Below are 72089 nucleotides of genomic sequence, written 5' to 3'. Positions count from 1 at the left end.
TTGTTAAATAACCCTTGGCAATGCAAGGGTTTATCATGTGGTGGATAGCCAGTGCTACATAAAAAAAAAACTAATAAAATGGGGGCATGCCAACTGAAAGTTTAAAACTAGCAACTGTGTAGCCAATAAAACATTGGGTGGGGGTGACATAGTCTGTCCTGTGCCACCATCCATGGGCATCGGATGGGAGGCACTAAAATAAAATAGTGAGCGATGGGTAGATCACTGTTCACACTACTGTCCCCACCTGCGGCCAATGGGTGGGTGCTATTTAATACAACAAGTGGGGGAACATTCTTATGTACCACCACACATGGTGGGGCTATTGTAATATAATTGTACCATGTAGCCACCACCCATTAGTGGTGGGTAGGAGTCCTAATATCAATATAAATGGGGGAGGACCTAAGGTGTCCCCATGGTATAGAGCCTTTCTAGTGACCAGGTAGCAATGGCTTCTTAGTTGCTACTTTTAATAAACATGCTGGGCAAATCTGCAGATGCTCCCTCCAAAATAGAAACCAGGGGACGGCATTAAGAGTTGTTTGAGCCCACCACATTTGCAGACAGACATGTTATAACAGCTTACCAAACCACCAGGCAGCCCCACTAGAGTGGCAGGGAGCCCACTGGAAAGCCAGGGAAAGAAAAATATCCCCCCTCCGTGCCCCAAGTAATATGCTATCAATGCATACCGAAATAAAAAAAAAATATTTTTAAACATTACTTTTCAGGGACACCCAAAATACTTGGATTCTTATGGGTTTTTTTTCCCCGCAAAACAGCTTTGTAGTGAAAGGGTTAAACACTTCATATAGAAACACACTTCAAATAGAAACCAGGGGAAGGCATTAAGAGTGGTTTGAGCCCACCACATTTGCAGACAGACATGTTTTAACAGCTTACCAAACCACCAGGCAGCCCCACTAGAGTGGCAGGGAGCCCATTGGAAAGCCAGGGAAAGAAAAATATCCCCCCTCCGTGCCCCAAGTAATATGCTATCAATGCATAACGAAATTAAAAAAAAATATTTTTAAACATTATTTTTCAGAGACACCCAAAATACTTGGATTCTTATGGGTTTTTTTCCCCAGCAAAACAGCTTTGTAGTGAAAGGGTTAAAACACTTCAAACAAGTTTATAAACAGGGTTATTTGCTTACATGTGATTTTCCAGTATATAATCCTCAGAATTTTAAATGTAAAACCGAAATAGCCAAGCTGACTTTAAAATGTTTGCATTGGCTTTTTTGACATAAAAGGTACAGTTTCACAGTGAATCCCTGACAGTTAGTGGTTTAGTGAATAACTCAGAAATTGCATGATTAAAATAGACACACCATAAAAATGGTCAAATACCAAAGTGAAAATTTTTAAATATCAAATGATAACCTTTCTGTGTATTTATAATGGAAGAATGCATTTCTCGTATGTTTCTGCTGGCAGAGTGGAAAAGCTTGTATTTCCTTTTATACCACAGAGGGGCAGTAACAACAAAACATTGACAGCCAGACCCTGCAGACAGAATGTGATTCCATTCCAGAGCTCCAGAGAAAATCATACTTAGAATTTTTCCTTTCTTCTTTAAAAAATGTACATTTGAACACTTTCTGCATATATCTTGGGACCTTTCGCATACCAGCTGATTGTGGTTACTCACTGGTTACAAAAACACTTATTTTTTTCAATTATTTAAGCGAAAGGATGGTTCCATACAATTTAATATCAGACAGATAGTAATTTTGAAACTTGTCTCAGGGCTGAAACTGTTCCTTATTCTGTTTAATTGTAAGATATATTAGTGTTCTCTCAATCACAGATACATATTACTTTGTCTAGAATTGTAAATGTGTGTTTTAAAACGAAATAAATGTGCTTGTTACAATTTGTCGACACAAATACACAAAATCAACACTGAAAACAATCATGCTAACTGAATTTTAATGTTGAAAACACAAAGTTGGAATAATTCTGCAATAAAACATGAATATTTTGGAGGTAAAGAGCTCTAGAGGGGGACAAGGGCTGAAAGGGGGCAGAGGGGCTGAAAGGGGATACACGGGCTAAGAGTGGGAAGAGTGGATATAGGGGGGCACAGGGGCTATTGTAGGGGGGCAGGGGCTCTAGAGGGGGGTTACAAGGAGCTATAAGGGGCTGCTTAAACAAAAACCTTGGGCCAGGGAGAGGTGAGACCAGAGCAGGAGCATGCAGCCTGCAGCCGGGGAAGTTGGCCGGCCACTCCCCAGCGGGTCTGGGAGAAGAACAGTCGCACCCCCTCCTCCTGACATCATCAAGAGAGGCCGGCCAACGTCCCTGTGTGCTGGCTGCAGGGAGATACAGGTAATATAAAAAATCAGAGTAACCAACTGCCGCTCATGGGTGGGGGCAAGGGAGGAGGCAGTAGGTCCCCTCCCATATGTATGTGAGGGTCCATACCCGCCACTCATGTGTGGGGATCGAGGGGGGACATTAGGCTCCCCATTTAGTGGTCCCCACTCGCGGTGCACGAATGGGGGGGCCTCAGTGGATTATTTTTAAAGGTGCCCTACTAACGAGCACTTTATTAGAATGTTGGGGGGTCTTTTTTTGCTGGCTGCAGGGAGAGACAGGTAATATGAAAAATCAGAGTCCCCAGCCAGAGGCAGGGGATTCGGATTTTTGTGACCCTCTGCTCTGGTGCCCTAAGGTGGCTGCCTGAGCCGGAGGCAGTAGGTCCCCCCCATTGTATGTGAGGGCCCCCACACTCGCTCATGGGTGGGGGCAAGAAGTCCCCCCCCCCAATTTTTTACTTGGACACCCACCCACCGCTCATGGGCGGGGGCCAGGGGGGAAGCAGTAGGTCCCCCCTCATTTGTATGTCAGGGTCCATACCGCCGCTCATGTGTGGGGGTTGAGGGGGACACTACGTCCCCCATTTAGTGGCCCCCACTCACTGTGCATGAGTGGAGGGCCTCCGTGGATTATTTTTAAAGGTGCCCCACTAATGGGCACTTTATTAGAATGTTGGGGGGTCTTTTTTTACAACAGTGTGCAGCCACTGGCTGCTCACTGTTTAGTATACATGCCCCTACTTGTGGTATAGCGAGTAGGGGCAGAAGGGAGATTTTAATCTCCCTTAATCCCTAATACTAAGTAATCTTTACTTTGTATTTGTAAATTTAGCTGAAAGACCAATTCAGGTCTTTCTGCCTTTTAGTAGATAGCTCCCTAATACCGTGGCAATTAGAGAGCTATCTACTCGTGGCACGAATAGGATTGGAGTCGAATATTACAGATGAAATTCGCAATGGCCAAATTTAATTTTTATTTAGTACGAATTTATTTGTACGAAACGAAAATGTCACTTGTGCACGTCTAGTTACCTACATTATTATAGCTATGTTTGAAGTAGACTGTGCCATGTTTTGTATAGTAATAATTGACTTCAACATGGCTGACTAGATGAAGATGTAAAAAAGGGAGGAGCCAGGAAGTGAATTAATTGACACAATACCTAAATGTTTAAAGTGTCATGCAGACATAACATACAATTTAGAAGTATACAGATATATTTTACAATCACATATTTTTTGATTCACAGTTTTTAAGATTACAGGGAGTGCATACTGAGCTCAAATTAGCCTATTATACAATGCTAATTGATATACAGATTTGAAAACACACAGATTGACAATAGTTGAGAGATATAGCATGTTACTGTAAATATGAACAGAAAACCTTGCAGCAATCTGGTGTTTATTTTGCCATCCTTTGTTTTTTAGCATTGTTCGATGTAAGATCATTCAGAGTTTTTTTTTTAGACACGTTAAGATAAACATTTTTTTTAAAGAAACACTGTTTCAGATAAATGTCGAAAATATTAAAATACATTAAAATGTTACTCCCTGTATTTGTTGCAGGTAACACTTGAAAACCTGCGTCTTCTATTGATCTCTTATTCCCTCTGTCTGCAAGGGTGGAATGTGCATGTTCCATGTATCTTTAATTGGTTTGTTCCTGTTATTTTTGGATCAGATTAAGCTTTCAGATTTGAAGTATGTATGCTATTAGTGTAGTCTAACATGCTAACTAATATGTGCAATGTGCATGCATGATGATTTATACAATGTCTTCCAGAGACTCTTCCTGGTTTCATAAGTGTATATATGTAAGCTTCTGGCCAAATGCCTTGCTTTTGCACCCCTCTCACAGAGAGCCCCAGGATGATGGATATCCCAAGTAAGTGGGTTAAAGGGAAACTGCTAGGAATACAAAGTTGTACTCAGTGTACTCATGCAAAGCGTGATAACGGCCAGCGTCCGTTAGGCGACCAAAAGTCTCCTAACCACCAGGTGGTGCCTCTAGTGGCTGTCCGATATTTTATTTATCAATTACTGCAATAATTACAATTGCAGGGTTAAACTGACAGGGGCACTGCACCCAGACCACTTCAATGAGCTGAATTGTTCTAGGTGCCTATAGTGTCCCTTTAATCTCAAAAGAACAGGCTTTATGTTGCTAAACATGGGGTCCATTGGCGTAATGACAGGCTAAAACAATGTATGATCGCATACTGTAACTAAGCCCCCATTATTTTTGCCTGTCGGGTGTTGTTGTTTTTTTAACTATTACATTTTGTGAGCTTTGAAGTTAGTGTTTAGCAACTGAGTGACTGAAGTTATATTTATATTCAGACTTTATTGTCCAATTAGCTCCTTCTAAGTCTAACAAACTGTGAATTTCCAGTAGGTCTCTTAGTAATGGGTCAATCATATTTTGACACATCATCCATATCTGTTGAATTTCAGTCCATTCAGTCGCTAATTCAATCAAGTCCAGCTTCATGTCTACATAGTTACTGCTTTACAATTCTACTACAATACACTATAGTATTATAACTTGGGTGTCATCAGTATGAGGACAATGAAAGGTGTGCTGTATCGCAAAAGCAAGATTTGACCTTATAATAGAAGGCTGTTGCTGTGTGGATGATATCCATAAACTGGTTAATCCAAACACCATGATCACTTTGGTAATTTGTAGTGGTCATGGTGCTTGGAGTAATAATTTTAGAGTCTGTATGTACACCTATGACACGCTGTGCATAATGAGATAAATCACTCTGCTGCCCACCTCCATCAGCGTTATAGGGGTGTCATTAGCCAGTCCAGAACACTCTAAAGTCAAATCTGTGCAACTTTCTTTGCACAGACTGGCAGTCATTGTCTGAGCCCTGTGAGATGACTCTCTCAGTCAATGAATGTCAACCCCCATAGCTTCCATCTTCGTCAGCTCCACAGTATGCCAAATCCCCGTCAACAGCAATCCATGTAAGGGTTCAAACAGTAACTAAATGGTTTTGCCCCATTGCCAGGGAACCAGACTTCACTATTCCTGGCATCATAACCACTACAGCAGGCTGTACATATGTTTGTCACTGATATTTCAACCGTAGAACTCTCATGTGGTTGACATTTTTTTGCTGGCCTCAAAGCACCTATGTATTTAGGACTCCTTCTATAATTAGAACTATATTTTCCCAAGATCCACATGCTCAGACACAATCACAGACATACACATTCAAACCAAGTCGAAAACAACAAGAAAAGGCAAAATTTCATGAAAATGTCTAAGTTTTCATTTAAAATATATACATTTGTAAGCACTCCAGGGCTATCTGTTTCTAATCCTCTGTCACACAATCATTCAGATTTGCTGGGAAGCAATTTTGCAGACAGGTAAATGTGGCCCGCTTGCTGCTTGTAGCAATTCTTGATCACAATGTACTGTTAAGTGAATAAAGTCTTTTCAATCGATTTATTTTTCCTCATACTGCACTGCAGAAAGGTGATGTGGATGTTTTTTTTTTTTTTTTATAGTCCATTTATCTAGTGTACTCCTGTAAACGTTTCCCAGTAGCTTCCAGATAGTTTAACTTTAGCTTGAAACAGTATGGTATAATTGTTTGATTTTTTTTTCCTTCTCCAGTGTCCCCTGACTCCATGCTACTTCTTCATTGGGCACCTGAGAATGTATTTCCATTCACCTCAACACCTAACAAGCACTTTCCCAGTCATTTAGAGACAACTGAAAGCAATTCAGAATGGATTGCTCTCATCTGATTAGATTCTTAAGAAATAAAATCTATTGCCACATGGAATCAGCATAACTAAGGCTATTATACATTGTAACCCAATTGTAAAACAATATTGACGGTCAAAGACATTTTTCACGCCCCATAGATGGACCCGATTCATGTTATTTCCCTGTCATTCACTTAAAAATGCAGTTTTACATCACTATATGTATAGAGAAAGCAATAACCAGACTGCCCTGTTCCATGGGTATATGGCTATTTTAATATAAGATCGGTCTAGGTGATTTGCAAACTGAAATTTAGGACTCCAAAGGATAGACTAAGTGTTCAGTGGTGCAGAAAAATATGGTTTATTATACATTGTGTATTGTGGGGAAATAAAGAGATCAAGAGATACAGGGCAAATTATAAACCACATGATTGAAGGTCAAGTGGTTTATGATTTCTCCAGAACTCGAGACGGCATTATTTTCCCCAACACTGTTGTGCATCGTTTATAGGATATTGTTTTTTAGTTTAAAATTTTTTTTCGTTTTTTTTTAAGATTTTTTCTTCAGCACCAGGAGTACCATACATTGCCAGGTTCCTACCATTTGAGATGATGTGATGCATCGCATATATACATAGAGATCCACATGCTCAGACACAATCACAGATATACACATTCAAACTTGGTCGAAAACAACAAGAAAAGGCAAAATTTCATGACAATATCTGTTTTCATTTAAAATATATACATTTGTAAAAATAGTAAATTTGAGGTATTTTGACCGTTTCTGCATAGAAACGAGAGTGCCAGTTTTTACCTCCTTCTCCGTCTTTTTTATTTTAGACAACTGCAGTTGTAAATTGCATATTTAGTAGGAGAAGGAAGTGTAATCTCCTGCTATAAAGTGAAAGGTATAAACATGTTATTACAATAATAAGTGTATAATAACATTTGTTCATTATGCAGCATACTCGAAGTTTTCTTTTAATGATGATACCTGTTGATCAAATTGCTTAATGACTTTATTTCAGGCAGAACAGTCCCATGTCAGCCAGACAGGATTATGTGTTTAATATGCTGTAGAACTAGTAGCTTAAGGTATCTCCGTGTTCTTGATGAATGGTAATTAGTTGAATAAACTAGAGAAAATGTTCATTGGGATAAAAAAACTTAATTTCCTATCTATTGACATGAAAAATACAAAAACACATTTACACTCCTTCATAAACACACACTCACATATACACAAAACACATATAAAGACACACATCAACAAACATAGACAAATACTAACACACATACACATATAAACATAAACTAGACTTGTGCATTCGGATTCAGACAAACTCTGATTCATCTAAATTTTGGGCAATTGGCTGGTTGTTAGTGCCAAAGGGACCTTTCACATATTTAATAAATATATAAGATTTAAGATATAAATCATCCAAAATGTAGATAAATTCCAGTTCGTCTAAATTTGATTCGACAATTTAGTGTGTATAAAGTGATTCAGCCAAACTGAATTTTCCACCGTGCACAAGTCTAACAAACACACTCCTACTTATAGACCCATACTAACTTCTCAGAAGCCTCTCCTGTCAACTTTTGACCCCTTCATGCAACTTATGTTCCCCTTGTTATCCCCATTCCTCCAAGCATCCCTTGGTTGGCCAGTATGCATCTTTTCCTATTATTCATTCTCGTTTGTCCTGTAAATTCCCTGACTAACTATTTGAACTGCCCTCCATCCTTGCAACACTTATCCAGCAGGAGCTCCATAAACTGCCTACTCCTGTTGCATCACACACACAGGGAAAATCTGAGCATCACTCACATCTCTCCCAGCTGTGGCCTGCTGGTTCAATGCACAACCCAACCATCAACCATCAACCCACCCTCCTTTCCTCTCTCCGTCCCTCCCTTCCTTCCTCCCTCCATCCGTCCCTCCCTCCCATCCACCCTACCACTAACCCACTTTAAGTTAAGCACTCCCTACCTCCCTATACACTTAACGTTCTTTTTTATTTATTTTTTATTTTTTATTATTCAATCTTCTCCCCCTTTCTACTTACCCCCCTCCCCTTTACTAACTCAGATCACATGCATGCATTCTGACCTGGCGAAACTGCCCAATCAAATTATACTCTATCATGAGCATTTTATTGTACCTCGCAACAGTAAGATAAGTTATAGCTTAGTTTTATGAATGCCAGTTTTAGAAAAAAGGGTCCAGGAACTCCAATATCTTCAGGCACCTTTATTGGAACATGTGGAACACTGCAACATTTCGACTCCCAATGGAGTCTTTGTTCATAAAAATAGCTTAGATTTACAACATTATTTAGGGTTAATGATGGACCTAAATAATAATGTCCAATAGAGCATTATGAGTTAGAAAAACAAACAAACAATCAAACAAACAAAAAAACATCAAAACAAAGAGCATAAAAAAAGATTGGAGTAAGGAAGCTTTGGTGTGCTTCAATAGTATATGGCACCATACCATGTTCTATTTTGCTTTGGAAATGTCCTAATTTTTATTCATTGCACCTATAAAGAATTATATTTTTTTAATATTTAAATACACACAACTTATTACTGTAAATATAAACTACTAAATGTCAAATGAAAGAACATTTTTATATTTTTAGTTCAACAACCAGTTACAATTTCGAAATAAGTGTTTGGAGTAACCGTTTAGGGAAGCTTTGATGTTCTTCATTAGGATATGGCACTCCGTGTTCTCCTGCTTGGGAAATGTCCTAACATTTTTATTCATTGCATCTCTAAGGAATTCTATTTCTTAATATTCAAATATAAACTACTTAAATATAAACTATTACATGTCAATTGAAACAAAATTTTTATTTTTTTAGTTCAACAACCAGTAGCAGTTTCCCAATACGTGTTTAAATCTTAACAGCAAGAGAATGTACACATACATATAATTGTTTTATGCATGTTCAGCTCTTGGATACTATTCATCACATAGTAAAATGTTAGGAGTTCTTTGAAAACTAGTGCAACTTTTACAAAGAATACAGAAAAGACAAACTCAGACTTCCCGCTGTGCCAAGGCTTGCACAATCCCTCCCACTCTCCCTTCTTGAAAGATCTCTGTCAGATGTAAATGGAAAGCAGGCTTTCAGAATTATCTTTCAAACTGGCAGGAGCAGAGGGGTCCATCTGGATACAGTAGAAAAAAAACCTTGCAACAGCTCAGTGATAGAGATGCCAGTGGACCAAATCTGACATACTATAGCACAGAAAGTCCCCCATTATTCTGTCTGATGATCTTTGCTTACCGTGTAGCAAAGATGATTTTTACTTTACTTTGTAGAATAAACTCATTTATTCTGTCTTTCAAATTTTAACGCATTCTCTCCCAACTCGTTTATACACAGGATAGTTTTTACTTAGCATTGCATCATGGCACAGTAGGATATATTGCAAGGTAAAGGATGCTCTAAAAGTTTTCAGCAATCTCGATATTTTCTCAAATAAAGCAAATAAATTAAAAATAAAAATTGTGTGCATTTACATAAGTTTAGTTGTAGACATTCCTGAGCAGCAATCTACTCAACAAATTTCTGGATTATATATTACCTACTAATTTAAAATAAATTTGACATTTTACAACTTAGTGGGGAAGAGGTTAAATGGTTCCAATATTCTTCTCTTCTTGACAGAAATATGTGTGTTTAGTAGTTTATCTGTAGACAAATTGTAAATAAATGCTAAGACTTTATCATGGTGCAAAAGTTTAGTTTAGCCAAATCATCATTATGACCAGAATTAAAATTGTGTTCTGGATAGCCAACACTCCTTTATGTAACAGATCAGTTTGGCCAACAACATCCATGCAAAAATATTAAGGTAAATATCTGAACAAACCAAAATTGTTGTGAAAATGAGCCAATAAGTGTACTGCAACATATGTACATAAAATAAACATTATGTTTCAAATTTGGACTACTATTATGGGAGCATTTTCCTCAATTTTTTTGTGTGTTCCTCATTCTCGGGTCCTCTACCAGAGCCCTGGGATTCTGAGGGTTCTGCTCAGTAACTTTCTAGAACTGCACTCTTCTGGACAGGGCCGCCATCAGGGGGTGACAACCATGACGGTTGTCACGGGCCCGGCGGCCCTGGGGGGCCCGGACTGCTCTGGCAGTCCTGGGCCCCACTTTCCCTCCCTGCACACATAGATAGCGAATATCGCTATCTATGTGTGCAGCCGCGGGCCCCCCCGGCTTCCCGTTTACCACAGAGGGGGCCCAGGCAGCACACAACCTCTTCTCTTCGCTCTCCTCTAATAACTCTCGCGAGACCCGGTTGCCATGGCAACGCTCCGCGGGTCTCGCAAGAGTTATTAGAGGAGTGCGAAGAGAAGAGGCTGTGTGCTGCCTGGGCCCCCTCTGCGGTATCAGGGAACCCGGGGGGCCCCACCATGCCACCGGGCCACCAGGGATGGAATCTCCCCCCTCCCTAGACACAGGTAAGCAGGGAGGGGGGAGAAACAATTTAATTAAATGTAATTTTTTTTTATTATGTTAAAATGCCCCCCCCCTCAGATTGCACATTTACACACACACACACTGACACAACACACACACTACATACACTGACACAACACACACACTACATACACTGACACAACACACACACTACATACACTGACACAACACACACGCACTACATACACTGACACAACACACACACTACATACACTGACACAACACACACTATATACACTGACACAACACACACACACACACACACTACATACACTGACACAACACACACACACACTACATACACTGACACAACACACACACACACACACACACACTACATACACTGACACAACACACACACACTATATACACTAACACAACACACACACACACACTACATACACTAACACAACACACACACTACATACACTGACACAACACACACATTACATACACTGACACAACACACACACTGCATACACTAACACAACACACACTCTGCATACACCAACACAACACACACACACGGCATACACTAACACAATACACACTCTGCATACACTGACACAACACACACATTACATACACTGACACAACACACACACTGCATACACTAACACAACACACACTCTGCATACACCAACACAACACACACTGCATACACTAACACCACACACACACTGCATACACTAACACAACACACACTCTGCATACACTGACAACACACACTATGCATACACTGACAACACACACTCTGCATACACTGACAACACACACTCTGCATACACTGACACAACACACACTGCATACACTGACACAACACACACTCTGCATACACTGACACAACACACACACACACACACACACACTGCATACACTAACACAACACACACACACACTGCATACACTAATACAACACACACACACTGCATACACTAACACACACACTGCATACACTAATACACTAATACAATACACACACTGCATTCACTAATACAACATGCACTCTGCATACACTACACACTAACCCACTCACTGCATCCACTATACTGACACACACTCTGCATCCGCTACACACTAACACACTCTCTGCATTCACTACACATTAACACTCTGCATTCACTACACTAACACACACTCTGCATCCGCTACACACTAACACACTCTCTGCATTCACTACACATTAACACACTCTCTGCGTTCACTACACTAACACACTTTCTGCATTCACTACACTAACACACTTTCTGCATTCACTACACTAACACACTTTCTGCATTCACTACACTAACACACTCTCTGCATTCACTACACATTAACACACTCTCTGCATTCACTACAAATTTACACACACACTACATTCATTACACTGACACACTCTGCATTCACTACACCCTAACACACACTCTGCATTTATTACACACTAACACACACTCTGCATTCACTAAACTATGCACACACTCTGCATTCACTATACTAACATACACTCTGCATCAACTGTACACACAGCATCCACTACACAAACATCTTGTATTCACAGTACACACACTACATCCACCACAAATTAAAACACTCTGCATTCACTATACACAGACACTGCGTCTAATACACACACTACATCCACTACAGACACTGCATCCACTAAACACATTTCATCTAGTACATACAAACACTACATCCACTACACAAACACACACTACATCACTGTACACACACTACATCCACTACTCAAACACTCTCTGCATTCACTACACATTAACACTCTGCATTCACTACACACTAACACACCCTCTGCATTCACTACACATTAACACACTGCATCCGCTACAAACTAACACACACTCTGCATCCGCTACACACTAACACACTCTCTGCATTCACTACACATTAACACACACTCTGCATTCACTACACATTTTCACACACTCTGCATTCACTGCACTAACACACACACACTACATTCATTACATTGACACACTCTGCATTCACTACACACTAACACACACTCTGCATTCATTACACACTAACACACACTCTGGATTCACTATACTGACACACACTCTGCATTAACTGTACACACAGCATCCACTACACAAACATCCTGTATTCACAGTACACACACTACATCCACCACAAATTAAAACACTCTGCATTCACTATACACAGACTCTGAGTCTAATACACACACTGCATCCACTACAGACACTGCATCCACTAAACACATTTCATCTAGTACATACAAACAGTACATCCACTACACAAACACACACTACATCACTGTACACACACTACATGCACTACTCAAACACACTTTGCGTTCACTATACACACTGCATCCGCTACACAAACACACACTCTGCATTCACTGCACAAACAGTATCTAATACACACAAACACTACATCCATTACACACATTCTAATTCACTTCCACTATACACACCACATTCAGTCCCGCATCATTGTCAGCGGACTAGGTAGGGCGTGGGCGGGCCCGGGAGGGAGGGGGGGGGGGGGCGAGACCTTGTGCTTTGTCAGGGGCCCCACAATTTCTGATGGCAGCCCTGCTTCTGGACAGAGATTTCCCACCTGGAATCACAACTGGGACCACTACTGCCTTTGCTTTTCAGATTTTTTATGGCTTCTTTTTCAGTCCTTGGTACTTATCTGCTTCTCGTGTTCCTTCTTCTTGATTTTATGATCACTGGTTATTGCCACATCCACCACCACTGCAGTCTTCTGTTCATTGTCTACCACCACAATTTCATATTGGTTGGTCACTACAAGCTTAACTGTCTGAATCTGAAAGTCCCCTGGGAACTTAGCCCTGTAATTCTCCACTACCCTTTGTAGTACAGTCCATTTCCTGTGCAGATATTTTGGTACACAATCCCAGCAACTTGGATGTGCCTCTCAGTGTATGCTATCCTTGCTAACATCTTCCACCTGGCTACTATCTTCTGGACTGTCTCAGATGCCTCTTTGCACATTGTGCACCTTGGGACTTGTCTGATGTGCTAGACCCCTGCTTCTTTTGATTTTGTGCTGTGTGCCTGTTCCTGTGCTGCTAGGATTAATTTCTTAGTGCTATATTTAAGGCCTGCAGTTTACAACCACTAGTAGGATTTTGTAATGTGAGTCACATCCACTCTCTGCTGGTGGTACACTGCATGGAGAGGTTTATCTTGCAATGGAACCTCCTCCTTTTCTGCTTTTCTGACATCTATTGATGTCTCAGGCATTCCCTTAGCAGTCCAGTTTATGAGCCATCTTAATGATGTCATTGTGGATGCTCTGTGTTTCATCCAGGACTGTGGCCTTGACACTAATTAGGTTCAATCTTCTTCCTTCCAGTTGGTGTACAGCCTCTGAGTGCTGGAGTTTGGGTGGAATTCTCCATTCATATTTAATAGTTTCTGGGACTTGACATCCATGATGACCAAGTCTTCTCTTGGCCAGATTATTATTCTAGCTGGATAGTGCATATGTGTTGATAGCTTGTATCTTGTTCTTGCCATTGAGCTGGAACTGCAGGACCTGTCTGACTCTCTGGAGGTATTTGGATGTTGCTATCCTTGCCACTTCCTCATGGTTGCCATATTTTAGTGGTACACTCAGGTATTTGTAGCTGTTCTCTACATCTCCTATTTGACCTTCTGGTACTTGAACTCCTTCTGTCCTGATCATCTTTTCTCTTTTTCAGGAAATATATATTTCCTCCTTTTTTTTTGCACCAGGGGCAGGACTTCTAATACCGAATTAAATGAATATGTTAGGCAATCGCGCTAGTTGTTTGCTTAGTTATACATCTGTATTGAGCTTCGTAGTTAGGGAATTGGCCAAACTGCAGACATGACACATATCCAAATGCAGAAATTTTAGAGTTATTTTGAATTATTTTTACAAATGCCAATTAATAATACATATGTCTTCATGAGCTGAATTTTCGCTTCTTACACAAAAAGGTTCTTTGTGAGATAAATGAGAAATTATCAAGTGTCCTATTACAATGGTGGTTTTTAAGATATCATTATTTGAACATTGAAGAACTCGATGCAATGAATGATGTATGGATACTCCAACAAAAATAGCTGCATTGTTGGTGTTATGTGAGAAATCATGTCATAAAATCTTGAGAACTAATCAGAATAATCAGATCTTGAGAAATGATTTTGATAAGCAACTGAAAGACATACAAACATAATTGTATACTACTGATAAGAAGAGGTGTGTGCAAGTACTGCCATCAGAAAAACAATGTAGAAAAGACAGTTTTTCGTTTCTGTATTCATTGTTCCCATTACTTATTCTCCCTTTTACATGCAACCATAGTGCTTTTTTTTACTGCGCACATGCATTATATAATGAGAATTCATGTATGTTCTCCCCTTGGCAAATTGGAAAAGTTTACTTGATGTTGTATATTGGGGTGTCAGTTAAATTCGGTACTTTCACTCATCTGTGATACCTATGGAATTCACGAAAATTATATGTATTAACTTTTTTCTGAATGTCTGGTCGATTTTCTATTTCTTATTTATTCTATGATAACAATAGAGCAATAACTTTCTATATAACAAAACATTATATATAAAACAGTATTAATAATTAGCATTTTTTTTCTCCCATTTTGGTTGAACACGATTTGACACCAGCAAGGAATACGTTTAGCTGACACCAAAACCCTACAGATAATTAGCTATCCATCTGTCTTCTCTTCTCAGGAGGTTCCTTTTAAGTGAGAATTTTCGTATCAGCAATTATTTTATCAGATGTGAATCTTCTTTAACTCTTTATTCACTTCCCTTGATTGTCCATGGTTGTGCTTACCTGGATTTCACAAATGAATCTGTCTTCCAGGACTTAAGTAACAAGCATCATCACTCAAGATACAATTTAGAACATATTGATAGATCTCTAAGGACTTACGAAAATCAAGTGGTATTTTTTTAAAGCTATATATATTGCTTACTTGACTGAATGGATGGCATATATGGTAACATCTTCCCTCCCTTTTTGCTTTGTTTTGCAAACCAGTGCATGGCAGGATATAGCCTCATGTTAATTGATTCTTCTTTTCTCTCTCTACACTAGTGAATTCGGTGGAACTAGAAAAGGAAATGGTCAAGGGGCATTTGGAAGGGATAGATGAGAACCAGTAAAGCCTGTTATCATGAATGCATGGTTATAAAAGGAAGCTCCTGAGAAGTTAAGAGTGGATACAAGATTTTTTTAGAATGGGAGAGATGAATGCATGTTTGAGAGAAGTAAAAAGTCAAAATGAATGAGAGAAAGAATGAAGATATTAACTAGGGATGTAACCAATTGGGCAGGTGAGAGCATAGAAGAATTTAAGTTACCTCCTATTCAGTGACCAGCGAGAAACATTTTAGAGTGTAATGAAAAGAGTTTTTAAGTTAAGTAGTTAAAAAAAAAAACATGCAAAGTCATTAGGTTTGTTATTAGGTGTGAAGTTAGTGAAGGGAGGGGTTATGACAGGTCATAGTAAATATCATAAGGTGCTGAAAAGGAACATGGGATAAAAAGAGTAAGTTCTATTGCGGAAAGCCAAGTATTGTCATAAGTCTCTGCCATTCAAATGTGAGATTATTTGGAGTGGATTTGAAGTAAATTGGAGTGATAGAAATCTGGCCCTGGATTTCCTCCAGCAGTATAGGAACATTTTTAATGTTGTGTTGTGTTGAATATATGACCTCCAAGTGAAGTCATTTTGGTTTGTTTACCTTATCCAGAAAAAAACTGAATTAAAACAGAAGATTGCTTGACAAGGACAGGACAATGTTAAGATAGATGAACGTTGGCTGGATCGGGTCCTCCATCAGAAGGGATAGGGGAGCCTTGGTTGGAGCCGATAGTGACCAAGGTAAAACAGCAAACCATTTCTAAATGATTTCCCCCATTACCAGGGAACTGGACTTGGGTACTCCTGGCATTATATCCACAACAGTGGGCTGTAGTGGTTATAATATTGGAGTAACCCTTTAAAATGAATTGAGATTTCTGCTAGGCTGAGAAGTTTAAAGATTGTGCTAGAGAAGTTGGATCGGAGCACATAGTAAATGAGATGAGAAACAAGATTCTTTAAAGTCTGCAACTACCCTGTATAGCAGTTTCTTAATGTTACTGTACATACTCTATGTAGGTATTATTTGTACATTCTGTTGGCATTTTTTGGATATCAACTAGATTCATTACAAACACCCATGAACAGAAAATGCTGCCACTTTTTTTTTATCTTTGTCACGCCTGCACTATTTCATAAAAATATGTTAAAAATGACAATTTCAATATTTCTGCTTTTATGCAGACATTGCAGATATTGTCTTGATTATTGCAAGGTAAGGAATGTAATATTATTTTTAAAAAATAAGCACTTTTATAGTTTCAAAATATCTGTAAATAGAGATGTCCCGAACAGTTCACCGGGAACTGTTCGCCAGCGAACATAGCTTGTTCGCAGTCGCCACGGCGGGCGAACATATGCGATGTTCGGTCCGCCCCCTATTCGTCATCATTGAGTAAACTTTGACCCTGTACCTCACAGTCAGCAGACACATTCCAGCCAATCAGCAGCAGACCCTCCCTCCCAGACCCTCCCACCTCCATGACGAATAGGGGGCGGACTGGACATCGCATATGTTCGCCCGCCGCGGCGACCGCGAACAAGCTATGTTCGCCGGTGAACAGTTCCCGGCGAACTGTTCAGGACATCTCTATCTGTAAAGGGTAAAGAAACCAATGAAAAAAAAATGCAATGTATAACTTCATTTTCCAATGCCCACTGAACAACAATCTATACATTCAAATAAAATGCAATTCACATTTGATGTTAAACAGGTTAATAAGTCACACTAAGGGAGGAATGGGCATCACAAGCAAAACTATTTAACTCCTCAATGGCAGATATTTGAGCATTTGGACTGCAGGAATATATTCTACACATGGACACTACTTTATTAGGCTAGAGTGGTTTGGGTGCTTAAAGTGTCCCTGTAAGCAAGGAGATATTGGTTGATGTTTGTTGTTTGTTGTTTCTGGTAAGAAAAATTCAAAATAAGGTAGAGTGGCACAAGGAAGTGTAAAGTTTAATGGCTCCTTATAGATTATTATTATTGTATTACTACTGATTATTAATATTATTACTATTATATTAAATAATAATATTATTATTATGTGATCCAGTTACATATTAGCTTAGAGGGAACATGCTATGTAGCAGAATATGTTTAATAATAGTATTATGATTAAGAACAAAGTTTATATTATCAAACTGAGATCATATACGCTATGGGATCTATTCACTAAACAGCAAGTCTTGGTAAATGAAAAACTTTGGGAAACAATTGCTGATTTGAAAAGAATGTTCCCAACTCAGCAATCATCTCAACTTGACTAGTTTAGCCTGAACAGTGCAATCTAAATTTTAAATTCAACAGCATTCACTTTTTAATATGACTTATTCCAGAAACAGATAATTCTACAGAGAGAATAGAATGGGAACGTGCAATAGCTGTGCAGTACTGTCCGTGGTGCTGAAGTGAGGTTGGCTGTATTTCAGAATGGGTTTCAAAGTTTGTCAGCAATTGCTATGAAAATGCTGACTGCTTTCTTGTGTAGCTTTTTAAATGTGCATTACATATATTGGAGCCAAATCATTAACTGACTCATTTTCCATCTGTGTTATTTTTATTTTAGTTGGATAAACATAATATTAACTAAAAGATGAATGATGAAGGTCCTGAATAGTGGCCGGTTATGCTTGGCTAACACCAAGACCATTAGGTAATTAAGCTCACCTTTACGGGTAATGTTTCATTGGCAAATGGTCTGAACTGTAGCCTGGAGTTCATTTTAAATAGCAGAATTTGGGTCAAATGGATATTTTAAAAAGATGTTTCATAAAATATATTACACATTTAGTTTCTAATTAGGAATTATCAACGGAATTAAAATGTGCAGGCGAACTAACTGGATTTGAGACATTGTCCAATGTTCCTAAATTTTGTGCTGGGCTGTTTTGGTCTAATGTTTGCATTTCCAAAGCAAATTCCTGTGAAGTTCAGGTTGCTCCTGAGAACAGAGCAGAGTTAAACTATTATTTCTATCAGATCTTCTTGTAATTTTGGAGCATGGCATTTTGCCTTACATGTGCACTAGCCTCCAAATGCTTTCATAGGGGGTAGCATTGGATTGGCTGAGATCATCGGACTCAATGCTTTCAGTAATGGAGGTGGGACTGTGTGTATTACTGTCTGCCAGTAACTGTGTGTGCGACTGTCTGGCTGTAACTGTGTGTCTGACTGTCTTCCTCTAACTGTGTGTGTGACTGTCTTCCTGTGATTGTGTATGTTACTGTCTGCTTGTAACAGTGTGCAATACTGTTTTCCTACTACTGTGTGTGTGACTGTCTGCCTGTGACTATTTGTGTGTGACTGTCTGCCCTTAACTGTGTGCATGTAACTGTGTGCCTGTGACTGTGTGTGTGTGTGTGTGTGACTGTCTGCCTGTAACTGTGTGTGACTGTCTGCCTCTAACTGTGTGTGACTTTCTGCCTGTGACTGTATGCGGCTGACTGTAACTGTGTGTGTGTGTGTATGTGTATGACTTTCTGCTTGTAACTGTGTGTGTGACTGTGTTTGAGTAACTATGTGCCTGATATATGTGTGCATGTGGCTGTAATTGACAGTATATGTGTATTGCTGTGTCTGACTGTGGGACTGTGTGCATGTGACACTGCAAAAATACATACCTACATTCACACATGAGCCTGCATGCATTATTTGAAATCTGAATTAAATACTCATCACAAATATAACATACAGTCAATGCACACATATTTCACACACAGTCAATGCAGCCATAATGAATATCACTCATTGAGGCAGAGGCGCAGACCAGATTCACTGCACACTGGACCACCAGACAGTCTATGTTACATATTGAGGAATTTTATTTACTTACAACTCTGGTTTTCTATCTGTACTTGGTAAATTATTTTTTTTGTCCAGGCAAAAGTTTTGTTTTCGTTTCCATTAAATAATGCGTTATCTAGGTATACTGAAACAAAAAATACATTTAAACATTACTTTCCAGGACACCCAAAATACTCAGATTCTAGGGGTGTTTTTTTTCTGCAAACCGCTTGGTAGGGAAGGGGTTAAAAGGACACTGCATGCTAGTTTAGTTAAAGCATACAGCAGGGACGGTATTTTGCCTCATTCCCATTCAGATGTAGTTTAAATTAGAAGTGCTTCTCATAGAAAAACATTGGTTACATTGCTTCTCTATGACTTTTGAGCATGCACCATGTGCTCCAATGCTTCTCTATGAGAAGCATCTGATCGGACACAATTTTTTCAGTAATGATGATTTCACAGGAGGCACTGGAATAAAGACACTACTGGCGCTTGAATAAGGATGAGTTGTATTTATTTTGAACCTTCCAGTGCTAAAATTGGGGTTTCCCTTAATTTAAACACAAAAAGGAATTATCCAATTAATGCAAATTTAGAATTGTTTTTCAAAAGCTACCATGACGCCAGTGTCATTTTATTCATAAAGACATAATATTGTTATACTTCCCAGTAGTCCTGAATTTGAAAGGACAGCCCTAATTTAGGGGAATTTGGTTACTTTTCAGAACACCAGAGGCATGGCCCCAGGAAGTGCACGACAAGGATTTACACTCATGATGTCTCCTACCAAGAAAAGGCTTCAGCAGTGCTTCATCCATGGACAACCCTGAAGGACTCAATATTTCCACACAATGCAGTATGTATAACAGCAGTCCTATTTTGTATGTATTATAGGTGTTGAGAAGGATTTATCCCATATTAGAAAATGTATTGGTTGACTAGTAGTGCTTACATTTTACAGTAATCATATTGGATGGGATAATTGTATTTCCTTTTACACATAGGCATGGGATATGCACTGCTGGCTGGCCAATATTCCATAAAGCAGTACATGCCATGTTGTCAAAATGAAACATTTGATACTGGAGTGTTGAGCAAACAGAGCCTTGAACAGTCTTACAGATAATGCAGTGTGTTGTTTTGGGCAACATAGAGTGTTGGTAACATTAGCACTACTTTAGAAGTGTGATCATTTAAATAAATAAAAACCAGGAGAGCAAACTTCTGCTTAAAATAATTCTGTCTATATCAGAGTTTGGCTGTATTTCTTTTTTTTTTAAATATGTTCCTTTTAAAAGAATTGCTTGGGGGAAGAAGATATGCTTTGTAAAGGTTGGCTAAGATCAGCCTTTCCCATTTTTTTTCTCAAAATTTCTTTTATAAGAGGATTTGCTTGAAGGAAAATGACTTCAGTCTGACCTCAGCCATTAAATGAGAGCATAAGGTACCCACATATGTTAAGTTCAATATATACAGCTAGGTATTTCCTACGGATCTCCCCATTTGAAGGACATAACTAGGTTTCCTCTACAAATATATCCTTTCTGCTCTCCGCTCCAAACCTGCAGTGTTTCTCTTTTTCCTCCAAATTACTGATGTCCATAATGTCATAATTTGCATTTTATTAGATTTTTACCATAGAAAATGATCATTCACATAGATTTACCAGAAATCCTTGTGGTTGCCATAAATCTGCTTGCAGTATAAAGCCAGCAGTACAATAGAATGTTACAAGAACATTGTCATTGGCATTTGAATAAGGTGAGCCCTCAAATTTGGTAAGAGCACCTTACATACACTGCAAAGTCTTGGAAATTACAAGAAAGTGCAGGAACTTCAAATGGAAACAGTAATATATCGGTTTTACAATTATCTGTAAAGCATCAAACCTTTGCATAATTGCAGAAATGATGGTACATAGAGCACACTGTGTCTAGTTTATAAGAAGCATTGCAGCCTTTAGACATCCCTCTAAAGCTGTCAATCAGGTAGCAGGAATGCTCAGTTCTGGCTGCTGGGTACAAATTACTTCTAAAGTTTGCCTGCATCATGCACATGGTGCATACAGAAATTGGACTGAGCTTTCTTCAGCCTTGTTCTGCTGATGGCTATACATAACCTGACAGTGAAACAGGCTCTATGCAAACAGTATGGCTGCCATCAGTTTACAGAGCAGCTCCACTCATTCATCTGCTCCTGAGGAATAAGCTACTTTTGATGGACAGGTGATCATGGAATAAGAATAGATTCAGAAGTTGGTAACGACATATTCGTTACTGAGTGTCTCTTCCTGATTACAGAGAGTTCTGTCTGTAACTGAAGATGAATCCATGCATTTTTGAAATCATTTATTTTCCCGTTATATTTAATGCATTGTTTATATAATGGTCAATCTCACAGTATAATTGTCTTCTCAATAAGTTACACAACACGGGAATCTTTTAACATTATAAAAATGAGATATACAAATAATAATAAAGTATAATAATGTTTACAGTTAGACAAAAATAATCTAAAACAGGATGGGATGAAAATATAAATTAAAATACAGGTTATTTTTTTTACAAGTTTATGTTATGTTACATAAACAAATATTACAGGAGGTTTTTAATAACAATAATATCATCAATTGACTGGCTAACAATAAATTAATTTATTTAAAGCTATGCTTGCTCCTAATCGGGAACTATTTTCATTATTACTGTAACTCTATAGGAGAACTTTAGAGTTTCTGAACTTATAACTGTTTTCATTCACAAAATCAACCCATATATTATTGAATGCAGGTGCCTGCTTTAATATGCAAATTCTGTACATTAACACATCTCTAATGGAAGGAATAGAATGTATATTTTTTCTATATAAGTAAAGATTTCACCGATATATATATGTTTTTTTTTGTCTTTCTTTTTTTTTTTTTTCTTTTTTCTTACATTTCTCTTTCCATTGACTGGCTTAAAGACACATATTTAAAGTGAGTGACATAACATGACAGTAGTATTTTTCCCTTTATTTAGCATCTGCAGACTGATTGCTCATGTCCTGCTGTGATAACTTTCTCAGTAACATTGCTTTATATCTGTTTTCTGTCCTTCACTATATTTTATACCAAGACTAAAGTGCAGTAGTCAAAATAACAGAGGATATTAAAAGTCAGCATAATCCTAGCTGAAAATGGTGAGAGCACACTAAAAAGCATAAATATTACCACACATGTACAATAAATATTCCTGTAGGATAAAAGAGACAGGAAAAAACATAGGGTAATACCATATGGACAAAGTGAAACATTAATTACAATTGGTCTCACTCACATGTTGCTGAGCCACTTAGAAAAGCTGGCTCAGACTAAAGGCGTTGAATGGATAAATGTAGATGGTCTCATGATAAAGTGCCAGCTGCTTTAACTGATGTTCTTATAGTACTCCCATTGATAATGCACATTGCAGGATATCAGGAAAAATATTTATTTGAACACAAAATCCAAAATAAAGACAGCTAGTAAAATCCAAAATAAAGAGTCCACTACATAAAATATATACACTTGACGCGTTTCAGCATTGGCCTTTTTCAAAAGTGCATACTCCATTCATAACATTCCAGTCTTTCAATATCCGGAATTGGGGCGCTTTTTTCCAGAGGTAAGCTCCTCCCACTTCCGTTTCTGATGTCAGGACTGCATCCTCCGTCCTGGTGTCTGTTCGGGTTCATTTCCGCTTTCGTCATTAGTGACGTCATGACGCACGTTTCCATATTTGCGTCATGACGTAAGCTTGTTGAGAGAAGTTCATAACACTCCATACGGGCAAGTTGCCTTACACATAATGGGAAAACGTCCTCTAAAGTGGGCAACGAAAGAGACAAACACATAGATAATAAAGAAACAAAAAAGACATTCAAAAATCAATTTTATCAGATAATAAAAACGGAACTTCCCTTCTTCATGGGGAAAAACGTATCCTTTTATCAAAAAAAGTTATAAAAACACAAAAAAAGAGGGAGTTATCATAAAGGAGAACAAGTATATGTGTAAGGACAAATTGCCCGTGTGGAGCGTTATGAACTTCTCTCGACCAGCTTACGTCATGACGCAAATACGGAAATGTGCGTCATGATGTCACCAATGACAAAAGCAGAAATGAACCGAACAGACACCAGGACGGAGGAACTTACCTCCAGAAAAAAAAAGCGGCAATTCCAGACCTACTTAAAGACTGGAGTGTTATGAATGGAGTATGCACTTTTTAAAAAGGCCAATGCCGAAATGTGTCAAGTGTTTATATTTTATATAGTGGACTCTTTATTTTGGATTTTAATAGTTGTCTTTATTTTGGATTTTGTGTTCAAATAAATCATTTTCCTGATATCCTGCATCCTGGATTATCAATGGGAGTGCAATAAGAACATCAGTTAAAGCAGCTGGCACTTTGTCATGAGATCATCTACATTTATCCATTCAACTCTTTTAGTCTGAGACAGTTTTTCTAAGTGGCTCAGCAATATGTGAGTGAGACCAATTTTATTATTGTTTCACTTTGTCCATATAGTATTACCCTATGTTTTTTCCTGTCTCTTTTTCTCTACAGGAATATTTATTGTACATGTGTGGTAATATTTATTGCTTTTTAGTGTGCTCTCACCATTTAATGTTTTTATTATATTGCACTTTTGTGTGGTGGATTGTACCGTATTTAACTGGGTTAACCAATCCATATATTTTATTTTTATAATCCTAGCTTAAATTGCTTATTTTTTATGATGAAAGGTTGGAATCAAAGGTTGGTTATTTTTTTATCTTTAATAATATAATGTAAACAGGAATACTTAAAGGTACACTATAGTCACCAAAACCACTACAGCAGTAATATGCAGTTGCTCTGGTGTCTTTAGCATGTCCCTGCAAGTTTTTCAATGCAAACAAAGCCTTTTCAGAGAAAAGGAAGTGTTTACATTGATGCCTAGTAACAATTCTAATGGCAGTCACTCACACAGCCACTAGAGGTGCTCCTTAGTCCATGCATGGAGGATCTAAATGTTCCCCATAGAGATGCATTGATTCCATGCATCTCTATGAGGTTATGTTGATTGGCACAATGCAGTATTTTGCTGTGCATGCACAATAGCCTCCCAGTGCTTTCCTATGGGAAAGAAATGGATTGACTGAGATCATTAAGACTCCAGACCCCTAAAGCACTTTAGATTTCTGAAAAGCTTAATGTGTGAAGGGTGTGTTCTCTTTTTTCATTTTGCAAAAAATGCAGATTTCAATTGAAATGGACACTTTTATAAATTAACATGGTTGCACCTCCTGACTTTCGTGCAGACAGCCAGTCCTGTAATTCCTTATTTGTTTGACGTAGAGGAGCTAAACTCCAGAGACAGAAATCGCTGGAAGCACCTGCCTTGCAGAAACATCTCATTGAGCTGCATTGGGAAGTCTGTGATTTGACAACCACAGAAAGCCTGGACAGGGTTAGAAGGGGATGGCTTGCAAAGACTGCAGACAAGAGAAATGCAGCTTTTGCAAGCTGTTATTAGATATACCCCCCATGAAAAAAAAGCATCATTAAATGCATGCAAGTTTTCATTCGGGATATATCTACTAGACAGTAATTTTTATTTAGTGTGTATTTGGGCAGTGGAGTGTTCCTTTAAGCATACACCTTTTTGTATAACCTTTGGTGGTTGTCTTTTGGTGGACATGCTCATTTGCTGTTTATATTACTTATATTCTTTTTGTCCATATCTTCGAATTCACATGCCGGAAATAAGAGGGTAGCTGTTGCTTTAAATAAAAAAAACAAAACAAAAAAAAAACAGGCTGGAGAAAGACAAAAGGGTATTTCAGTTCTGGATTGCTGTAGACTAATTCTGATGGGGAAATTGTATAGATTCTCCAAACAACAGTAAACACATTGTATAGTCTCAGTAAATAGCAGAAAAATAAGACTGTCTGTGTTTAGTTTACAGTGACAGGTGAAGTCTAATTTGTAAAAATAAATAAAAAAAGTATATATTGTGAGTGCAATCTAGATATACACTGTCTGTCTGTCTGTCTGTCTGTCATCTATCATTTATCAACCGTGCAAAAAAATAACCTTTTATGCTTTACATCTTATGTTTATTTTTAAATCAATCTGATTTATTGAATGTTATAAATTAATAGTTGAGTGTTTTTAAATTTAGCCTCTGATATTACCAAGAATGCGGAAAATTGTGATAAATGACTGTAGACATATTGGTTTTAAGATGTGAAATAAATGTGGAATCCCTTCCAGACATTTTTCCCTACATCTTTTACTATTGAGTTTTCAACTTTGCAGCTGAGGCAAGGGAATATATATCAAAAAATTCTTGAAGAAGATTTATTGAAAAATGTACAGCAAGCAAACTAAACCAGACAGCTGGTATAGGAAAAGTGACAATACTTTTATTAGGCTTAACATAAAACAAGAGGTGGGGAAGTTTTCTAGTCCTCAAAGTTTCCTTTTGTAAGTTATCACCTTCTAGTCTCTCAAAGGAGCTCCGGGGGTCTCAAAAGCCCAAACGCACCAACTGTTCATCTCTTATAGCCCAATAAAAGGCTTTTTTCAGTGATAAATGTGCGGCCTCTGTGGAAAATGCCTAGTACGGAGGCTCAGCTGTGTAGTACAATTTTAAAAAGTAACAAACAAGGAGAGCTGTTTGTTTGTTGCTCTTTTTATTTCCTTTAAACACAACCTGCTGGAAGAATATTTATTATATGAAAGTACTTTAGAAGATGTGTGAAAAAAGAAGCCAAATTGTTTGATTTTGTGTCATCTGTCAAATTCACAGCTCTACGGCTCTAAACCGGAGGACTTAATATGTAATTAATTTGTATTTATTATTTTGCAGGCAAAACAATATTTTAAATCCAATCATTTACGTCCAGGTTTACATTTTAATAGCTATGTATATATATTAATATCTATAAATATATTATTTAATGTTATCGTTTGTATATGTATTTATACCCATAATACAAATACTCAATGCCAATCATTCTAACAGGGATGTCAATCTACTACCAGCTAGTATATTATTTTTTAACCCCTTAAGAACACAACTTCTGGAATAAAAGTGAATCATGACGGAATATTTCTGTCCCCTTAAGGGGTTAAATCTTTTTTATTCCAGTCTAAAATATTTGATTTGTTTATTAAACCAAGGTGCTGGACACATTCCAAATAACCTTTGGCCCATAAGGAGTCAATAGCAGCACTAGTATATGTTCACCATATTTATCCATACTGGACAATCTAAAGCCATTCTAATTTTTGTTGCAACATTATCATATGATCATTGTTGTTATTTGAGTTTATGTTGGCTTTGCTATTATCATAAAGAGACACTATATGCACTGTTTCTACATAAGTGGCTATATAATTATTATTTTATTATTTATATAGCGACAGCAAATTCTGTAGCGCTGTACAATGGGTGGACTAGCAGACACGTAATTGTAATCAGACAAATGGATGCACAGGAATAGAGGGGTTGAGAGCCCTGCTCAATGAGCTTACATGCTAGAGGGAATACTGACGCAAAGGGTATAAGTAGGGGTAATGAAGTAGGTTGCTAAAAAGTATTCACTGAGAACTTAGTAGGTTATTTTTGACAGTTGCAGGAGAGGAGTCATGGGGGGGGGGATGAAAAGCTGCTAACAGTTTAAATGATATGCTTTCCTGAAGAAGTGTGTTTTCAACGATTTTTTAAAGGAGTGGAGACGGGGTGAAAGTCTAACGAAAGTCTAAGAAGGGAAGGGAGTTCCACAGAAAAGGTGCAGCCCTGGAGAAGTCTTGGAGGCGAGCATCAGATATGGGAATACGGACAGAGAATAGACGTAGGTCTTCGGCAGAGCACAGGGGCATCGACTGGACATATTTGTGTATTAGGGAGGATAGGTAGGTTGGAGCAGCATTATGCAGGGACTTGTAAGCAAGCACCAGAATCTTAAATTAAGCCCTATATCTAACTGAATGTAGGCACTGACAGACGGAGGAGGCGTGGGAGGTGCAGGCGGACAGGAAATTGAGCCTCGCCGCCGCATTCATTATAGATTAAAGGGGTGCAATGTGGGAACACCTAACACCACTGAGAAGGAGATTGCTGTAGTCAAGGCGAGATAGAACAATGGCATGGACCAGCACCTTAGGTGCGCCTGGTATTAAATAAGGGCGGATGCGAGCTATTGTTTTGAGATGGAAGCGGCAGGATCTGGCGATCGACTGGACATGGAGTACCCTAGTGCTGTTCCAGTCAGAACCATTTTTAACTTTTTAATGCTAAACAAGAATCCCCAGCAGCCCATAACCTCTGTGCTGCCTTAACAAATAAGGAGGCATTAACAGATATAGGCAGCAGTGATTGACTGAGAGTGTCAGCTGGCTGCTTTCAGCTTATTGAAGCACCTATTGGTAGTATGAATTGGTGTGGCCATTGGTATGGTCTTTGGTGAGTTAAAGTAAATATTTGTACAGGTTACCCAAACTAATTGTCCTACTTCCATGTTAGATCTATTATTATTGGATCACAATTTTTTTCTGTAATGCTTATAAATGTTTCATTTTATTATGGAGGACCTAATGTGCCACCCAGTGCAAAGAGGAATTCATGCTTGCCCATTTTAAATTGACTAATCGTGTCAGGGATATTAAAGGAGGATTGGACGTTTTTCCAATTTTTTTCTTATTTTTCCATTATTTCACTTTTTCATTTTTCCACATGATTTTTTCCTCATTTGTTTTTCTATTTTCTTTGCACTTAATATCACCAATTAGTGTGTACAGATATACAGGCTTTGAACTGTTCATTGAACAAAGGAGGATTCTGTGTGTAGATATATGTAAATAGCTGGTGTATATAGGATGAATTATGTGTTACTTTGATGAAATACCACTATCTTTATGAATTATTCTAAAAACATCACAATAAATACTATGAAATTGAACACAGGTTTAACAATCAGATTTATTGCCATTGGTTGAGTGCGGAATTCATATTTTGTTTATGATATAGATTAGGAGGTCTATTGTGGGGTTATACCTCGAATACCGGCACCTAACACATAATTGAGTGCCAGCACATATTGTTTTTTTGTATTAAAGGAGGTATCTTGGATAACTGAATTTAGAAAAATAAAACATTTTCAGCTGAATAGCACTTCTCAATGTATAAACTTTATTGAACATTTTCCATAGGTGCAAGAGAGTACAGAAAACAAATTGGAGGGAGGCATGTGGTGGGTAAATACATTGCAGAATATCAGCGTTATTTAACCCCTTAAGACCGGAGGGCGTACTATTACGTCCTTTTTAAAGCGGCTCTAAACGCTGCAGGGCGTAATAGTACGCCCTATGGTTTTTTTTTACTTACCTGGTCGCCGGCGATCCCATGCCGACGATCGCGGTTGGGGGGACTCCCAGGGAGCCCCCCGCGGCACCTCCATCCTCTTCAGCCCCCCGGGCCATGTGAGAGTGAGGTCCTTGCGAGGACCTCACAATCACATGGCCGGGATAGCTGCCTGGTGCATTGCCAGCAGGGGGACTAAATGTAATGACAGTTGGTCCCCCTGCTGGCTGGAAATCAAATTAAAATAAATTAAAATAAGTGTAAAAAAATATATATATACTTAGATCATATATATATATATATTATATATATATGATCTAAGTATTTATATACACATATACACACATACACATACACTGTCTAGGTGTATTTTAATATTAATATATATATAATTATATATATATATATATATATATATATATATATATATATATATATATTAATATCAAACTACACGTAGACTGATACTGATTAAATATATATAATTATTGTTATATATATATTTATATATAATATAAAAAAATATGTAAATACGTAAAGAAAAAAATAATAATTAAAAATATAATATAAAAAAATATATAGATGTGTTTTATTTCGTTCTAACTGTATTGTGATATTAATATATATATATATTTATATCAAAATACACGTAGAACAAAATAATATATATATCTATATACATAAATATATATGTATATATCACTATATATATACCTATATATAAATAAAATTATTTAAAAAAAAATTATATATATATATATATACGTATATATACACATATGTATATATATATATACATATATAAATTCTTCACATATATTTATGTAATAATTTTACATAATTAGGTATCCTAATTAATTACAATTAGGGGGACCTGCCTGACAACCCATGCCGAAAGTATAGGGAATTTAATTTGCTAGCACTATATTCAACCCTATAACTTTCCAAGACACCGTAAAACAGTAAAATGTATTACAACGATGATATCGCCAGTAAAAGTGAAATTTTTTGCATTTTTCACGCACAAACAGCACTTACACGGACGATATTATTGCTGCAATACTTTTTACTGTTTAGAAACACAAATATTTGTGTTCAGCGAAGTCTCCCGAGTACAACAGTACCCCTCATGTACAGGTTTTATGGTGTTTTCAAAAATTACAGCGTCAAATATAAGGCTTGTGTTTCATTTTTTTCACATTAAAATTCACCAGATTGCTTACGTTGCCTTTATGAACCTATGGTAGCCCAAGAATGAAAATGACCCCTATAATGGCATACTATTTGCAATAGTAGACAACCCAAGGTATTGCAAATGGGGTATGTCCAGTCTTTTTTAGTAGCCACTTAGCCACAAACACTGGCCAAAATTGGCGTTTTTTGCATTTTTCACACACAAACAAATACTAACGCTAACTTTGGCCAGTGTTTGTGACCAAATGGCTACTAAAAAGACTGGACATACCCCATTTTCAATACCTTGGGTCATCTACTATTGCAAATGGTATGCCATTATGGGTGTAAATTTATTTCCTGGGCTACTATACAGTCTCAAAGGCAACGTAACCAATCTGGCGAATTTCAATTTCAAATGTAACACGCTATATTTGACCCTGTAACTTCCCAAAACACCATAAAACCTGCACATAGGGGGTACTGTTTTACACGTGAGACAGTTAAAAACTGTTGAGACAGTTAAAATGTCATGTAGAACTTAAAAAAAAATCAAAAAAACTCTTATTTTCTCCCATTTTTTTCATATTAAATTATGTGTCATAGCTAAATAGTTGATATTAAATGAAAGCCCTGTTTCCCCTGAATAAAATGATATATAATAAGGGGGGGTGCATTTAATATGAAAGAGGTGAATTACGGTTAGACAGACATATAGCGCAAATGCCAGGTTTTGTTTACATTTTGTTTCGTTCACAACTTGTACATTTGGCTGCGGTCTTAAGGGGTTAAAAGCACAATTATAACAAACATAGGAAATAGGTTAGCAGTTGGAACAATACAAATCTTTGAAAAACACATGGCCAGTATCAGAAAAGATTTGATATCCTCATGCTTCAGTTCTGAAATGTGCTCCTAGCATTCACTAATATTAGCATGCTATTATATTTTATAAGCTTTTGAATAATATGTGTATGATAAAACTGCACTAATTATAAGCTCTGGATCTTATGAAGTATACTCTAGCCCATTCACATGCTGATCTAGCAGGGTTGAAAATTCTAAGCCAGGGGTATGCAACCTTCGGCACTCCAGATGTTGTGGACTACATCCCCCATAATGCTCTAACACCCATAATGCTGGCAAAGCATCATGGGCGGTGTAGTCCAAAACATCTGCAATGCCGAAGGTTGCCTATGCCTGTTAAGCTATAGCTTCAAATCTATTGCACTTGATTAAGTCAGACAATAATCAGGCAATGGTATGAAAATGAGTTACGAAACACTTGAGTATTTTAAGCACAACATGAAATACACCAAATACATAGAAACCACATTATTTTAAAATACCTGTGTTAAATTTAACCATGCAAATAAAAAAATGAAGTGTTTATTTGTAAATTGTATATGAGATTGTGGTGTTGAGTGTTGTGAAAACATGATCTTTTCTAGGTTGAAAATGACATTTGATTTATGAAGATCATAGGTGACTAGGAATCCCCTTAATTAAATTTCCCCCATTGCAGAACTACAACTTAAAGGACCACTATAGGCACCCAAACCACTTCAGCTCAATGAAGTGGTCTGGGTGCCATGTCCATCTAGGGTTAACCCTGTAGCTGTAAACATAGCAGTTTCAAAGAAACATAGCTATGTTTACACTAGGGTTAATCCAGCCTCTAGTGGTTGTCTCACTGACAGCTGCTAGAGGCGCTTCCGCGCTTCTCACAGTGAGAAGATGCTTGAGTCCATTGGAAAGCATTGAGAAATGCTTTCCTATGGACAGATTGAATGTGCGAGCGGCTCTTGCCGCTCATGTGCATTCGTCAGAAGAGGGAGGAGAGTCCACAGCGCCGAGAGAGCCCGGCACTGGAGAAAGGTAAGTGTTTAACCACTTGCTCGCCCTAGAGCCCGGCGGGAGGAGGGCCATTAGGGTGGGGAGACCTATTAACACTATAGTGCCAGGAAAACGAGTTTGTTTTCCTGGCACTATAGTGGTCCTTTAAATGTTGATATGCCAGCTATATGACTAGCAAAGCATCACTGAAGTTGTAGCTCTGCAACAACTATGGATGGATTTCCTAGCCACCTCTGAATTGGATCACAACCTATGCTTTTTTACTTCCTTCAAAAGCTGTATATTGAATGGCAGAGAGATCAACTTTTAGAAATGTGAACAAAAGTAAATTGTAATAATGCTGTATATTTTTTTTTTCATATTTTACATTTTATTTTAGGAGTAAAAATTTCATTTTCAGCCGAGCTGTATACAGGGCAGTAAAAGGTTCTCTAAAGCTTTTTTTTTTGTTTCTCACCATTTCTTAAGTAATGTCTGGCTTGATGCCATGCAAGGGATTTCCAGCTGTGAACTAAAGCCAGGGCCATGATGAAGAGATTTATATCCTATCTTGCTCCTTGATTGAAAAGCGATGCTTAAAAGAGCCGGTCATTGCTAAAGCAGCATGGAGAAATGCAGACAGGGAAGATAAAGAGTGAAAATGTTGTGTTTCCATTTGTATATTTTGTAATTCATTTTATAGCTGCAGTTCATAGGGCAAATAGAAGCAGAATTTTATTGGTGTGGAGTACAAAAAAACACAAATATAAAATAGGATTATTACAAATATTTGTGTTTATAATGCAATGTATTAATATGTATTTTATACAATAAAATAGGATTGCTTGCCAATGTTTACCTCTAAGTGACCTTACCACCAATATCCTTTCAAATCTACATAGTAGCTTATCTGCCCCGTTGGGCTATAAAATTGTCATTACTAAATGTGAGTCCCTTAAAGCCATCCTATGTATGACATTAGTTATTTTTCCCAGTCCCATCTAAAATATCTGGGGATTAACAGAATTAGCTAACTGGTATCCGCACTCTCCATCAGCATCTACACCAATAGGATTATTGTAAGATTTCCTAGATAGGCAATATATATATATATATATATATATATATATATATATATATATATATATATATATATATATATATATATATTAAAATATTCTAGATACTATATTTCATTGTCTTTTTTTTTTTTTATAATTCTTTATTTTTGTAGTGCACGCATATAGTACAGACAGGCTCGAGGTACCCCAAAGGCAATCCTCAGGCTTTTCCCACGCGAGCATGCGGGGTGCATTCTTAACTGGCACATTTTTTTTCTTTTTAGTTATCAGGCTTAACAAACATATAAGTGGGTGATCGCTTTACATAAGTGTAAGTAACATGCTAAAACTAAGTAGCTTATTTCCTTAGGTTATCGCTTTACATGAGTATAGGTAACTTTAAAGATGATTGAGGCGTACATTTAACGTCTTAATTTCTGATAGTTATCTTAGCTGAAAAAGTAATGTAATGTCACAATACAGGAACCAGGGTTTAAAAGAATGAAAACATATTATAACATTTTTTCTAGCATAAGAGTCCCTAGCTTATCTGTATAAGAAAAAATCCCTGACAGCCCAGGGTTATGCCCGAGTGGCCATGTAACTAAATACTAACATGTTGAGCAGGAATGAGAAGTTGCAGTGAATTACTGCCGTATGGTAGATGCTTGAGCTTACGTATCTGTGGGAACAATTAGACAGGAGCATCAAACCGGGAGAGATCCGGCATGTGGGTGGTAAAATGATTAAGTAGTGTGTTATGCACTATAAGAGATATGACATGAGGTTAGGTGTAAGCAGTGCAAGTATCTCTTGGTGAAGCATTTGAAGTTAAGACATACCTTAGTACGTTAGTGAAACAAGTTAGTACCAAGCCAGTAGAAGAAAACTAGCTATGTCGCTGTAAGCTAAGCCTAGCTGTAGGAGTTATGGAGCAGGCTGTACGTAGTAAGTCTAACTATGTGTTGCAATGGAGATGTGGTAATCCCGTGTAGTTCTCTATCTAACATCTGGAATGTACGATTGATTTAGGCTAAATGTAGGAGGTTACAGAATTAAAACCGCTGTTAGAGGCGTGTAACTCGACTCCAGTAGAATACCTATCCCAGCCTGTCAATACTCGTGCATGCGTTTACAGAGTTTAGCTCTTGTGAGATAGGGGAACCAAGAGCGGTCACAGAACGGCAAACAAAAACACAAAAGGTTATACATATTGCCTAGATCAATGTAGTTCAGAGATAATACAAGGTTATACAAAGAACAAGTAATAATAGATTGTGGGCTAGGTGTCCCTTGTGCACTGATCATGACTTACAGTTATATGGACACGGAGCATGTTATACATTATCGTGAGACATAAAACCTGTGCGTTCCCCCCCTCTATGTGCTGTTGTTGATTCGTTTTGATGGCTTAGAGAGGTGTGATTGCCGTAATTGTTGTTGCTGAGCCTATGATGAGTGAATGAGTGATTGTTGGGGCGGTGAAGTGAGTATTGTGTACTCGGTGGTGGAGTTAGTATGGTGTATGTCGGTCTTCTTGTGTATATGTGTAGAAGTTACCATGTCTGGTAGTATCTTCTGCTGGCGTGTCTGTGGTGTGTCTGTTAGCCAGGCAGGGTGTCAAAGGGGGAAAGGATGGGGTATAACCTGTACAACAGTAAAACGAGGTCACCATGTCCGTGAGTAGCAGGGGTCAGTAAAACCATGGGTAGTGTCCATCAAACATACATGCAGTCTCGGCCCGTGGGTCGTTCGTGTTGCTCTTCATGTAGTGACAGCTGCATAGGAGTCGGGTGTTCTTCCTTGGGGGATGAAAATGGTGGTTCTTGCTGGATCCCAGGCGTGGGTTGAGGGAGGGGTGTTGCGTACTCCCTGTTGTAGCAGCGAGTCCATGGTCAGGCCCATCTCCCGTAGTAGCGTTGTTGAGCTCTGGAGGTCTTGAATGTAGTATGTTTCGTTTCCGTGTTTGACCATTAGCTTGTGGGATTGGTGCCAACGGTATGGAGTCCCCCGTTGTTGGAGTAGGGAAGTGAGCGGTCGGAGCGCTCTCCTCCATGCCAGCGTGCCGCTCGATAGGTCGGCGTAAAACGATATCGACATATTTTCGAAGTTGAGGGGGGATTTGTCTCGTAGTGCTGAGAGGACCGCTGTTTTGTCATTCCCGGTTTGAAAGGTAATGATCAAGTCCCTGGTGGCTGTTGCTGGCGCTTTGTTGGGTTTAGGGATTCGGAAGAATCTGTCCAGTATGATGGCTTTTCTCTGCCTCTGAGGCAGTATGGCCGCCAGCATGCGGCTTAAGAAGTGTGGCAGTTCCTGCTCAGGGATGTCATCGGAGACTCCCCTGAGTTTGAGGTTATTTCGTCTCCGTGAGTCCTCTAGGGCTGCAAGGCGGTGTTCCTGTGACAGGGTCTGCTGCTGCAGGTCTTGTACAGTTAGGTGAAGTTTGGCAATTTGTTGGGTGTTGGTATGGGAAGTTCCCTCCAGGGCCCCTATGCGGCCCGTCAGCCCCTGCAGGTCGGTACGTACCGCCGTGATGTCCGCCAAGATATTCCTTTGTAGATCTGCCAGCAGGGCCTTGAGGACTTCTTGTAATGCCTTAACTATGGTATCCTCTTACTTCCTGGTTCCACGGAGCCTAGCCACACCCCTGTATGACACGGTCTGCCTATTTAATCTGACTGCACCAGCTGATCAGGGCTGGATTATTGAACTACGTTCCTTACTCACAACCCAGCTACAACTTCATGGTGAAAGCCTCTGCTACCAGACCGGACTGAAAGACTCTGCAAAGTTCCCTTCACCTCTCCTCATCCACGACTAAAGATTAAACACTCTTCATACGCCTCTGAGGAGATCTCGGGAACCAGTGTTCTATGTGCCGGAAGCTAAGTAAAACCAATGTGATAAGAGTTGCATCTAAAAGCTGTTATTACCTGTCTCCAAAAGTCCTACGGTAAAAACAATCCCGTTACAGCTAACTTCAACTCATACTTCATATCAGTTATCTGCATCTGTCTTGCTTCAGTTAAAGTATGGAACAGCTATTATAATTACTTATCACCTAAACCGTTTACTCTACTAAGAGACTCTTTATTGATTCAGTGTCTGCAATTTACTACCGTTTACTCCTTAAAGCTACAGTGCCTGTAACTGTGGACTTCAGTTATCATTTACTCCTTAAAGCTACAGTGCCTGTAACTGTGGACTTCAGTTATCATTTACTACTTAAAGCTACAGTGCCTGTAATTGTGGACTTCAGTTATCGTTTACTACTTAAAGCTACCTGTAAATTGGAATTAAAGTCTTTACCTTTTACTTTCGTTAATAAATATTCAACTATACGAAATCTGCAGTTGTGTTCCTTCATAACAAATGTTTAAATGTGACACTTCTGTAGTCACAGGTGAGGAGTCAGACCCTGCTTTGGTGCGTTGCAGTGCTTGTGAGGGAGCTGGTGCCGGCATGGGTAAGTAGTTGTCATCAGCGTCGTCGGACAGTCCATCCGAGTAGTTTGAGCAGCCACTGGAGAGCGCGGCCATTTTGGGCCCGTTGGCGCCAAGCGCTTGCCTCCACATGTCTCCAATGGTGAGTCCCGGTGCGGATTTGTCCGTTGTTGGTCGCTTGGATTTGCGCCCCATGTTGTCTAGGTCGACCCGGTGAACTAGTGTGGTCGGTTTGCAGGGGTAAGGGTTTCTATTTTTCGTCGTTTTTGCTGCTGTGTGCACGGAGCTGCAGGCTTGTGTGTCCGTTCACCTCTGCGGTCAGGCTCCGCCCCATATTTCATTGTCTTTTAATTCCAAAAGCTAATTTAGCAACTACAAGTAACTTGTATGATGAAATTTTCACCTTTATTTGGCAAACGTAATATCCACAAGTCTCATGATATCAATCAAACGTTTATTGAGGCCTCAGCTTTACCTTTGTTTTGCAACTATATATTTGCTCAAATGACCATAGTGGCACTCCAGTGCTCTGTAAACCTCTGTTTGTGGCTCAAGTCATGGTGGGAACAAAATAGATTGACAAGTGTAGGGTCCCTAGTCGAACCATTTAGGACACTTCAACTGTTTATTTTTTTTTTATTCTTTATTTTTGTGTTGCAAATATTTAACATACATTCTTGCATTGCTCCAACAGCATTGACAAGGATTGTAAGGTACATACATTAACAAGTACAAGGCATATAAGATAACTGCACACATTTTTTGGGTAAGTAGCGAGATCACAGGCTAGTTAAACATGTCCGAGGTACATATTAAAACAAATTATGTAATCAATGTGGACTACCTAGACATGTGAGTGGTTATATGAAAACGAGTTAAATAACATGCTTATGAGACAGGAGTTTAAAAAAAAAAAAAAATGCACGAATAGTTTGCCAGACAGGCATTTGTCATTATGAGATTATTAGGTAACAGCCTATCTGTAAACATGCCTAGCGGTTGTAAGAAAAAAAAAAAATTAGAGAATCATAAAAAATAAAATGGTTAAACACATGAGATTTGAATAAGATATCACAGTAGCTGATTGAGAATACAGGAACCGTCCCCAAGGCAGGCAACAGAGGGCGAGGATCCGCCGAGGCCGGGATCTTTACAAAGTCCGATAAAGTTTGCAGCTTTGCTCCACTCTGGGTTCCCCTGGGGCGCAGTATTTCAAGGTGGATGTCAGGTGAGTATGTGGTTGGCCCATTTGCAGGGGTACCTTGTTTGGCTGCAGTATCACTGGACTCTGGCGGGGATGGTCGTTGTGCAGTGTTCCAACTCTTCGGTGCAGCAGCTGTCATCAGCTTGGCTGGATCCCCTACATGGCTCACCGCCGGAATGGATTGTTGAAGGGGCGGAGGAGAGATCCTCTGTCTCTCTGCGATGCAAAGCCAGGATGCCACGAACACATCATTAAGCCGCTGGGTAAATGAGCATGGCCGTGCCGTGCTAGGAGGCCCGCTTGCGGTCTCTGCCTTTTCCGAGGGTAGTAAGCCCCTGATGGTGCCATAGAGTATTAGGACAGTCTCCCGGGACCGGGGTAACCCCGCCAGCCAGGCTTGTATGGCAATGGGGAAGTGTTCGCCTCCTCCGCGCCGACCACGCTTGTAGGCCACACACAGCCTTCGGGTACATCCATCAGGTAAATTTTCTTGTTTGGTTCCAGAGCGATCAGCTTAACTTCACCTCTCATCTTGTGGCCCTCACTTAGCTTTTTGAGGCTATGTTGTGCCCTTATTTTTGGATTATTTATCATGCAGAGCTGGAGCTGGAACATCACGCGTCGGCTCATTTCAGTAGCCAGGCCCCGCCCCCTAGACACTTCAGCTGTCTTAAAACCATGTATTTATATTATATTGTTCCCAAGATAACACCCATTTACTCATTTTAAAAGGGTTTGATCTTAAGTGGTCTTTAGGTCTCATCTTCGACATATATTCTTAGCTCCTCTGCCATATCATTCAAAATCTCACCTCTGCCAAAACCTGTGTGAGTGAGATATAGAAAACACTATCTTTCCAGTGAGGAACTCTATACCATTAATTATTTTAAACATGATCTACATTCTTTTTAATGAAACATTATACAAAACACTATTTTGCAGGTACCTGAATCCTATCCACTTTATATACATTTTTTGCTCCCTTTCAGTTACTTCAACCTGAATGTTATTCCTCCAGAACGTTATTTCATAATTAGTGGTCATGTCCATTTGAGAGAATTATATTTTCAATCCTTAATGCCTCATGTTGTCAAGACCCACTCTTACCATTGCTTAACAATTCCAGCAAGTGGTACAATATTTCATGATCCTCTCTGAAACTGGCCTAATGCCTTTGTACAGCTGTCTAGTTCTGAATTACCATGAACTAAGAGTCCAGTGCCTACTTTCACTCACATTCTTAATACAATCAAGTAGTAAAATATAATGGATTGTCTCATTGTGTGATTTCATGACACCAATATTCATTGTATAAAAAATTAGGACCCTTGTTTATAGAAATGTGCAAAATGTGATTTGACTTGGAAATTCTAACATTGTATAGCGTAAAAAATTGGAAATTATCGTTATGAAACAAATCAAAAGTCAGCTAAAAATTTCTGTTGTGTCTGATTGGATGTCTGTTATTCCCTGTAGGGCAATGTTTAGTAGTTAGGGACATAATTTGGTACTCTTATGTGGGACTGACATTTTAAGCATACCAAATTAGGGAACTATCCCCTAAACACAACATTTGGAAACCTTCGTCCAAAATTCAGCAAAGGTCGGACAAAATTTGATTTGGAAAAAAATAAATACAAATATCTACTAGATTTATTTTTATCCATCTCAATTTATTCTCCACTTTGTTCCCTCCCAATCATCTTCCTGTCCTCTTTCTGGTCCATGATTTTGATAGATTACCAATTACATTGCCACTTCAATCTTCTCTCGTTTTTATTTTCTCTCTTTTAACCAGCCTGTGTTTATGGACATTTCTGACATGAAATTATGTCATAGCTGGTGTAATTTGTATATGGCGGGCAGTTTGGATGGTTATAACTCTTATGCATAATACTTTTGCTCTACTCATATTTTTTTTTTTATATAAATCTTTATTAGACAAACATTTTTTCATTTTTTTGACATACAACAAATATGCAGGAATTAATACTTAGCAGCATATATGCGCATCTATCACATAAATACATAGATCTTTTATATTTAACATGCATAACACGTATTCACAAATAGTAGTCACGTATTCACTTATAATCCAGCATATCAATACTAACATACATAGAAAAACAACAATAGGACACAAAAAAAAAAAAAAAAAAAAAAATCCACCAACTCAGAGCGCATAATCAAAATATGTTCTCTTCCACCTGTACTGGGGTTATTGACTTCTATTTTCAGTTTAAGAGATCTTTCTCTATTTATACAGATGTCGATATGTCTCGTATGACTTAAATTGGGAGATAGCCATCTATGGGGTAGTTATCCAAATAGTAAGCTGTATTTATCTAACCATTCACAATACCAATTGTTTTTCCTAGAAGTGAAAGTCGAATTTTTGATCATCTCATGTTCCATTGATATTTGGTACCTTACTTGTTCTATCAGTAGTCGTTTATTAAACGACTTAGATATTTTCCAATTTCTCGCAATAATAATTTTAGCAGCCACTAAACAATGAATGGCAAAACAGATCTCTTTTTGAGAATCAAAAGGCAAATTCAGATGTAAAAGAGCCGAAGCAGCATTCTCCGGAATTCTATCTACGGTCATAGATGCAAAAATATTAAGGGCCCAGGACCAAAGAGCTTTAACAACTGGACATGACCACCAAATATGTATGTAGGTGCCTAAATGGCTTCCACATCTCCAACAAGTTGGCTCGGCAGAGTGAAACATTTTGGCTAATCTAACAGGAGTATAATACCATCTGTAGAGAACTTTGAAGTGGCATTCTGACAGATTCAAACAATGGATATGTTTATTTACCCGAGTTAAAGAGGAGTTCCAGTCATCTAACGAAATTTGCAATTTCAAGTCTAATTCCCACGTCTTGATCAATCTATAAGGCGACTCCTTAAGGGGTTCCAACATTGATGAGGCAACAGACATGCTTTTTTTAATAGATTGAGACTTAAACATAACTTCCAAATTTTTAGCAAAAATAGAAGTCGATTTGAGCACGTTTTTGTGTATGAAGTTTTTTATCCGCAAATAAGTGAAAATTTCTCTAGATGGAATATGAAAAATATCAATTAAGGTCTGAAATGACAAAATATTATCGCCTTGCATAATTTGTAATAACTTAATTTTATCTGCATTAGCCCAGTTCTTTAGAGAAAAATCTTTTATAAGGATTTGCAGTATATCTAGTGTACATGTCTTGGGTATCTTATTAATTAGGCCTAATTTTTTCTTAATTGTTATCCACTCTTCCAAAACTTGAAATAATATCGTGGAGTTCTTAAACGTGTTGATTAAAGAATTGTTTGTGACTGTCCACATCAAAAATTGCAATGTGTCTGTTTGCACCATTTCAGACTCTAAAATATACCATGGTTCAGGGACCTGCACTGGGTCCTGAAGGAGATAGATATGTCTAATAATATTTGCATAATAACTGTAGGTAATACTAGGGTAATTTAATCCACCATTGGACAGTTTTTTAGTTAAGATCTTTTGAGCAATTCTGGGTTTTTTATTATTCCAGATAAAATTATTGAAGCTGGATTGGATCATAGCCAACCAAGACCCCGGGACTTTGAGTGGCATCATAGAGAACATATATAGCCATTTAGGCAAAATATATGAATTAATAATATTTATTTTACCTTGCCAGGAGGTTTCTAAATTTTTCCATCTTTTAAGTTTGAGATTCATATTTCTCATGAAAAACATTGTATTCCTCTCCATTATGTCTGTCACATTGGCAGTTATAAATAGTCCCAGATAGTTTAATTCTGAGTCTGTCCATATAAATTTATAGGAGTGGGTTAAGGTATTTACCAGATCATTGTTCAGATTCAAAAACATTACTGTGGTTTTAGTTATATTTAATTTAAAGTTAGAAATATTGGAGTACCTTTTAATTTCAATCATTAGCGCTTTTAAAGAGGACTCTGGAGATGTAAGAGTAAGTAACGCATCATCCGCGTATAGTGATATCTTGATATCCATCATGTTCGTTTGGACACCTTGGATTAGGGGATTATTCCTAATATTGATTGCCAAAGGCTCAATAGACAATATATACAGCAGGGGGGAAAGAGGACAACCTTGTCGTGTACCATTTTTGAGTGCAAACCACCCTGCTGTAATGTTTGGACCCACCGTTCTAGCAGTGGGGAAGGAATATAGGGCCATAATGGCGTCATGTATCCAGCCAGTGAACCCAAAAGCAATAAGAAGTTCGCTGAGGTAGCCCCACCCGACCCTGTCGAAAGCTTTTTCAGCATCTAATGACAGGACCAGGAAGGGCTTCCTATTTCTATTAGCCCAGTCCAAAGTATCAATTATTCTCCTAATATTGTTGGACGCTTGCCTGCCCGGCACAAACCCTATCTGATCTGGATGGATCAGCGTCGCGACAATAGTCTTGATTCTATCAGCGATAATGGCCGCATAGATCTTCATGTCCACATTAATTAAGGCTATAGGTCTATAGTTACTAGGATTGTGGCTGGGTTTATCAGGTTTCAGTATCGGAATAATATTGGCCTGTAGTAATTCAGTTGGAAAAGATTTATTTAAAGCTATTTGATTAAACATATCTGTTAAAGGATTAATTAATAGGGACTGCATTTGTTTATAATATATATTCGTGAAGCCGTCAGGGCCCGGAGTTTTGTTAGTAGGAAGTCTATTAATTTGAAATTTGACTTCATCAACCGAGATGATCCTATTTAAGATTAGTAGATCCTGAGGTGTGACTTTTGGGATCTGGATATCGGCTAGATAGTTTTGAATAGCTTTTAGATTAGGCGACAGTTTAAGATTATACAGATCTTCATAAAATTGATTGAATCTGTCCCCTATTGCAGCAGGTGTCGAATAGATCTTTTGGCCATCAATCAATTGTTCCACCCTGTTTTTTGCATAATGATTTAGAAGTCTTTTAGATAAGTTCTTATTGGCTCTATTACCAGTATAGTAATTTTTTAGTCTTAGTTTATGGATATTTAATTTAATTTTTTGTTCCACTTTGAAATTAATTTGTTTTTGTAACACATTTAACTTAGTTTTTGTTTCTGTAGATGGGTTTTGTTTATTTAATTTAGATAGATTATAAAACTCAATATACAAATCTGTTAGGGTCTTCCCATTTATAGACCTCATTATATGTGCTAATTTAATTAAGTAGCCACGCATAACTGATTTGTGTGTACACCAATTGTTTGCCGGCGAAGTATCGGAGGGACTATTTTCTAACCAAAAAAATTTTAATAATTGGGTTATTTCTTCCTTATTCTTCGGGTCATTTATGAGAGCGTCATTCAGTCTCCAAGTATTATACGCCCTTGGAGATTTATTACCAAAGTCTACTAAAATAAGGCTATGGTCGGACCATAGACTCTCTTTGATTTCAATTGAGTTGCATAAGGGTATCGCTTTAGCCTCTAATAAACAAAAATCAATACGAGCGTATGAACCATGCACGCACGCACGATTGATGGGAATAGTCTTTATCAGTTGGATGTAATAATCTCCATATGTCGTGAAGGTTATATTGTTTACAGATATTATTTAGTTTCTTAGATTGTTTGACAGTTCTTTTATCATTTGTAGTAGTAGAGATATAAGTCTTATCCATTTTGGGGTCTCCCACACAATTAAAATCGCCCGCTATAATTAAATACCCCTTAGATACTTTGTCCACTCTATCCATTATTGATGAGAATTTTGTCATTGGGTCGACATTCGGTAAATAAACATTTACTAAGGTATAGGTCTTTTTATCCATTACGCATACAATAATTATATATCTGGCTTCTGGGTCTAGTTCAATATATTCGATTACCAATTCAATATTACTATTGAAGACGACTGCAACTCCTCTTTTTTTTCTTGTCTTTTAAAGAAGCATGGACAATATTGGTAAATTTATCCCCACCCCATCTTTGTTTAAGATCTTGCAACCAATGAGTTTCCTGTAAGAATGCCACTTGAATGTTATGTTCACTAAGGGTATCGTATAATCTACTCCTTTTTTTGTTCGTGTTTAAACCTAGAACATTTAAAGATAATAATTTTAACATCTGTGACTACAGAAAATTAGTCGGGTATATTTATATTTAAACCCCCAGTCACCCCAGATAGGAGTACTATTATCCTTTTTTGCCATACATTTGTCAATGAATTCATATGCTCTGAGCGCGGAAAAACACACAAAAACATAAAAAGAAGAAAAACCAACCAAAAAACAAACTACAAAAAACTCTATCACATTAAAATTGGATCGGAAAAGATCCAACATGGTCATCCAGCATACAGCTAGATTAGAGAGAAGGTGGTTCTTTCTACTCTATTTTAACCGTAGATTTCCGGTAGTATTAGAAATCAACGGCAACAATGTAGTATCACTACACCAAGAGGGGCGAGCCTACCAAAGGGCCCAGAAAAAACGCCTTGGAGGAAACCACTATACCTGATCAAAGAAAGGAAAAAAAAAAAAATAGATAAGTTATATAGTTATACATTTTTTATACTTTCTTTGATGCCTACATTTATCACTTACTTAGGATATTCCTTTATGAACCATTTATGTAGATTATATATTAAACATTGCTAGGAACACCTGTCTATTTGCATTATAAATCCAGACCATAATTTCCCCCCAAAGAGAGAAGAAAAAAAAACAAAAAAAAAAAAACCCTTGCCCTTTTTTTTCTCTTTCTCCTCTTAAGGACATATATCGTCATATGTACAAAATTTAAACCAGCTCCACTTTCTCAAGTTATTCTATTAATGAGACTATTGTAAAGCATCTATTTTGTTGATAATAAACAAAAAATGTCAGTTAGCCTCACGAGTCTGACAAATCATATCATCTATCGAAATATATATGCACTGTATTTTTTTGTGTTGTATCGTTATTTCAGTGTGTGTCTAAGTATACCCCTCCCTATTGGTCTACAAAAAATTGACCTACATAGTGTATGTATATGTAGTAACCACTTATGTAATATAAAACTATACAAGCAACTATTTCAAAAATTATCAATTAGTGTATGTATCCTATCCCAATTACAGAATATTATATCCCCGTGTGGAATTATATTTTATCAATGTACCTCAATGAGGTCTTTCTTATTTCTCAATACTATATCTCTGTGTTGTATTGAGTTGTATCTTTATATCCGTGTATATCAATATATTTGTGTTACTCCCGAATTTGAATCAAACCTTACTGTGAAATAGTATCGTTCTAAATTAAATTAAAATATGATACAACAATTATTTACTTACACACACATTTTTGTCAAATTATTGTCAAATTATTTACCATCGCCTTAGTGTTAAAAACCCATAGTGCAGGCTATTATTTACAGTAACCCTTTCAATATGAGCCCTTTACATAAACTCCTCACAAAGTGAAAACATCTTTGCTACTTAACACTTGTAAGGTCAAAATTGGTTGCTCACCTACCAAATATAGGGGTTATTTCTGATATATTACCATTATCACACCCAGAAACCACCAACATATCCTTTACACCATAAACGCAAAAAAAAAAAAAAAAAAATTCTTTCCCTTTCTTTCCTTATAGTATCAGAATCTGGCCCTGGCCCCTGACTCATATATTTACAAAGTCAATTTGTTCCCTTTCAGCCAGTCCAGCAATTTAGTATTTGACTCAAATACCTCTCTTTTCCCTTCAAAAGACAGGCTTATTTTGGGCGGGTAAAGCCACCTGTATTTTATATCATGGCGTCTAAGAACTTGGATTGCTGGATTAAAAATTTTCCTTTTTGTTCTCGTCTCGAAGGATAAGTCCTGGAATACTTTTACATTTTGAAAACAGCCCGAGGTTAGCTGATTCTCTCTTACGGCTTTCCAAACTTTTTCTTTATAGTCGTCTGTATTGAAACATGCAATGATATCTCGCGGAGCGTCGTTCTGAATGGATTGAGGTTTGAAAAGTCTATGGCATCTTTCTATTAAGTGATTATGTGAATTACACTCCACCCCCAGCGCAGAAAAATATTCCATCAGGGTTTGTCTTACATCTTCTGGTCTTCCCTTTTCTGCTATATTTCTAAAACGCAAATTTTTACGTCTAGACCGGTCTTCGATACCGTTCAATTTAGACTCCAGGTCTGAAATCTTATGATTGGCCATTTGGCAGTCTTCTGCTAGATTTTTTACAGTGAATTCCAGCTCTTTAATTTGATCCTCGAATTTGTCTATTTTTGCAGCAAGTACATTTATTTCTTGTTTAATTTCTGATTTTATTTCTGTGGCTGTTGTAGCAAGCTCCATTTTAATCTGTTGCAGATTGTCCTTTAAGGTAGAACAAAAAAAAGTAATTGTTAAAGGCTCTTTATTGGCCTCTGAGTCAAAGCATTCTAAGCTGGCATCCGTGTCGTTCATCTTCTGTTTAGAATTTTTATGTTGGGGAGAGAAATAAGTTGATAAAGATTTGTCCTGAGTTGTATCTTTTTTCTCCTTCCTCAAGGAGGATTTTGAATCGTGTGTCTTTTTAGCAGCCATAATCAAGAGTCACATAGAGTAGAGAATGAAATACAGTTGCTCAGATATTGGGTGGGCTGAATTTAACAGATATATTGCCACTTGATATATTTAAGCGTCTTGAGGATGCAACAGATCAATAAAGAAAATATGTACATCCACTATAGTGCTCCCAAGGTGCAATTATAATGCTCTGTACTTGTATATATCAGGATTTAAACATATTGTGCATTCAAGACAGATTATACCCCCCAAACTTGGGAAGACATTTAGCAGGAAGTTATAGCCTCTTTTTTTTCGTTATCCTTCTAATTGTTCAGACTGTAGCATACACACAGCAGATTGAGACAGCCCAGCGGCTGATATGTATTACCACACTGAAGCGTCGCTGGAAATCCGACTGTCACGTATCACTTTTCAGCGTGGCTGTTCATTAGGGGCTGAGACTCGGAAGTCCGGGAATCCAGCGTGGGTAAAAAGCTGGCTGCCCCTCTACTCACTCAGGGCTGCAGAAGGTCGAACTGCCGCCAATATAATTACAAATTGCTGCAGTTCTAGGTGCCCCCTTTCAGTTTTCCAGTTTGATGGCATGCGATACGGGAGAAGAAAAAACCTAGTGGTTCTCGAGGTCGTCTCCCGCCGGGCGCGCCATTACATGGCGGGCCGCCCCTCCTCCTCCGTCATCACGCCGTCAGCGCGTCAGCACGCCTCAGCACGTCCGCACGTCATGACGCTCTACTCATATTTTATTGTTTACCAAGCCCTTTGATAAATACTGACTAACATAGCCTCGTGAAAAGTAGATATTGAACAGTGGGGCCAGACAGGGCTGGATTAACATAGGGGCTGATGGAGCTCCAGCTTCAGGCCCAAGCCCAGGCCCAGGCCCAGGCCCATTGATTTAAAAAAAAAATATATATATATATATTTTTTTTACATACACTACTCTTAGGGTTGCCAGGTATTTATCATGTATTTCTTATGGTTGCCAGGTATTTCTCAGAAGTATTTCTCAGTTATTTGAGGCTGCCTAGCCGGTGCCGATATTGCAGTAATACCGGCAATACAAATGACTGTCTCAGTATAAACAGAGATTATGCTGCAATACCAGTGCCGGCCAGTAGGGGTTGCTGTTTGTGTGGAGAGAGGCAGGGATGAGAAGTTACAGCATCTCCCTCCCTGCCTCTCTCTACTCACTGATCCGCGGGGTGTTTGTGTCCCTAGTCTCCCAAAGTTCCCTATTCTCCCAGTGTCCCTATGTATCTCAGTGTCCCCATGTCTCTCCCAGTTTCTGTGTCCCCATGTCTCTCCCAGTGTCCCAATGTCTCTAAGTGTCCTAGTGACATTGGGACACTGGAAGACATGGGGACACAGACTCTAAGTGACACTGGGAGACATGGGGATACAAACACTAGGGGACACTAGGCAACATGGGAACACTGAGAGACATGGGGACACAGGGAGACATGGGGACACTGGGCGACTTTGAGACCTGGGAGACAGGGGACACTCCCAGTGTTCCCATGTCTCCCAGCCAGTGTCCCTAGTATCTCCGTATCCCCATGTCTCCCAGTGTCCCTGGTGCCTCTCAATGTCCGTAGTGTGCCAGTGTCTCAGTGTTTTCTAGTCTCCCAAAGTCCCCATGTCTCTCAATGTCTCCCAATGTCCCCATGTCTCCTAATGTCTCAGTGTCCCCTAGTATAAAAGAAAAATATCAGGCACTCAACGTTTCGACCTGTCTCCAGTGTCACCTATGTATCACAGTGTCCCCTATGTATCAGAGTGTCTCAGTGCCCCATGTCTCCCAGTGTCCCTGGTGTCTCTAAGCATCCGCAGTGTCTCAGTGTCCCTTAGTCTCTCAGAATCCCCTAGTCTCTCAGTGTCCCCAAGTGTCCCAGTGTCCCCTAGTATAGAAGAACAAAAAATCTCAGGAACTCACTGTGATAGATTTAAACAGGTTTATTGGACACCACAACATTTTGACCTGTACCCAGGTCTTTATCAAGTCTCCAATGTCCACAATATATCACAGTATCCCCTATGTAACACAGTGTCTCAGTGTCCCATGTCTCCCATGTCCCCTCGTGTCCCAAAATCAACCAGTGTCCCCATTTCTCCATGTCTCCCAGTGTCCCCAAGAGTCGGTGTCCTCGGGTCTCTCAGTGTCCCCATGTCTCTCAATGTCCTCTAGTGTCCTAGTGACATGGGGACACTGGGAGACATGGGGACACAGACACTAAGGTACTGGGAGACATGGGGACACAGACATGCCCCCTAGTGACATGGGGACACTGGGAAAAATGGGGACACAGACACTAAAGGACTGGGAGACATGGGGACACAGACATGCCCCCTTTTTGTGTATGTTCGCCCCTTTCGGCAGATTTGTGTCAGTGGCCCACCCTTTTACCCCATCCATAGACTTCCTGCTTTACTGGACACTGCTGTTAGGGGGTATGGGTTTACTTGAAGATGAAAGCGTGAGATTAGAATAGAGGGTATGTGTTTTCTCATAGCTGCATCCTATGAGTTTCCCTCCAGCACCATCTACATCAGATACATGATGCTTAGGGGGTAGGACTGTTTTAGTGTTTTTGGTAAATAAGATTTTGTAATTAGGCCCATCATAATTGTCAGCACCAGGCCCACTGGGCTCTTAATCTGGCCCTGGGGCCAGAAATGACAAAGATTTATGCATAATACACCACATTATTTTATTATTTTTACAAGGCTGGTATAAAAACTTTGTGGTTGGCAATATATGAAAATATACACAATTCTTATACTGTAAAAGTGAAGCTATTCCATTTGTAAGTGCCTTAAATGCCCTGAATTATGAATTAATACAATTCCTTCCAATATCAGTCAAATTCTATATTCTAATGAACAGCAGCTTTTCACGTAACACACAATAGTATGAAATAATACTTGCTGTCATGTTATAACTGATACCTTACTGAAATGACCTCACTGAGTAAGCTTAAACTTACCAAAACTAAGGAGATATGTCATATTTAATATCATTCTAACATATAATGATATTAATATTCTAGATGGAAGGTATGGCTCTCAAATCACTTATTTGCAACATGTGGTTTCTGTCAAATCACATTAGCCTAACTTTCTGTGAAATATTGATTTACAATCTTAATATGTTGGTTACTACAAAAATCCTGTCTCAAATATATTGGTAACATCATGAAATTATTGACTGCTTCCTGAAGTTTGTTATACTAGTTTTGCCGAAACCCAAAACAAATTTGGTTTTGAGTAGAAAACAGAAAAATAATTCAAACAGGTGAAATAAAAACATTTCATTGCAGCCCATGTATATTGAAATATAGAATTAAATATCACTTTCAATTTTGTCAAGAACATAACCTGAGTCATCTAAATTGTTATGACAGGTTTCTTTAAATACCAGTTTAAAATAAAAGAAATATTCCCATTTATGAAAATACTTAGTAAAGAATGGATATCTAAAACTAAAAAAGGTTGAAATGACAAATACCATACATCAGGGGTCCTCAAACTCCAGCCCCCCAGATGTTGCTGAACTACAACTCCCATGATTCTCTGGCTATCTATGTACTACAGAATTACTTAATAAATCACACCTCCTCAGAAGAATATACCTCTATTACGGAGGATATAAAAGATAATTTAGAAAAAATGGAGAAAACTGTAATTGAAACGAAAAAGAGAAAATATTTGAGGGACAAAAATGACTATGCTAATAATAGAGTCAGGACATACTCCAAGTATAACTATAATAATGTAAATAATTCTCAAAGAATAAAGTATTCTAAAAGAAACATTCCGGATAGAAGTATATCTTACTATCCAAATACCCACAAAGGTCCTTCTGGTAGGAGGTATTCCAATAACGACACTCCTTTTCATAAAGAACCCCAAACCAAAATAAATAATAGACCAAGTTACAAACTGGAGACAAAGTATAGCCACGGTAGAAGAAATGTTGTCTCCCCCAATAAGAAAGGAAACGACCGCTCTAATGGAAGGGACACATATAGATGGAAGAAACAGAGTGTATATTTTGACAAACGCCAACCATATGTGAATAGATCAGAGAGAAAAGAGGAGGGTAATGTCCCTCTATACAATAGATTTGCACACCTAGACCATTCACCAAGACAAGAGGATTTTTGGGAACTTCAGGAGAGGGAGAGATACAAATGCTCCCCATTATGAAAGAGGCGGAGATCCATAGAGGAAGGGGAATTAGAGGAGGAATATCTCTACAAAAGAGGAAAAAAAGACAAAAAATAATCAAGAATGGTATCTTCAACCTCACGAATAGAGTGCTTTCCAAATCACAACAATCATTACTTGAAAAGGGCCTTAAATTTGCCCCGACTAGGACACTGGATAAATTTAGCACCTATTTGGACCTTAACAGGTTTAAAAGAAAAATGTGTCTAAAAAATTTTTTTCATAAAAAACCATCAATAAGACCTATGCCGATTGAAACAAATGATGAATTTGTGCATACGGAACTCAAAGAGAAATCTAGTTTTTTTCCCAAGTTTTGCATCTCAGACGAGATGTCAACATTTGAAAAAATGGTCATGAGGGATATCAAACGTATCAAACCTATTGGTAAGAATGAATATAATCTTACTTTTCAAGAGAGAGAAAGCCTAAAGAAGTTTAAAAATGATAACACATTGGTCATTAAACCGGCCGATAAGGGGGGGGGATTGTCCTTATCGAGAAAGAGGACTATATTGCAGAATCCAATAGGTTACTTGGTGACACTACAACATACATTGTTCTAAATAAAGACCCCACTAGCGATATCAAGGTCAGCTACACTAAACTGCTAGATAAAGGCAAGTTAGAAGGTATCCTGAATAAGAAAGAATCAGAATTTCTAAATATCCACCATCCCAGGATTCCTGTTTTCTATTACCTGCCAAAGATCCACAAGCACATCACTAAACCCCCTGGGCGTCCTATCATCTCAGGAATAGGATCTATATCGAGCAGGCTTTCTCAATACATCGACCAATGCCTACAGCCCATAGTGAAGAACTGCAAAGGTCATCTGAAAGATACCATTAATGTCCTGCAGGTCCTTAAAGATGTTGTATGGGATGATGAATGCTGGCTAGTCACAGCCGACGTTCACTCCTTGTATACCATCATACAACATAGTAGAGGATGTGAAGCGACAAAGTTTTTCCTCGAAAAATCTGAACATTTCCCACAAACTCAGATTGATTTCATTTTGGAGGGAATCAACTGGATACTCCACAACAACTATTTTTGGTTTAGTGAGGCATTTTACCTGCAAATCTGCGGAACGGCGATGGGCACCAGGTTTGCACCCAGCTACGCCAATTTGTTCATGTCATACTGGGAACATTTGTTTGTTTTTGGTGACCGTAGGTGGGATGCAAACCTGGTGTCCTATCATCGTTATATAGATGATATCTTTTTTGTTTGGAAGGGCAGCAGTGAGTCTCTTGATCTCTTTTTTTCGAGTGTTGAGAATAATGATTGGGGCATCAAACTTACCCGAAACAGCAGTAAGAATTCTGTTGAATTCCTCGATCTCAACATTTTTATTGAAAGTAACACCATTAAGACCAGTACCTTTTTTAAAAAGGTCGACGTAAACAGTTACATCGAGGGCAATAGTTGCCATTACTCACCTTGGCTCCTTAACGCCCCTAAGGCACAACTTCTTAGAGTAAGACGTAACTGCACCGATATTGCTACGTTTCATAAACAAGCACAAAAGATCATGACGGACTTCTCAGATAAGGGCTACGAAAGACAGCTACTTGATAGCGCTTATGAGGAGATAAGTCTTAGAGAAAGAGAACCCCTTTTAAAATATAAAGTGAAACCCACCACCTCTGCGGACAGTGAACTGGCCTTTATTTGTGATTTTAACATACAGAGCAAACAAGTTAGAAAAGTAATCCATAAACATTGGTCTATCCTTAAAAATGACGAAATACTAAATACTCTCCTACCGGAGAAACCCAAAATTATCTATAGGGGAGTATCGAATTTAAGAAATAGCCTTTCCAATAACAATTCGACCAGAGTTAAAGAAGTTCTAAACCCCTTCAATGAATCTAAAGGGTTTTATGGCTGTGGTATTTGCGGGGCCTGCAGGCATACTAACAACCCTAAAAGAACAATTAAGGAATTTGCAAATCCAAATGAACCTAATAAGAACTATAAAATAAAAGATATTATCACCTGCCACACCAAAAAAGTAATTTACATGCTAACGTGCCCCTGTGGCCTCCTATACATTGGGCGGACAACACGCCCTCTGCAGGTGAGAATACAGGAGCACGTTAGGAATGTGAAAAATGGATTTGTTAAACATAATGTATCACTTCATTTTAAAAATATGCACAATAGTGATCCAAAAGGGTTACAATTTAAGGGCATCCAAAAGGTAGTCACAGATTGGAGAGGTGATGATCTGGTGAGGAAGATGGGTAAGGCTGAGATGAAGTGGATATTCGAATTGGACACTCTGCACCCTAGAGGTCTTAACTATGATTTCGAACTTTGTCATTTTTTATAAAGTTTTTTCTTTTAAGTATTTCCCCTTTTCCTCTTCATCTCAGCCTGTATATGATTCTCACTATGATGAAATATACAGCTTTTTTTTGAATGTTGAGCACATCCTTCTGATAATCAAATTGATATTGTATCCCTTTAAGACAATAATACCACTTAGGATTAATATATATCTGACTAATGTATGTATATAATAAATAGAACAGGCTATTCCATATGGTTGAGACATGCCGACATCTATATTTTTACCAATATTTAATTGGCTGTATATCCCTTTAAGACAACATTAATATTGAAAATTTATTCATATATTTAACATCTTATATAAAAGATCGATAAGACAATTTATTTACATAGCTTAATATAAGTGGCTGTATTCTTTTAGGATAGTAAAGGCACTGGAAATTGACTTATATATTTAACATCTTAGATACAAGTTTATAATGATTATTCATTTACACAGCCGAATAGAGGCTGTTGCTCAATACAAAAAGACTTAAAATTTATCCCTTTTCGAGCAAATCTCTATTGGGCTTATTGTCTTACTAATATACTTATACAACTAAACTGCAGAATTGATCTCCCCTTTTTTCCCTTCTTTTTTATATGTTTGATATATTGCAATCCATATACAAACGTTATATGTATGGACTTGGAGCTTGCCATTAATCTAAATGGCGGCCACGATCGAAACGGAAGTGACGTTGCGGTAAGGGCGATACGTCACTTCCGGAATCACGAGAACTCACACCAGCTGATCGGAATACCCCTTACCATATTTGGACATCCGGAAGGCAGTAGGAACCAATAGAAAGGACTCTCTGGGTATTTAAACAGCAGGAAGACACGAGCAGGATACCGATTGAAAAAGCCTTTTGTATAAGGTGAAACGCGTCTCGGAAGAGGACTCAATTTTATACCATAAATTTTATGGGAATTCTTTTACTTATATTTTATGTAAGTGTTTTATAATAAACAAGTTTTTTTTACATTTGAGCCTACTACCTGCATCTACTTTCCTGCTATAAAGAAGAGCGGTGCCCTCTTAAAGGCACACTACTTATTACACTGAGAGCCCAGTTTGGATTGGCTCTCTTAAAGGTGAGCAAGCAATTGTATCGATTTTGTTACCACTCTGGGTTGAGGATAATACACCAGGACTCTGGTCCGTTGTCTCCTTTTTTCTCCCTTTCTTTGAGGACTGCTATTAAGCCATTGAAGAAGCTTGGTGTTTGCTTTATAACACCCCTGCGCTTATGATTTGAGCCTATCTCTTTCAGGCTCTGTACCATGTGAGTGTGTCATAACATAACCTTCTCTCTATGAATAATAAGTTCATACATACTACACCATTGTCTCGATTATATTTTTTCTCTAGATTCCCACGTACTTTATATCCCTTTGTAAAAGGGTGAGTTTATTTAATTTACTAGCGCTCCACTGGGTCTTGTTTGTTGTGACCTTCCTACTTTCATTACCCCACTATTCTGCATGTTATTGTGTTAAGGTTGGAGGTACCTTCACGTGTGTTGAGCTGCTTAGTGGAACCAGGCTCTTTACTACATTACAAATCTGAGCGCCTATACAAGCACGGTTTATTTGTTATCACTTTTCTGTTGTATATTTACCTCTGTACCTGTGCAGGCTGCCATTTATATAATGTCGTTATTTGAAAATAGAAACAGATGTAGTAAAAATATTGATGCTTTGTTCAACGATGAAGAACTAGATGCCATGAGTATTAACCAATCACATAAAATACAACTACAAGATTGTAGATTTATGTTAGAGAAAACATTAGGGAAAGAGATTAAAAATAAGTGGGAAATAGCAACCCTTGAAAAATATAATAGAGAGAAGATCACACCAAGAGGTCTAAGGTTTTCAAAGGATCCATCCTTTGATCAAGAGGAAGAAGACTTTATGACTGAATGGAACAAAAAATTAGAAAGTTTCTCTTTTGGACTAATGGACCTAATTATTGAGAGACGCCGGCATAATCTGGCAAAATTAGATAAAAAAATTGATGAACTACAGAATTACTTAATAAATCACACCTCCTCAGAAGAATATACCTCTATTACGGAGGATATAAAAGATAATTTAGAAAAAATGGAGAAAACTGTAATTGAAACGAAAAAGAGAAAATATTTGAGGGACAAAAATGACTATGCTAATAATAGAGTCAGGACATACTCCAAGTATAACTATAATAATGTAAATAATTCTCAAAGAATAAAGTATTCTAAAAGAAACATTCCGGATAGAAGTATATCTTACTATCCAAATACCCACAAAGGTCCTTCTGGTAGGAGGTATTCCAATAACGACACTCCTTTTCATAAAGAACCCCAAACCAAAATAAATAATAGACCAAGTTACAAACTGGAGACAAAGTATAGCCACGGTAGAAGAAATGTTGTCTCCCCCAATAAGAAAGGAAACGACCGCTCTAATGGAAGGGACACATATAGATGGAAGAAACAGACTGTATATTTTGACAAACGCCAACCATATGTGAATAGATCAGAGAGAAAAGAGGAGGGTAATGTCCCTCTATACAATAGATTTGCACACCTAGACCATTCACCAAGACAAGAGGATTTTTGGGAACTTCAGGAGAGGGAGAGATACAAATGCTCCCCATTAGGAAAGAGGCGGAGATCCATAGAGGAAGGGGAATTAGAGGAGGAATATCTCTACAAAAGAGGAAAAAAAGACAAAAAATAATCAAGAATGGTATCTTCAACCTCACGAATAGAGTGCTTTCCAAATCACAACAATCATTACTTGAAAAGGGCCTTAAATTTGCCCCGACTAGGACACTGGATTAATTTAGCACCTATTTGGACCTTAACAGGTTTAAAAGAAAAATGTGTCTAAAAAATTTTTTTCATAAAAAACCATCAATAAGACCTATGCCGATTGAAACAAATGATGAATTTGTGCATACGGAACTCAAAGAGAAATCTAGTTTTTTTCCCAAGTTTTGCATCTCAGACGAGATGTCAACATTTGAAAAAATGGTCATGAGGGATATCAAACGTATCAAACCTATTGGTAAGAATGAATATAATCTTACTTTTCAAGAGAGAGAAAGCCTAAAGAAGTTTAAAAATGATAACACATTGGTCATTAAACCGGCCGATAAGGGGGGGGGGGATTGTCCTTATCGAGAAAGAGGACTATATTGCAGAATCCAATAGGTTACTTGGTGACACTACAACATACATTGTTCTAAATAAAGACCCCACTAGCGATATCAAGGTCAGCTACACTAAACTGCTAGATAAAGGCAAGTTAGAAGGTATCCTGAATAAGAAAGAATCAGAATTTCTAAATATCCACCATCCCAGGATTCCTGTTTTCTATTACCTGCCAAAGATCCACAAGCACATCACTAAACCCCCTGGGCGTCCTATCATCTCAGGAATAGGATCTATATCGAGCAGGCTTTCTCAATACATCGACCAATGCCTACAGCCCATAGTGAAGAACTGCAAAGGTCATCTGAAAGATACCATTAATGTCCTGCAGGTCCTTAAAGATGTTGTATGGGATGATGAATGCTGGCTAGTCACAGCCGACGTTCACTCCTTGTATACCATCATACAACATAGTAGAGGATGTGAAGCGACAAAGTTTTTCCTCGAAAAATCTGAACATTTCCCACAAACTCAGATTGATTTCATTTTGGAGGGAATCAACTGGATACTCCACAACAACTATTTTTGGTTTAGTGAGGCATTTTACCTGCAAATCTGCGGAACGGCGATGGGCACCAGGTTTGCACCCAGCTACGCCAATTTGTTCATGTCATACTGGGAACATTTGTTTGTTTTTGGTGACCGTAGGTGGGATGCAAACCTGGTGTCCTATCATCGTTATATAGATGATATCTTTTTTGTTTGGAAGGGCAGCAGTGAGTCTCTTGATCTCTTTTTTTCGAGTGTTGAGAATAATGATTGGGGCATCAAACTTACCCGAAACAGCAGTAAGAATTCTGTTGAATTCCTCGATCTCAACATTTTTATTGAAAGTAACACCATTAAGACCAGTACCTTTTTTAAAAAGGTCGACGTAAACAGTTACATCGAGGGCAATAGTTGCCATTACTCACCTTGGCTCCTTAACGCCCCTAAGGCACAACTTCTTAGAGTAAGACGTAACTGCACCGATATTGCTACGTTTCATAAACAAGCACAAAAGATCATGACGGACTTCTCAGATAAGGGCTACGAAAGACAGCTACTTGATAGCGCTTATGAGGAGATAAGTCTTAGAGAAAGAGAACCCCTTTTAAAATATAAAGTGAAACCCACCACCTCTGCGGACAGTGAACTGGCCTTTATTTGTGATTTTAACATACAGAGCAAACAAGTTAGAAAAGTAATCCATAAACATTGGTCTATCCTTAAAAATGACGAAATACTAAATACTCTCCTACCGGAGAAACCCAAAATTATCTATAGGGGAGTATCGAATTTAAGAAATAGCCTTTCCAATAACAATTCGACCAGAGTTAAAGAAGTTCTAAACCCCTTCAATGAATCTAAAGGGTTTTATGGCTGTGGTATTTGCGGGGCCTGCAGGCATACTAACAACCCTAAAAGAACAATTAAGGAATTTGCAAATCCAAATGAACCTAATAAGAACTATAAAATAAAAGATATTATCACCTGCCACACCAAAAAAGTAATTTACATGCTAACGTGCCCCTGTGGCCTCCTATACATTGGGCGGACAACACGCCCTCTGCAGGTGAGAATACAGGAGCACGTTAGGAATGTGAAAAATTGATTTGTTAAACATAATGTATCACTTCATTTTAAAAATATGCACAATAGTGATCCAAAAGGGTTACAATTTAAGGGCATCCAAAAGGTAGTCACAGATTGGAGAGGTGATGATCTGGTGAGGAAGATGGGTAAGGCTGAGATGAAGTGGATATTCGAATTGGACACTCTGCACCCTAGAGGTCTTAACCATGATTTCGAACTTTGTCATTTTTTATAAAGTTTTTTCTTTTAAGTATTTCCCCTTTTCCTCTTCATCTCAGCCTGTATATGATTCTCACTATGATGAAATATACAGCTTTTTTTGAATGTTGAGCACATCCTTCTGATAATCAAATTGATATTGTATCCCTTTAAGACAATAATACCACTTAGGATTAATATATATCTGACTAATGTATGTATATAATAAATAGAACAGGCTATTCCATATGGTTGAGACATGCCGACATCTATATTTTTACCAATATTTAATTGGCTGTATATCCCTTTAAGACAACATTAATATTGAAAATTTATTCATATATTTAACATCTTATATAAAAGATCGATAAGACAATTTATTTACATAGCTTAATATAAGTGGCTGTATTCTTTTAGGATAGTAAAGGCACTGGAAATTGACTTATATATTTAACATCTTAGATACAAGTTTATAATGATTATTCATTTACACAGCCGAATAGAGGCTGTTGCTCAATACAAAAAGACTTAAAATTTATCCCTTTTCGAGCAAATCTCTATTGGGCTTATTGTCTTACTAATATACTTATACAACTAAACTGCAGAATTGATCTCCCCTTTTTTCCCTTCTTTTTTATATGTTTGATATATTGCAATCCATATACAAACGTTATATGTATGGACTTGGAGCTTGCCATTAATCTAAATGGCGGCCACGATCGAAACGGAAGTGACGTTGCGGTAAGGGCGATACGTCACTTCCGGAATCACGAGAACTCACACCAGCTGATCGGAATACCCCTTACCATATTTGGACATCCGGAAGGCAGTAGGAACCAATAGAAAGGACTCTCTGGGTATTTAAACAGCAGGAAGACACGAGCAGGATACCGATTGAAAAAGCCTTTTGTATAAGGTGAAACGCGTCTCGGAAGAGGACTCAATTTTATACCATAAATTTTATGGGAATTCTTTTACTTATATTTTATGTAAGTGTTTTATAATAAACAAGTTTTTTTTACATTTGAGCCTACTACCTGCATCTACTTTCCTGCTATAAAGAAGAGCGGTGCCCTCTTAAAGGCACACTACTTATTACACTGAGAGCCCAGTTTGGATTGGCTCTCTTAAAGGTGAGCAAGCAATTGTATCGATTTTGTTACCACTCTGGGTTGAGGATAATACACCAGGACTCTGGTCCGTTGTCTCCTTTTTTCTCCCTTTCTTTGAGGACTGCTATTAAGCCATTGAAGAAGCTTGGTGTTTGCTTTATAACACCCCTGCGCTTATGATTTGAGCCTATCTCTTTCAGGCTCTGTACCATGTGAGTGTGTCATAACATAACCTTCTCTCTATGAATAATAAGTTCATACATACTACACCATTGTCTCGATTATATTTTTTCTCTAGATTCCCACGTACTTTATATCCCTTTGTAAAAGGGTGAGTTTATTTAATTTACTAGCGCTCCACTGGGTCTTGTTTGTTGTGACCTTCCTACTTTCATTACCCCACTATTCTGCATGTTATTGTGTTAAGGTTGGAGGTACCTTCACGTGTGTTGAGCTGCTTAGTGGAACCAGGCTCTTTACTACATTACAAATCTGAGCGCCTATACAAGCACGGTTTATTTGTTATCACTTTTCTGTTGTATATTTACCTCTGTACCTGTGCAGGCTGCCATTTATATAATGTCGTTATTTGAAAATAGAAACAGATGTAGTAAAAATATTGATGCTTTGTTCAACGATGAAGAACTAGATGCCATGAGTATTAACCAATCACATAAAATACAACTACAAGATTGTAGATTTATGTTAGAGAAAACATTAGGGAAAGAGATTAAAAATAAGTGGGAAATAGCAACCCTTGAAAAATATAATAGAGAGAAGATCACACCAAGAGGTCTAAGGTTTTCAAAGGATCCATCCTTTGATCAAGAGGAAGAAGACTTTATGACTGAATGGAACAAAAAATTAGAAAGTTTCTCTTTTGGACTAATGGACCTAATTATTGAGAGACGCCGGCATAATCTGGCAAAATTAGATAAAAAAATTGATGAACTACAGAATTACTTAATAAATCACACCTCCTCAGAAGAATATACCTCTATTACGGAGGATATAAAAGATAATTTAGAAAAAATGGAGAAAACTGTAATTGAAACGAAAAAGAGAAAATATTTGAGGGACAAAAATGACTATGCTAATAATAGAGTCAGGACATACTCCAAGTATAACTATAATAATGTAAATAATTCTCAAAGAATAAAGTATTCTAAAAGAAACATTCCGGATAGAAGTATATCTTACTATCCAAATACCCACAAAGGTCCTTCTGGTAGGAGGTATTCCAATAACGACACTCCTTTTCATAAAGAACCCCAAACCAAAATAAATAATAGACCAAGTTACAAACTGGAGACAAAGTATAGCCACGGTAGAAGAAATGTTGTCTCCCCCAATAAGAAAGGAAACGACCGCTCTAATGGAAGGGACACATATAGATGGAAGAAACAGACTGTATATTTTGACAAACGCCAACCATATGTGAATAGATCAGAGAGAAAAGAGGAGGGTAATGTCCCTCTATACAATAGATTTGCACACCTAGACCATTCACCAAGACAAGAGGATTTTTGGGAACTTCAGGAGAGGGAGAGATACAAATGCTCCCCATTAGGAAAGAGGCGGAGATCCATAGAGGAAGGGGAATTAGAGGAGGAATATCTCTACAAAAGAGGAAAAAAAGACAAAAAATAATCAAGAATGGTATCTTCAACCTCACGAATAGAGTGCTTTCCAAATCACAACAATCATTACTTGAAAAGGGCCTTAAATTTGCCCCGACTAGGACACTGGATAAATTTAGCACCTATTTGGACCTTAACAGGTTTAAAAGAAAAATGTGTCTAAAAAAATTTTTTCATAAAAAACCATCAATAAGACCTATGCCGATTGAAACAAATGATGAATTTGTGCATACGGAACTCAAAGAGAAATCTAGTTTTTTTCCCAAGTTTTGCATCTCAGACGAGATGTCAACATTTGAAAAAATAGTCATGAGGGATATCAAACGTATCAAACCTATTGGTAAGAATGAATATAATCTTACTTTTCAAGAGAGAGAAAGCCTAAAGAAGTTTAAAAATGATAACACATTGGTCATTAAACCGGCCGATAAGGGGGGGGGGATTGTCCTTATCGAGAAAGAGGACTATATTGCAGAATCCAATAGGTTACTTGGTGACACTACAACATACATTGTTCTAAATAAAGACCCCACTAGCGATATCAAGGTCAGCTACACTAAACTGCTAGATAAAGGCAAGTTAGAAGGTATCCTGAATAAGAAAGAATCAGAATTTCTAAATATCCACCATCCCAGGATTCCTGTTTTCTATTACCTGCCAAAGATCCACAAGCACATCACTAAACCCCCTGGGCGTCCTATCATCTCAGGAATAGGATCTATATCGAGCAGGCTTTCTCAATACATCGACCAATGCCTACAGCCCATAGTGAAGAACTGCAAAGGTCATCTGAAAGATACCATTAATGTCCTGCAGGTCCTTAAAGATGTTGTATGGGATGATGAATGCTGGCTAGTCACAGCCGACGTTCACTCCTTGTATACCATCATACAACATAGTAGAGGATGTGAAGCGACAAAGTATTTCCTCGAAAAATCTGAACATTTCCCACAAACTCAGATTGATTTCATTTTGGAGGGAATCAACTGGATACTCCACAACAACTATTTTTGGTTTAGTGAGGCATTTTACCTGCAAATCTGCGGAACGGCGATGGGCACCAGGTTTGCACCCAGCTACGCCAATTTGTTCATGTCATACTGGGAACATTTGTTTGTTTTTGGTGACCGTAGGTGGGATGCAAACCTGGTGTCCTATCATCGTTATATAGATGATATCTTTTTTGTTTGGAAGGGCAGCAGTGAGTCTCTTGATCTCTTTTTTTCGAGTGTTGAGAATAATGATTGGGGCATCAAACTTACCCGAAACAGCAGTAAGAATTCTGTTGAATTCCTCGATCTCAACATTTTTATTGAAAGTAACACCATTAAGACCAGTACCTTTTTTAAAAAGGTCGACGTAAACAGTTACATCGAGGGCAATAGTTGCCATTACTCACCTTGGCTCCTTAACGCCCCTAAGGCACAACTTCTTAGAGTAAGACGTAACTGCACCGATATTGCTACGTTTCATAAACAAGCACAAAAGATCATGACGGACTTCTCAGATAAGGGCTACGAAAGACAGCTACTTGATAGCGCTTATGAGGAGATAAGTCTTAGAGAAAGAGAACCCCTTTTAAAATATAAAGTGAAACCCACCACCTCTGCGGACAGTGAACTGGCCTTTATTTGTGATTTTAACATACAGAGCAAACAAGTTAGAAAAGTAATCCATAAACATTGGTCTATCCTTAAAAATGACGAAATACTAAATACTCTCCTACCGGAGAAACCCAAAATTATCTATAGGGGAGTATCGAATTTAAGAAATAGCCTTTCCAATAACAATTCGACCAGAGTTAAAGAAGTTCTAAACCCCTTCAATGAATCTAAAGGGTTTTATGGCTGTGGTATTTGCGGGGCCTGCAGGCATACTAACAACCCTAAAAGAACAATTAAGGAATTTGCAAATCCAAATGAACCTAATAAGAACTATAAAATAAAAGATATTATCACCTGCCACACCAAAAAAGTAATTTACATGCTAACGTGCCCCTGTGGCCTCCTATACATTGGGCGGACAACACGCCCTCTGCAGGTGAGAATACAGGAGCACGTTAGGAATGTGAAAAATTGATTTGTTAAACATAATGTATCACTTCATTTTAAAAATATGCACAATAGTGATCCAAAAGGGTTACAATTTAAGGGCATCCAAAAGGTAGTCACAGATTGGAGAGGTGATGATCTGGTGAGGAAGATGGGTAAGGCTGAGATGAAGTGGATATTCGAATTGGACACTCTGCACCCTAGAGGTCTTAACCATGATTTCGAACTTTGTCATTTTTTATAAAGTTTTTTCTTTTAAGTATTTCCCCTTTTCCTCTTCATCTCAGCCTGTATATGATTCTCACTATGATGAAATATACAGCTTTTTTTGAATGTTGAGCACATCCTTCTGATAATCAAATTGATATTGTATCCCTTTAAGACAATAATACCACTTAGGATTAATATATATCTGACTAATGTATGTATATAATAAATAGAACAGGCTATTCCATATGGTTGAGACATGCCGACATCTATATTTTTACCAATATTTAATTGGCTGTATATCCCTTTAAGACAACATTAATATTGAAAATTTATTCATATATTTAACATCTTATATAAAAGATCGATAAGACAATTTATTTACATAGCTTAATATAAGTGGCTGTATTCTTTTAGGATAGTAAAGGCACTGGAAATTGACTTATATATTTAACATCTTAGATACAAGTTTATAATGATTATTCATTTACACAGCCGAATAGAGGCTGTTGCTCAATACAAAAAGACTTAAAATTTATCCCTTTTCGAGCAAATCTCTATTGGGCTTATTGTCTTACTAATATACTTATACAACTAAACTGCAGAATTGATCTCCCCTTTTTTCCCTTCTTTTTTATATGTTTGATATATTGCAATCCATATACAAACGTTATATGTATGGACTTGGAGCTTGCCATTAATCTAAATGGCGGCCACGATCGAAACGGAAGTGACGTTGCGGTAAGGGCGATACGTCACTTCCGGAATCACGAGAACTCACACCAGCTGATCGGAATACCCCTTACCATATTTGGACATCCGGAAGGCAGTAGGAACCAATAGAAAGGACTCTCTGGGTATTTAAACAGCAGGAAGACACGAGCAGGATACCGATTGAAAAAGCCTTTTGTATAAGGTGAAACGCGTCTCGGAAGAGGACTCAATTTTATACCATAAATTTTATGGGAATTCTTTTACTTATATTTTATGTAAGTGTTTTATAATAAACAAGTTTTTTTTACATTTGAGCCTACTACCTGCATCTACTTTCCTGCTATAAAGAAGAGCGGTGCCCTCTTAAAGGCACACTACTTATTACACTGAGAGCCCAGTTTGGATTGGCTCTCTTAAAGGTGAGCAAGCAATTGTATCGATTTTGTTACCACTCTGGGTTGAGGATAATACACCAGGACTCTGGTCCGTTGTCTCCTTTTTTCTCCCTTTCTTTGAGGACTGCTATTAAGCCATTGAAGAAGCTTGGTGTTTGCTTTATAACACCCCTGCGCTTATGATTTGAGCCTATCTCTTTCAGGCTCTGTACCATGTGAGTGTGTCATAACATAACCTTCTCTCTATGAATAATAAGTTCATACATACTACACCATTGTCTCGATTATATTTTTTCTCTAGATTCCCACGTACTTTATATCCCTTTGTAAAAGGGTGAGTTTATTTAATTTACTAGCGCTCCACTGGGTCTTGTTTGTTGTGACCTTCCTACTTTCATTACCCCACTATTCTGCATGTTATTGTGTTAAGGTTGGAGGTACCTTCACGTGTGTTGAGCTGCTTAGTGGAACCAGGCTCTTTACTACATTACAAATCTGAGCGCCTATACAAGCACGGTTTATTTGTTATCACTTTTCTGTTGTATATTTACCTCTGTACCTGTGCAGGCTGCCATTTATATAATGTCGTTATTTGAAAATAGAAACAGATGTAGTAAAAATATTGATGCTTTGTTCAACGATGAAGAACTAGATGCCATGAGTATTAACCAATCACATAAAATACAACTACAAGATTGTAGATTTATGTTAGAGAAAACATTAGGGAAAGAGATTAAAAATAAGTGGGAAATAGCAACCCTTGAAAAATATAATAGAGAGAAGATCACACCAAGAGGTCTAAGGTTTTCAAAGGATCCATCCTTTGATCAAGAGGAAGAAGACTTTATGACTGAATGGAACAAAAAATTAGAAAGTTTCTCTTTTGGACTAATGGACCTAATTATTGAGAGACGCCGGCATAATCTGGCAAAATTAGATAAAAAAATTGATGAACTACAGAATTACTTAATAAATCACACCTCCTCAGAAGAATATACCTCTATTACGGAGGATATAAAAGATAATTTAGAAAAAATGGAGAAAACTGTAATTGAAACGAAAAAGAGAAAATATTTGAGGGACAAAAATGACTATGCTAATAATAGAGTCAGGACATACTCCAAGTATAACTATAATAATGTAAATAATTCTCAAAGAATAAAGTATTCTAAAAGAAACATTCCGGATAGAAGTATATCTTACTATCCAAATACCCACAAAGGTCCTTCTGGTAGGAGGTATTCCAATAACGACACTCCTTTTCATAAAGAACCCCAAACCAAAATAAATAATAGACCAAGTTACAAACTGGAGACAAAGTATAGCCACGGTAGAAGAAATGTTGTCTCCCCCAATAAGAAAGGAAACGACCGCTCTAATGGAAGGGACACATATAGATGGAAGAAACAGAGTGTATATTTTGACAAACGCCAACCATATGTGAATAGATCAGGGAGAAAAGAGGAGGGTAATGTCCCTCTATACAATAGATTTGCACACCTAGACCATTCACCAAGACAAGAGGATTTTTGGGAACTTCAGGAGAGGGAGAGATACAAATGCTCCCCATTAGGAAAGAGGCGGAGATCCATAGAGGAAGGGGAATTAGAGGAGGAATATCTCTACAAAAGAGGAAAAAAAGACAAAAAATAATCAAGAATGGTATCTTCAACCTCACGAATAGAGTGCTTTCCAAATCACAACAATCATTACTTGAAAAGGGCCTTAAATTTGCCCCGACTAGGACACTGGATAAATTTAGCACCTATTTGGACCTTAACAGGTTTAAAAGAAAAATGTGTCTAAAAAAATTTTTTCATAAAAAACCATCAATAAGACCTATGCCGATTGAAACAAATGATGAATTTGTGCATACGGAACTCAAAGAGAAATCTAGTTTTTTTCCCAAGTTTTGCATCTCAGACGAGATGTCAACATTTGAAAAAATGGTCATGAGGGATATCAAACGTATCAAACCTATTGGTAAGAATGAATATAATCTTACTTTTCAAGAGAGAGAAAGCCTAAAGAAGTTTAAAAATGATAACACATTGGTCATTAAACCGGCCGATAAGGGGGGGGGGATTGTCCTTATCGAGAAAGAGGACTATATTGCAGAATCCAATAGGTTACTTGGTGACACTACAACATACATTGTTCTAAATAAAGACCCCACTAGCGATATCAAGGTCAGCTACACTAAACTGCTAGATAAAGGCAAGTTAGAAGGTATCCTGAATAAGAAAGAATCAGAATTTCTAAATATCCACCATCCCAGGATTCCTGTTTTCTATTACCTGCCAAAGATCCACAAGCACATCACTAAACCCCCTGGGCGTCCTATCATCTCAGGAATAGGATCTATATCGAGCAGGCTTTCTCAATACATCGACCAATGCCTACAGCCCATAGTGAAGAACTGCAAAGGTCATCTGAAAGATACCATTAATGTCCTGCAGGTCCTTAAAGATGTTGTATGGGATGATGAATGCTGGCTAGTCACAGCCGACGTTCACTCCTTGTATACCATCATACAACATAGTAGAGGATGTGAAGCGACAAAGTTTTTCCTCGAAAAATCTGAACATTTCCCACAAACTCAGATTGATTTCATTTTGGAGGGAATCAACTGGATACTCCACAACAACTATTTTTGGTTTAGTGAGGCATTTTACCTGCAAATCTGCGGAACGGCGATGGGCACCAGGTTTGCACCCAGCTACGCCAATTTGTTCATGTCATACTGGGAACATTTGTTTGTTTTTGGTGACCGTAGGTGGGATGCAAACCTGGTGTCCTATCATCGTTATATAGATGATATCTTTTTTGTTTGGAAGGGCAGCAGTGAGTCTCTTGATCTCTTTTTTTCGAGTGTTGAGAATAATGATTGGGGCATCAAACTTACCCGAAACAGCAGTAAGAATTCTGTTGAATTCCTCGATCTCAACATTTTTATTGAAAGTAACACCATTAAGACCAGTACCTTTTTTAAAAAGGTCGACGTAAACAGTTACATCGAGGGCAATAGTTGCCATTACTCACCTTGGCTCCTTAACGCCCCTAAGGCACAACTTCTTAGAGTAAGACGTAACTGCACCGATATTGCTACGTTTCATAAACAAGCACAAAAGATCATGACGGACTTCTCAGATAAGGGCTACGAAAGACAGCTACTTGATAGCGCTTATGAGGAGATAAGTCTTAGAGAAAGAGAACCCCTTTTAAAATATAAAGTGAAACCCACCACCTCTGCGGACAGTGAACTGGCCTTTATTTGTGATTTTAACATACAGAGCAAACAAGTTAGAAAAGTAATCCATAAACATTGGTCTATCCTTAAAAATGACGAAATACTAAATACTCTCCTACCGGAGAAACCCAAAATTATCTATAGGGGAGTATCGAATTTAAGAAATAGCCTTTCCAATAACAATTCGACCAGAGTTAAAGAAGTTCTAAACCCCTTCAATGAATCTAAAGGGTTTTATGGCTGTGGTATTTGCGGGGCCTGCAGGCATACTAACAACCCTAAAAGAACAATTAAGGAATTTGCAAATCCAAATGAACCTAATAAGAACTATAAAATAAAAGATATTATCACCTGCCACACCAAAAAAGTAATTTACATGCTAACGTGCCCCTGTGGCCTCCTATACATTGGGCGGACAACACGCCCTCTGCAGGTGAGAATACAGGAGCACGTTAGGAATGTGAAAAATGGATTTGTTAAACATAATGTATCACTTCATTTTAAAAATATGCACAATAGTGATCCAAAAGGGTTACAATTTAAGGGCATCCAAAAGGTAGTCACAGATTGGAGAGGTGATGATCTGGTGAGGAAGATGGGTAAGGCTGAGATGAAGTGGATATTCGAATTGGACACTCTGCACCCTAGAGGTCTTAACCATGATTTCGAACTTTGTCATTTTTTATAAAGTTTTTTCTTTTAAGTATTTCCCCTTTTCCTCTTCATCTCAGCCTGTATATGATTCTCACTATGATGAAATATACAGCTTTTTTTGAATGTTGAGCACATCCTTCTGATAATCAAATTGATATTGTATCCCTTTAAGACAATAATACCACTTAGGATTAATATATATCTGACTAATGTATGTATATAATAAATAGAACAGGCTATTCCATATGGTTGAGACATGCCGACATCTATATTTTTACCAATATTTAATTGGCTGTATATCCCTTTAAGACAACATTAATATTGAAAATGTATTCATATATTTAACATCTTATATAAAAGATCGATAAGACAATTTATTTACATAGCTTAATATAAGTGGCTGTATTCTTTTAGGATAGTAAAGGCACTGGAAATTGACTTATATATTTAACATCTTAGATACAAGTTTATAATGATTATTCATTTACACAGCCGAATAGAGGCTGTTGCTCAATACAAAAAGACTTAAAATTTATCCCTTTTCGAGCAAATCTCTATTGGGCTTATTGTCTTACTAATATACTTATACAACTAAACTGCAGAATTGATCTCCCCTTTTTTCCCTTCTTTTTTATATGTTTGATATATTGCAAACCATATACAAACGTTATATGTATGGACTTGGAGCTTGCCATTAATCTAAATGGCGGCCACGATCGAAACGGAAGTGACGTTGCGGTAAGGGCGATACGTCACTTCCGGAATCACGAGAACTCACACCAGCTGATCGGAATACCCCTTACCATATTTGGACATCCGGAAGGCAGTAGGAACCAATAGAAAGGACTCTCTGGGTATTTAAACAGCAGGAAGACACGAGCAGGATACCGATTGAAAAAGCCTTTTGTATAAGGTGAAACGCGTCTCGGAAGAGGACTCAATTTTATACCATAAATTTTATGGGAATTCTTTTACTTATATTTTATGTAAGTGTTTTATAATAAACAAGTTTTTTTTACATTTGAGCCTACTACCTGCATCTACTTTCCTGCTATAAAGAAGAGCGGTGCCCTCTTAAAGGCACACTACTTATTACACTGAGAGCCCAGTTTGGATTGGCTCTCTTAAAGGTGAGCAAGCAATTGTATCGATTTTGTTACCACTCTGGGTTGAGGATAATACACCAGGACTCTGGTCCGTTGTCTCCTTTTTTCTCCCTTTCTTTGAGGACTGCTATTAAGCCATTGAAGAAGCTTGGTGTTTGCTTTATAACACCCCTGCGCTTATGATTTGAGCCTATCTCTTTCAGGCTCTGTACCATGTGAGTGTGTCATAACATAACCTTCTCTCTATGAATAATAAGTTCATACATACTACACCATTGTCTCGATTATATTTTTTCTCTAGATTCCCACGTACTTTATATCCCTTTGTAAAAGGGTGAGTTTATTTAATTTACTAGCGCTCCACTGGGTCTTGTTTGTTGTGACCTTCCTACTTTCATTACCCCACTATTCTGCATGTTATTGTGTTAAGGTTGGAGGTACCTTCACGTGTGTTGAGCTGCTTAGTGGAACCAGGCTCTTTACTACATTACAAATCTGAGCGCCTATACAAGCACGGTTTATTTGTTATCACTTTTCAAAGTTCATACTAGATAATATTGATCTTGATGCTCCATAGCTAAAGAATTCATGGTATTTTTTCCCTAAATAGTGAGCTGTCATAAGAAACCAGTTTAGAAATTCTAAGCCAAAATAGTTATGATGAAAAAATATCACAACCATGTCAGGTAACTTGTAGATATTGTCATCTCATCAATTATTTCCTAAATTTTACAAGTCAGTTGTGAACATCCTACATCTCACTATTTAGTAGCAAGTCCCACGTGTCGCACTTGCCACAGACATATTCAATAAATGAGGAAACAAATTCATTCACTTATCCAATCCATCATGAGTATTGATTTCACATTACCGCATTCCAAACTACCTCTATGAGATAAAATGAAACTTATGTTAAACCCAACAGATGAATTAGACCAACATATATAATCTACAGCAAAAAATTTAAAATAAATAAAAAAAATTCACAAAGCCACGTGGCAGAAAAAGCCTCATCTATCATTTATCAACGTCAAACAGCATATAGATTATATCATGATTAATGAAAATCTTATCAGCATTTTCCAGGATAAAGTGGAGACATTTGATAAAATATAAAAGTATCGACTAAATGACAATGATGATCTACAAATAACAGAATATCTGGACTTGTTATGTTAAAAATATTAACCCTTAAGTGTATTGGAAGAAAGATACATTTACATAATTCTTTGTCTGCAACATGTCATGTTGTCTTTGGTTTTATTTGTTATGCTATCACCTTTCTAGTGAAATTGTTTTTATCCAGTTAAAGTTTACTTCTTTTCTTTGATATATAATTTTTTTTATGTGATCACTACAATTTTCACTCTAATGAATGCAAGTCACATATATGCATACAACACTTACTTTAGAAGAATAATGTGGTGATTTAGACACAGTGACGTTTGTGTTTTAGGTCATTGTTTATTTGAATTCAATGGAAAAGCTACAATGCATGTCTTTTGTGGCTTCTCCAAAGCTTAAAAAATAACCGAAAAAAATCCAGTACAATCCTTTATTGTAATGCCAAGTGAACAGGTAATGGTTTGGCCTAAACCAACTTTATAGAACCTGGTGAATGACATCATTAGAGTGTATATATAGAAGTACAATTGAATAAGGGGTGGAGTAGGACCCAAATAAATGGTAATTGACATAGATATAAGTTAACCCTTCATTCATCAATACATGCTTGTCATTTGAAAACAGCCCAAAATGTGTTTAACAGTGAAAACAGCCCAAAATGTGTATAGTGCTGACACACTCAAAACTGTAAAGTGCATCATATGATAATAAAAAAGTACAGAAAACAATACAATATCACATATCATAAAAAAAAAAATCTCAGTAGAAAAGTACTGCAGATATTTCCACATGACATGAATACAAAGAATGCAACATATTAATCAGTTAGTTATCTCCCTATCCAAGGGCATAAAAGTAGGCAAAGGATGACTGTTTCTGTTTAAAAAATTCTTAGAGGTTAAATATCCAATAAGAGATAGCAGAGAGCTAGTAGGTTAAAGATCAAAAGAGGAAATGGAAATATTGCTATCACTAACAAACATGTGTGCTTTTCACGTAAAGTACATTGTAAAACCTCCTACCCCTCCCCCAAAAAAATTCTCTCATCAAGCATTTCAACAAAAAAAGAAAATGACCAGGGGTACGCAACCTTCAGCCAGATGTTGTGGACTACATATATCATATATCTCTGGATATCCTTAATGATAGGCATATGGAGAGATAGATAGACAGACAGACAGACAGATAGATAGACAGACAGACAGACAGACAGATAGATAGATAGACAGACAGACAGACAGACAGATAGATAGACAGACAGACAGACAGATAGATAGACAGACATACAGACAGACAGACAGACAGACAGACAGACAGACAGATAGATAGATAGATAGATAGATAGATAGATAGATAGATAGATAGATAGATAGATAGATAGATAGATAGATAGATAGATAGATAGATAGATAGATAGATTAAACAGACAGACACATGTATTTAAAGTAAGGACTATGGTAATAATGGTATATTCCAAAGTTATAATATTCATTTTGAAATGACCTTACAGAGTACAAGTTATTCTTAGTTTTTAATACTAAAATCCTGCTGATTATAATGGGAATATAATGAATTTAGATTGTGTGCCATTGTAAGCATTATGTGCTTTTAACCTCTCTGTGCATTTTAGATGAATTATTTTTGATGGCAAACCATTTTTTTTGAAGGTTGCATGTAGAGCCCATATTATTATATTATCACAATGCGTTTTTTAAACGTATTTTCCTTTTTTATTTGTTTTATTACTTTTTTTTTATGCTGCTACAAAGGCTTCAGCCATCCCAGCAGAAAATCTGTGTCACCGCAGAGATACTCCTTCACAGCAATATGAAGTGCCAAAATTAGGTTTCTATACTACAGCAGGGTAGTTACAGTACAAAGGATATATATATTTTTTTTTTGGAGCAGCCTATCACCACACTCTGAGAACTGAAATTTCATCTTACATAAAAGGGATTGAGTGTTCATGCAATAGAAACATACAGCCAATTTCTCATTTATTCTTTCACAAAAAAGGACACATAAGTGGCAGACTTAACAGCGGTTCAGCAAAGAGGATGTACAAAATAAGCCCTGTGTTTTAAAGTCATATTGTTTAAAAGCAAAATACAGGAACTGTTTAATTGGGAAGAAACGTGTGACATTTCAAGTAATAA

This window comes from Pelobates fuscus, chromosome 9 (assembly GCF_036172605.1).
Source record: "Pelobates fuscus isolate aPelFus1 chromosome 9, aPelFus1.pri, whole genome shotgun sequence".
Taxonomy (NCBI): Eukaryota; Metazoa; Chordata; class Amphibia; order Anura; family Pelobatidae; genus Pelobates; species Pelobates fuscus.
The sequence above is the reverse complement of the archived record's forward strand: the minus strand, read 5'-3'. Positions refer to the sequence as shown.